At 44.9% G+C, this 72,089-nt stretch overlaps 1 protein-coding gene across 1 annotated transcript; it reads left to right on the top strand.

Annotated features, from left to right (window-relative positions):
* Positions 1-9,876: 9,876 nt before the first annotated feature.
* On the top strand, positions 9,877-26,074 carry LOC135553176 (tripartite motif-containing protein 16-like). The gene is made up of 3 exons (XM_064985344.1): positions 9,877-10,006; positions 10,120-10,260; positions 25,041-26,074. The coding sequence occupies exons 1-3, from the start codon at positions 9,877-9,879 to the stop codon at positions 25,811-25,813; spliced, it is 1,044 nt and encodes a 347-aa protein (XP_064841416.1). The 3' UTR covers positions 25,814-26,074.
* Positions 26,075-72,089: the final 46,015 nt, after the last annotated feature.

The following is a 72,089-nucleotide window of genomic DNA, read 5'->3' on the forward strand; positions in this document are numbered from 1 at the left end:
AAAATGTTGGCACCATTTTTTAACAAGTTGTCGCCAGCATGAGAACAGAAGAGGAATACCTGGAGCGGAAGTCTCAGGTTGGACTACTCCAAATCATGTTGGTTCTGACAAACACACACACACAAAAATGCAAGCTTTGCAAGTCCATCAACCCGTGTAAATACCTCTCACACCCTACAGTAACATGTGGATCATGAGAGTACCTTAATAAATCATCAGAATGTTATGTGGTGTCCTGTAATACTTACTTTGAAGTGAGACACCTTCATTCATAACACATCGAGAAAGACTCTATATCTCATGACGCTATATTTAATTTAAAGTCAGACCCCTTTGGTCAATTATAACACATACATAAATGGGTTGTATCATATGACACTGTACTTACTATAAAGTCAGAAAGCTTTGGTCATTCATAACATATACACACATTTCTTGTATCATATGATGCTGTACTTACTATAAGGTCAGACACCTTTGGTCATTCATAACACATTCAGTACCAGTCAATAGTTTGGACATACTCATTCAAGGGTTTTTCTCTATTTTTTACTATTTTCTACATTGTAGAATAATAGTGAAGACATCACAACTAATAAATAACACATATGGAATCATGTAGTAACCAAAAAAGTGTTAAACAAATCAAAATAGATTTTAGATTCTTCAAAGTAGCCACCTTTTGCCTTGATGACAGTTTTGCACACTCTTGGCATTCTAAGCACTAAGGCACTAAGCGCAAACCAGATAGGATGACGTATCGCTGCAAAGCGCTGTGGTAGTAATGCTGGTATGCAGCAAAGCTCCCCCACACCATCACACTTCCTCCTCCGTGCTTCACATTGGGAACCACACATGCAGAAATCATCCGTTCACTTGTTCTGGGTCTCACAAAGACACGGCAGTTGGAACCAAAAATCTCAAATTTGAACTCATCAGACCAAAGGACAGATTTCCACCAGTCGAATGTCCTTTGCTCATGTTTCTTGGCCCAAGTAAGGCTCTTCTTATTATTGATGTCCTTTTGTAATGGTTTCTTTGCAGCAGTTCAACCATGAAGGCCTGATTCACGCAGTCTCCTCTGAACAGTTGGTGTTGAGATATCTCTTATTTGAACTCTGTAAAGCATTTATTTTGGCTGCAATTTCTGAGCCTGGTAACTGTAATGAACTTCTCGTCTAGAGCAGAGTTAATAACCTTTGTGACGAGGAGGCAGTATTTTAATTTTTGGAAAAATAACATTCCCATAGTAAATGGGATATTTTGTCAGGACAAGATGCTAGAATATGCATATAATTGACGGCTTAGGATAGAAAACACTCTAAAGTTTCCAAAACTGTAAAAATATTGTCTGTGAGTATAACAGAACTGATGTTCAGGCGAAGGCCTGAGAAAAATCCAATCCGGAAGTGCCTCATGTTTTGAAAGTGCTGCGTTCCAATGCGTCCCTATTGAGCAGTGAATGGGCTATCAACCAGATTACTCTTTCTCCGTATTCCCGAAGGTGTCTACAGCATTGTGACGTAGTTTTACGCATTTATGTTGAAGAATACCTGTAAGCGGCTACATTGCGCAAGTGGTCACCTGATGGCTCCCAGAGTAACTCTCGTGTAAAATACAGAGGTAGCCATTATTCCAATCGGTCCTACTTAAAAACTAATTGTCCCGGTGGATATTTTATCGAATAGATTTTTGAAAAACACCTTGAGGATTGATTATAAACAATGTTTTCTATGTTTCTGTCGATATTATGGAGCTAATTTTGAATATTTTTCGACGTTTTCCTGACTGCAATTTCCGGGCGATTTCTCAGCCAAACGTGAAGAACAAACGAAGCTATTTCGCCTACAAAAATAATATTTTTGGAAAAAAGGAACATTTGCTATCTAACTGGGAGTCTCGTGAGTGACAACATCCGAAGCTCATCAAAGGTAAACAATTTAATTTGATTGCTTTTCTGATTTCCGTGACCAAGTTACCTGCTGCAAGCTGGACAAAATGCTATGCTAGGCTATCGATAAACTTACTCAAATGCTTGTCTAGCTTTGGCTGTAAAGCATATTTTGAAAATCTGAGATGACAGGGTGATTAACAAAAGGCTGGGTCTTCCTTTCCTGTGGCAACTCTCACGAGTGCCAGTTTCATCATAGCGCCTGATGGTTTTAGTAACACCACTTGAAGAAACTTTCAAAGTTCTTGACATGTTCCACATTGACTGACATTCATGTCTTAAAGTAATGATGGACTGTCGTTTCACTTTGCTTATTTGAGCTGTTCTTGCCATAATATGGACTTGGTCTTTTACCAAATAGGGCTATCATCTGTATACCACCCCTACCTTGTCACAACACAACTGATTGGCTCAAACTCATTAAGAAAGAAAGAAATTCCACAAATTAACTTTAAAAAAAGCACACCTGTTAAATGAAATGCATTTCATGTAGCTACCTCATGAAGCTGGTCATCAAGGAAAAGGGTGACTACATTAAAGAATCTCAAATATTTTGATTTGTTTAACACTTTTTTGGTTACCACATAATTTCATATGTGTTATTTCATAGTTTTTATGTCTTCACTATTATTCTAAAATGTTGATAATATTAAAAATAAATAAAAACCCTTGAATGAGTAGGTGTGTCCAAACTGTTGACAGGAACTTTACATAAATGGCTTATATCATATGACGCTGTACTTGCTATAAAGTCAGACACCTTAAGTTGTTCATAACGCAAATCAAATTTAATCAAATTTCCAAATCAAATCAAAAGGCTTAATGATGTAAACACAAATGTATTTAACTTAGGGATTATCAGTAAACAGCGAAAAAAAATAAACCATGCATGTTTTTTAATTTAGATTTTTTTTAACAGAAAAAATACATGAATCTTCAAAAAGTTCAGTAAACCAATTACATTGAACAAGACACAGGGCTTTGAATAGTGTAGCTTGTCCCTGAGCTGGCGGACGGATGGTTCTTGCCTCTTCCTGCTGGAGGTATTGCATGTTGGTTCCAACCTTAAAAGTAATAACAACAAAAAGTTAGCAGGTTTTCTAAGAAATGCTTTTGTCACACCATCTTGATAAAGGCATGTTTGTGCCACGACAGAAACTCTAAATTGGAAGATGGTAAACTCCATTAAATTCATATTATTATATTGCTCTTTCATTTACAAATCTCATGACATGTCTATGAGACATAGCTGTATCTAGAGGGATTTGTATTTAGCTGAGTCTGCTAGATAACTCAGTATCGTCTAACTAGCAATTGCTGTGAAGTCACTGAAATTATTTTAAATAACGAAGGAGGTAGCTACAGTATATAATCTAAATCAACACTTAACTACTACAAAGTCATTTAAATAACAATAAATAAAGGTTAACTTACTGTTTTTTCGCTGTCCAGTGGCAGCACAAGTGTCATTGCTCCTCCTGGCACCAGAGGGCAGCAGAGACCGCCCTAGAGACTTTTATTGGACTCAGGTGTTGTCACGCCCTGGTCTATATTTATTATGTTATATTCATTTATTGAGTCAGGCCAGGGTGTGACATGGGTTTATTTGTAGTGTGTTTCATCTTGGGGTTGTGTGGGGTGTATAGATTAGTCATTGGCTGCCTGAGGCGGTTCTCAATCAGAGTCAGGTGATTATCGTTGTCTCTGATTGGGAACCATATTTAGGTAGCCTGGGTTTCACTGTGTGTTTGTGGGTGATTGTTCCTGTCTCTGTGTTTGTTGCACAACTCAGGGCTGTTTCGGTTTTTCGACGTTTGTTGTTTTGTATTGTTCGTGTTTCATCAATATTAAAGATATATCGAACGAATCACGTTGCATTTTGGTCCGATCCTTATTCCACCTCTTCATCAGAGAAGGAGGTAGAAGAAAGCCGTTACAGAATCACCCACAACAAACGGACCAAGCAACGTGTCAACGGGCAGGAGCCACAGGAGAAGCAACAAAGGCAGCAACAGCGATCACAGGACTTCTGGAATTGGGAGGAGAAATTGTTCGGAGAAGGACCCTGGAATCAGCCTGGAGAATATCGCCGCCCCAAAGAAGAACTGGAGGAGGAGAGAGCTGAGAGGCGCCGGTATGAGGAGGCAGCGCGGCGACGCGGATGGAAGCCCGAGAGTCAGCCCCAAAAATTTCTTGGGGGGGGCTCAGGGAGAGTATTGCAGAGTCAGGAGTCAGACCTGAGCTCACTCTCCCTGTTTATTGTGAGGAGCCAAGGAGGAGACCAGAACCAATGTTGGAGGTGAGCGAAGCAGAGACTGTGAAGGAGTTAATGGGGAAATTGGAGGAGAGAGAAATGATGGAGTTGCTGTGTTGGTGCTTTTTGCATGGAATTCGCCCGACGGAACGTGTCAGGGATTTAATGGCACCTGGGTCTGCGCTCCATACTCGTCCTGAGGTGCGAGTTAGTCGGCTGGTGAAGCTGGTGCCAGCCTCACGCACCAGGCCTCCTGTGCACATCCCTAGCCTTGCACACCCTGTGCCAACACTGCTCTCAAGATCTCCAGTGCTCCTTCACGGTCTAGCCCATCCTGTGCCACCTCCACACACCAGCCCTCCGGTGGCAGCTCCCCGCACCAGGCTTCCTGTGCGTGTCCTCGGCCCAGTACCACCAGTGCCAGCACCACGCATCAGGCCTACAGTGCGCCTCGCCTCTCCTGCGCTGCCGGAGCCTCCCGCCTGTTCAGCGCTGTCGAAGCCTTCCTCCTCTACAGCGCTGCTGGAGTCTCCTGCCCGTTTAGCGCAGCCAGAGCTGCCAGTCTGCATGGAGCAGCCAGAGCTGTCAGTCTGCATGGAGCAGCCAGAGCTGCCAGTCTGCATGGAGCAGCCAGAGCTGCCAGTCTGCTTGGAGCAGCTAGAGCTGTCAGTCTGCATGGAGCAGCCAGAGCTGTCAGTCTGCTTGGAGCAGCCAGAGCTGCCAGTCTGCATGGAACTGCCAGTCTGCATGGAGTTGCCAGTCTGCAAGGAGCTGCCAGTCTGCAAGGAGCTACCAGTCTGCAAGGAGCTGCCAGTCTGCAAGGAGCTGCCAGTCTGCAAGGAGCTGCCAGAGCTGTTAGTCTGCATGGAGCAGCCAGAGCTGTCAGTCTGCAAGAAGCCGCCAGAGCTGTTAATCTGCATGGAGCAGCCAGAGCCGCCAGTCAGCATGAAGCAGCCAGAGCTGCCAGTCTGCATGGAGCTGCCAGTCTGCATGGAGTTGCCAGTCTGCAAGGAGCTGCCAGTCTGCAAGGAGCTACCAGTCTGCAAGGAGCTGCCAGTCTGCAAGGAGCTGCCAGTCTGCAAGGAGCTGCCAGAGCTGTTAGTCTGCATGGAGCAGCCAGAGCTGTCAGTCTGCAAGAAGCCGCCAGAGCTGTCAATCTGCATGGAGCAGCCAGAGCCGCCAGTCAGCATGAAGCAGCCAGAGCCGTCAGTCTGCCAGGATCTGCCAGTCAGCCAGACTCTTCCAGATCTGCCATTCAGCCAGACTCTTCCAGATCTGCCAGTCAGCCAGACTCTTCCAGATCTGCCAGTCAGCCAGACTCTTCCAGATCTGCCAGTCAGCCAGACTCTTCCAGATCTACCAGTCAGCCAGACTCTTCCAAATCTGCCAGTCAGCCAGACTCTTCCAGATCTGCCAGTCAGCCAGACTCTTCCAGATCTGCCAGTCAGCCAGACTCTTCCAAATCTGCCAGTCAGCCAGACTCTTCCAGATCTGCCAGTCAGCCAGACTCTTCCAGATCTGCCAGTCAGCCAGACTCTTCCAGATCTGCTAGTCAACCAGACTCTTCCAGATCTGCTAGTCAACCAGACTCTTCCAGATCCGCTAGTCAACCAGACTCTTCCAGATCCGCTAGTCAACCAGACTCTTCCAGATCCGCCAGTCAGCCAGGATCTGCCAGAACTGCCAGCCTGCCGGATTCTACTGCCTGGCTGGGCTTCCTCTCAGTGCTGGGCTTCCTCTCAGTGCTTGGGCTTCCTCTGTCCCGAGCTGCCCCTCTGTCCCGAGCTGCCCTTCTGTCCCGAGCTGCCCCTCTGTCCCGAGCTGCCCCTCAGTCCAGTGGTTCTGAGTGAGGTACAGGCCATGGTCGGCGGCGAGGGTGGACAATCCTAGGACGCGAGGAGGGGGGACTAAGACATTCATAGAGTGGGTTCCACGTCCCGAGCCGGAGCCGCTGCCATGGACAGGCGCCCACCCGGACCCTCCCTATTGTTTTGATGTGCGTCCGGGAGTCCGCACCTTAGGGGGGGGTTCTGTCACGCCCTGGTCTATATTTATTATGTTATATTAATTTATTGAGTCAGGCCAGGGTGTGACATGGGTTCATTTGTAGTGTGTTTCGTCTTGTGTGGGGTGTATAGATTAGTCATTGGCTGCCTGAGGCGGTTCTCAATCAGAGTCAGGTGATTATCGTTGTCTCTGATTGGGAACCATATTTAGGTAGCCTGGGTTTCACTGTGTGTTTGTGGGTGATTGTTCCTGTCTCTGTGTTTGTTGCACCACTCAGGGCTGTTTCGGTTTTTCGACGTTTGTTGTTTTGTATTGTTCATGTTTCGTCAATATTAAAGATGTATCGAACGAACCACGTTGCATTTTGGTCCGATCCTTATTCCACCTCTTCGTCAGAGAAGGAGGTAGAAGAAAGCCGTTACAGGTGTGTCTTATTATTTCATGATTGTGTCGCTGTTAAATGAGGTGTGTTTTCTGTGGTCCTTTGTAGAAGCTTGAATTGATTACCGTGTGCATTTGTTTCCTGAGTGAGTTTGAGACTTAGTGTTTGATGTTTTTTCAACTGTACTGTGATCCTGCGGCTACAATATCTCAGTAAAGTATTATGTTTACCCTTAACCACTGATTTCTCGTCTGGTCTCTTCTCTGCAACTGGGTCCAACCTTACCACGTCATTGCAAGCTTCTGCCTCCAGAATGGACCCAGCAGGGATCAGCCAGTTCAGGAATGTTGTAACCCACCAAGGAGGACTGCTGGGGCGGCAGCATTAACAACTCTCCCAAATATCAGAGAACCTCCGGGCACATACCAACTTCCTCTAACCACAGTCCAATCCCAACCCAGGAGGAGACTATGCCCAATTTTTATCGCCCAGTGCTACAGGCGTCACTGTAATTCCTCCATGGAACCTACACCGGGAACCCAAGATCCCAGCCCCTAAGCGGTATGATGGTCACCTGGGAGGATGGAAGGGGTTCCACGCCGATCGGGCCATGATCGCCTACATCATCACTCTACTCTCGGGCGAAAGCGCAAACTGGCTCAAACCAGAATAGAAAGAGGAGTGGGAAGCCCCGGTGCACAACTGAGCAAGAGGAAATGTACATTAGAGTGTCTAGTTTGAGAAACAGACACTTCAAATGTCCTCAACTGACAGCTTAATTAAATAGTATCCGCAAAACACCATTTTCAACGTCAACAGTGAAGAGGCGACTCCGGGATGCTGGCCTTCTAGGCAATGTCCGGTGGCAATTTTATTAATTGTTCAACAGTCTTATGGCTTGGGGGGTAGCAGCTGTTGAGGAGCCTTTTGGTCCTGGACTTGGCACTCTGGAGTAGCAGATAAAACAGTCTATAACTTGGGTGACTGGAGTCTCTGTAAATGTTATGGGATTTCCTCTGACACCACCTATTTTATAGGTCCTGAATGGCAGGAAGCTTGGCCCCAGTGATGTACGGGGTCATACACACTACCCTCTGTAGCGCCTTGATGGTGCAGCTGTAGAACCTTTTGAGGATCTGAGGACCCATGCCAAATATTTTCAGTCTCCTGAGGGGGAAAGGGTTTTGTTGTGCCCTCTTCACGACTGTCTTGGTATGTTTGGACCATGATAGTTCGTTGGTGATGTGGACACCAAGGAACTTGAAACTCTCAACCCAACTCTCTAAAGCCCCGTCAATGTAAATGGGGGGCCTGTTCGGCCCACATTTTCCTGTAGTCCTTGATTGGCTCCTTAGTCTTGCTCACATCGAGGGAGAGGTTGTTGTTCTGGCACCACACTGCCAGTTCTCTGACATCCTCCCTATAGGTCGTCTAATCGTGGCATTGTTTAAATTGACTAGTGATCCATTTATTAAAGTGGCCAGTGATTGGGTCTCAATGTAGCCAGCAGCCTATCTGACTTAGTGATTGCTGTTTAGCAGTCTGTTGGCCTTCAGATAGAAACTGTTTTTCAGTCTCTCTGTCGCAGCTTTGATGCACCTGTACTGAACTGGCCATCTGGATGGTAGCGGAGTGATGCATTGTGCAGACCGCACCATCCTCTGGAGAGCCTTGCGGTTGAGGGGGGTGCAGTTGCCGTACCAGGCTGTGATAAAGCCCGACAGAATGCTCTCGATAGTGCATCTGTAAAAGTTTGTCATGGTTTTGATGACAAGCCAAATTTATTCAAGCCTCTTGAGGTTGAAGAGGCGCTGTTGCACCTTCTTCACCATGCTGTCTGTGTGGGTGGACCATTTCAGTTGGTCTGTGATGTGTATGCCGAGGGACTTAAAACGTTCCACCTTTTCCACTGCTGTCTCTTCGATGTGGATAGGGGGGTGCCCCCTCTGCTGTTTCTTGAATTCCACAATCATCTCCTTTGTTTTGTTGATGTTGAATGAGAGGTTGTTTTCCTGACACCACACTCTGTGTGCCCTCACCTCATATTTGTCGGCTGTCTCGTCGTTGTTGGTAATCAAGTCCACTACTGTTGGGTCGTCTGCAAACTTGATGATTGAGTTGGAGGCGTGCATAGCCACGCAGTCGTGGGTGAACAGGGAGTACAGGAGGGGGCTGAGCACGTACCCTTGTGGAGACCAAGTGTTGTGGGTCAGCGAAGTGGAGATGTTGTTTCCTACCTTTACCAACTGGGGGCGGCCCGTCAGAAAGTCCAGGACCCACCACCTGGGGGCAGCCCGTCAGAAAGTCCAGTACCCAATTACACAGGGAGGGGTTGAGACCCAGGGCCTCCAGCTTGATGATGAGCTTGGAGGGTACTATGGTGTTGAATGCTGAGCTATAGTCAATGAACAGCATTCTTACATAGGTATTGCTCTTTTCCAGATGGGATTGGGCAGTGTGCAGTGTGATGGCAATTTAATCATCTATGGACCTGTTGGGGTGGTATGCAAACTGAAGTGGGTCTAGGGTGGCTGTTAAGATGATATGATGAGATGATATGATCCTTGTCTAGTCTCTCAAAGCACTTCATGATGACAGAAGTGGGTGCTCTGGGGTGGTAGTCAATTAGTTCAGTTATCTTTGACTTCTTGGGTACAGGAACAATGGTGGCCATCTTGAAGCATGTGGGGACATCAGACTGTCTACGCAAGACTGAAGGTTTCAATGGACTGTTTGAAAATGCGAATCACATTTTATATACCATACCATCTGTACGTTCTGTCTGATGTCCGCGATCATTTGATCTGGTCATTGTGGATCGGTTTTCTAAATCCTGACGTCTCCTTCCTTTGCCCGGTCTCCCTACGGCCCTACAGACTCCGGAGGCCCTGTTCACCCACGTGTTCCGGCACTACGGGGTGCCTGAGGATATAGTTTCTGATCGGGGTCCCCAATAAACGTCTAAAGTCTGGAGGGCGTTTCTGGTACGCCTGGGGTCTCGGTCAGCCTCACCTCAGGTTTTCACCCCGAGAATAATGGGCAGGTGGAGAGAGTTAAACAGGATGTGGGTACGTTTCTGCGGTCCTATTGCCAGGACCGGCTGGGGGAGTGGGTGGCTTTAATCCTTTTGGCGGAGATGGCCCAAAACTCCCTCCGCCACTCCTCCAATAACCTATCATCTTTTCAGTGTGTGCTGGGTTATCAGCCGGTTCTGGCACAGTGGCATCAGAGCCAGATCGTAGCTCCTGCAGTGGATAAATGGTTTTGGCACTCGGAGGAAACATGGGACGCTGCCCATGTGTGTCTACAACGTGCCATCAGGCGGCAGAAGATGCCGACCACCATCGCAGTGAGGCCCCGGTGAGACCGGGGACCTGGTCTGCCTCTTCGCCTGCCCCGCCGGAAGTCTGCGGTTTGTGAGGCCATTTAAAGTCCTGAGGATACTGATTGAGGTTTGTTATAAGTTACAACTCCCCCCTGATTACCGTATTAACTCCTCGTTCCATGTGTCTCTCCTCGGGCCAGTGGTGGCTGGTCCGCTCCAGCAGTCTGAGGTGCGGGGGGTTCCTCCGCCCCCTCTGGACATCGAGGGGTCCCCGCTGTATACGGTGAGAGCCATCATGGACTCAAGGCATCGGGCGAGAGGCCTCCAGTACCTCGTGGAGTGTAAGGGGTACAATCCGGAGGAGAGATGCTGGGTGCCGGTGGAGGACATCCTGGATCAGTCCTTACTGCAGGAATTTCACCATCTCCATCCGGATCGCCCTACGTCTCGTCCTCCGAGTCATCCCCGAGGCCGGTCGACGTCACCGGCTTTCTAGTCAGCACCGATCCATGTTTCATTTTCGTTTTGTCTTCATTATACTCACCTGGTTTCCATTCCATAATCAGTGTTCCTTATTTAACCCTCTGTCTTCCCCGGTTGTTTTGTGCGTGATTGTTTTTGTCAAGTGGTTCCGTGGACGTGATCCGTGAATGTTTATCCTTGTTCGATTATTGTTGATATTTATTTTTTTTTGTATTTTTTATTTTTTATTTTACCCCTTTTTCTCCCCAGTGGTATCCATTGTTTTAGTAGCTACTATCTTGTCTCATCGCTACAACTCCCGTAAGGCGCTTGGGAGACACGAAGGTTGAAAGTCATGCGTCCTCTGATACACAACCCAACCAAGCCGCACTGGTTCTTAACACAGCCCGCATCCAACCCGGAAGCCAGCCATGTGTCGGAGGAAACACCGTGCACCTGGCAACCTTGGTTAGCGCGCACTGCGCCCGGACCGCCGCGGGAGTCGCTGGTGCGCGATGAGACAAGGACATCCCTACTGGCCAAGCCCTCCCTAACCCGGACGACGCTAGGCCAATTGTGCGTTGCCCCACGGACCTCCCGGTCGCGGCCGGTTACAACAGAGTCTGGGCGCGAATCCAGAGTCTCTGACTGCACAGCTGGCGCTTCAGTACAGTGCCCTTAACCACTGCGCCACCCGGGAGGCCGGATTATTGTTGAATTTGAGTAAATATCGTGGCTTTACTCATACCTGTGTCCTGCACCTCACTCCGCCTTATTCCATTCACCTAGAACACTGACACAGTTGCCTTGATAAAAGTGTTTTGTTGTTATGCACTATCCTCAAACAAAAGCATGGTATTTTTTCGCTGTAATAGCTAGTGTAAATTAGACACTGCAGTTAGATTAACAATCATTTAAGCTTTCTGAACATATAAGACGTGTCTATGTCCCGGAAAGTTGGCTTTTGTTTACAATGCCGTTCTCGTCAAATATCACATATTGAGCAGCAACTGTCCCGATTTCATGACACTGATCCAGTTGTTCCTATTTATATGAAATTTGCATTTCATTTAAGTTTTAAAACATGTTCCAAGGTCGAATAAATGCCCCCAATATGAATCACTATATTTGGAATATTGGCTAAGAGCAAGAACTATTCTGGGTGCCGCAGTAAAAGTATTGTAGGGATTACTCGGTTCAGTAGAATGTATACAGTGCATTCGGAAGTATTTAGACCTCTTCACTTTTTCCACATTTTGTTACGTTACAGCCAAAATTATGTTTCCTTATCAACCTTCACACAATACCCCATAATGACAAAGCAAAAAAAATGGTGCAAATTTATACAAGTAAAAAACAGATACCTTATTTACATAATAGTCAGACCCTTTGCTCTGAGGCTCGACATATAGCTCATGCACATCCTGTCTCCATTGATCATCCTTGAGATATTTTTACAACTTTATGTGGTAATTTCAATTGATTGGACATGATATGTAAAAGCACACACCTGTCTATATAAGGTCCCACAGTTGACAGTGCATGTCAGAGCAAAAACCAAGCCATGAGGTCGAAGGAATTGTCTGTAGAGCTCTGAGACAGGATTGTGTCGAGGAACAAATCTGGGGAAGGGTACTAAAGAATGTCTGCAGCATTGAAGGTCCACAAGAACACAGGGGCCTCCATCATTCTTAAATGTAAGAAGTTTGGATCCACCAAGACTCTTTCTAGAGCTGGCCGCCCAGTCAAACTGAGAAATCGGGGGAGAAGGGCCTTGGTCAGGGAGGTGACCAAGAATACGATGGTTACTCTGACAGAGCCCCAGAATTCCTCTTCGAAGATGGGAGAACCTTCAGAAGGTCAACCATCTCTGTAGCACTCCACAAATTGGGCATTCATAGTAGAGTGGCCAGACTGAAGCCACTCCTCAGTAAAAGGCACATGACAGCCCTCTTGAAGTTTGACAAAAGGCATCTAAAGAACTCCCAGACCATTAGAAACAAGATTGCATGGTCTGATGAAATCAAGATTAAACTCTTTGGCCTGAATGCCAAACATCACGTCTGGTGAAACCTGGCTTGCTAATCACCTGGCCAATACCATCCCTACTGTGAAGCATGCTGGTGGCAGCATCATGCTATGGGGATGTTTTTCAGCAGCATGGACTGAGAGACTAGTCAGGATGTAGGGGAAGATGGACAGAGCAAAGTACAGAGAGATCCTTGATAAACCTGCTCCAGAGTGCTCATCATCTCAGACTGGGGCAAAGGTTCACCTTTCAACAGAACAACAACCCTAAGCACACAGCCAAGACAATGCAGGAGTGGCTTCGGGACAAGTCTCTGAATGGCCTTGAGTGGCCCAGCCAAATATCTCCGGAGAGACCTGAAAATAGCTGTACTGCGACACTCAACATCCAACCTGCCAGAGCTTGAGAGGATCTGCAGAGAAGAATGGGAGAAACACCCAAAGACAGTTGTGCGAAGCTTGTAGCATCATACCCAAGAAGACTCTAGGTTGTAATTGCTGGAAAACGTGCTTCAACAAAGTACTGAGTAAAGGGTCGGAATATTTATGTAAAATGTGATTATTTGTAATAAATTTGCCAAAATTTATAAAAAAAACAGTTTTTGCTTTGTCATTATGGGGTATTGTGTGTAGATTGATGAGAAGAAAAAATAATAATTTAGTACATTTTAAATTAAGGCTGTAACGTAACTGTCACGCCAGGTCTATATTTATTATGTTTATCCTCATTTATTGGGTCAGGCCAGGGTGTGACATGGGCTTATTTGTGGTGTGTTTCGTCTTGGGGTTGTGTGGGGTGTATAGCATAGTCTATGGCTTCCTGAGGCGGTTCTCAATCAGAGTCAGGTGATTATCGTTGTCTCTGATTGGGAACCATATTTAGGTAGCCATATTCTTTGAGTGTTTTCATGGGTGATTGTTCCTGTCTCTGTGTCTTCACCAGACAGGACTGTTTAGGTTTTCACGTTTCCGTTTGTTGTTTTTGTATTGTTTGTGTTTTTTTGTTCTTCAATAAATATGTCTCAAAAGTACCACGCTGCATTTTGGTCCGCTCCTCTTTCAACAGAGGAAAGCCGTTACAGTAACAAAATGTGGAATAAGTCAAGGGGTTTGAATACTTTCTGAATGCGCTATATAGTGTCATTTGGAGTGTTGTATTCTTCGGCCGGGTACAGGTCCTCCACTCACTGCACCTGGCTGGGAACAGCTGGCTTCCTCCACTCACATTCCACATCCATACGGAAGATATTGTGAACCGCCAAAATAGAGCCATGCCCATGTGGTAGAGAGAATCCCTTATCTTATAGAGACCTGCCAAGATGTTAAATGCCACATGACTTTCAATGCATCATGTTGAACATCTTGAAATGCATTTGTTGTAAGAAATGTGCTTTATAAATGAAGTTTGATTTGATTGATGACATTACAGCTGTGGAATATAATAAACTGTAACTTTTACATGTAGACAAGTGCAGATTTCCATCAACTTTTAATTAATCATTTGGAATTGTATCACCTGACATATCAATCGTATAGTGGGTTCCTATAGATCCAGACTGTGAATGCATGAACCACTCTGAATAAATAAATACTGTGCCTTTGTCTCTGGTCATGAAACTACAATATGGGCTGGATGTCTTAACAAAGTCAATTCTGAATGACAATAGATTTTTAGATTCATTCTCATCAATGACAACATTCTAGAACTAATTATTCACTCATCAAAGTCTGTTATCAGGGGTAATCTTGTAATTTATTATATAATTGATTTAAGTTTCTCTTTCCTTGTAGAATGTTGACAGCTGTACAGAACACATTGCATTTCTAAGATACTCTAACTTTATCACTCATGCTGGCCCTGACCAAACTGACAAGTTGCCCCTCACTATACATGTAGCTGCACTTCTCCGCATGGCCAGACACACATCTTCCCCACTTTTAATGCACTTTTGCTCATCCTTGAAAAATGCCAGGTCTGAAATAGACACCAAAGTCGACATACTGAACAAACAATTATCTAGGCTAATTATCTTATTAACTACGTAAACCATCTACTGCTCTGCTAACTAAAGTGTACTCAGTGGCTAGCTAAGACAGGGAAAGGGGACATAAGAAGTTAATGGATTGGACAGAGGTCTCTGATCGCAATGGTGAACGGTAGCTGAAGTGTCAGCTAGAGATGGCGTGCAGGAGCTTCCTGCAGGAATTTGTAGTCTTGCTGAGGTCTTCTCTGTTGCTAATTAACATTTCAAATTCTTTAGATTTAATTGAAGAAAATATATTGATAAAAGTCACCTTGTCTAAGAAAGAATTACACCATTTACCAAAACGTCATGCCAGTGTAAACTTACACGAAATGCAGACCTTAAATTAAGTAGTTCTAAAATCCCAAATGAATGGAGAAAAAAATTATACAGCTAGGTTTTATGGGTATTACGACACGTCTACTGAGCCGGAATATTTACTTTTGGAACAGAGCATGCAGTGCAACGTCAAATAGATGCATAACATGATATCAAGTCACAACAAGGCCGACTTCAAATGCTGACATCAATGTGAACATAACCTGAACATAAAACAGCTGACAGCGAATGCAAACTATGTATTGAAATAAAAGGCATGCATCATAGGACTTAATTAGGCCTGCAATTGACAAGGACGCATTAAGACAAACAAACTAGTCGAAAGAATGATGAAAATCACGAAATACGAAAATAAAAATCTACACATTTAGGCCCGTGGCGTGGTGCACCGTGGCGTGGTGCAGAATGGACAGCGCCTCTGTCCAGTAGCCAGCTTTAAAACTTTTAGTTTGTGGGGAGTTAGACATTTTTTTGTGCAGTCTACAATGAGTAGATGAATATCATAACTTTCAGACAGATCTTTAGAAATGGTAGGATCAATTGTAAATTGGCACTATACATGAAAAAGGTTACCGACCCCCTGCTATAGGGTACGCGTATCAGGTATGAAGGTAAGACCTCAGATGCAGACCACATCAAATAAAAAATTGTTTAATATTCCAACAAGGGCTTGCAAAAGACAGGTCAAGGCAGGCAGGGGTCAGTAAACCAGAGGTGGGGCAATGGTACCGGGTGGCAGGCAGGCTCAGGGTCAGGGTAAGGCAGAGTGGACAGGCAGGTGGGCTCGGAGTCAGGTAAGGCAAAGGTCAAAAACAGGAGGGCGAGAAAAGAGAGACTTGGAAAAGCAGGAGCTGAGACACAAAACACTGGTTGACTTGACCAAACAAGACAAACTGGAAACATACAAACAGAGAACACAGGTATAAATACACAGGGGATAATGGGGAAGAAATCAGGGTGTGACAATATGAAGCCATCCTTGTGGAAATATGTGTATTGTCTCGTTGTACTGCATTCAGAGATATTCCTCATAATGTATGCGCTCAGATAATTTTTGCATTTGCCTGTCTGCATTATTTGCTAGGGAAGGAAAATATTCTGTGAATATTGAAGCATTGTGTATAAACAAGGTGGTGCTGAATATTTTGAAACATTGTATCAATGTACAAAGCTGCCAGAGAATATAGAAACATTTTATAACAACAAGGCGGCTCCGAGAATAATGATATTGCAACATTGTAGCCAACAAGGAGACGGCTCAATCAAATTTTTGGCCAGGCCAGCTCGTCTCGGTCTTATATTATTTTGTTGCCTCCGGGTGCTCATTATATATATATATATAAAAACTGCCCTACGTCCATGCTATAGTTAAATCATTTAGCCATATTTTATGACTTTTTGCCAGCAAGATTGATCTGTTAGAATATCTAATTTTAATTCAGGATGATGGACGAGTAAGACTGATAGACTGATAGGTGGAGCTGTATTATACCAGAGGCAGGTAGGCTACAGGTAAGGATTAAGGATGCAGGCAGAGGATGATGATGATGAAGTAAGCCCACAGCAAGAGGTTTAAAAAAAAGTTAGCACAACTAAGTAATCATAAATTATTTGCATTATCTCAATTATCATTCTGTCACTGCATGACAATGCACATTTGTTATATCCTACAATTGTTGTCTTTGAAGCCAAAAACATGACATGCAAGTTGTTAAACTGTGTTTATTTTCAAACCATTAGGCCTACATGAAGCAAAATGACACTAGCCTACTGGCAAATTAAATAAATCATAAATTAGGCCTACAGCTATCACAACCTATATTTTAATAGCAATAATATAGCTTTTGGTTTCGAATAGCCACCAAAAAGGAGGACTGCCCACATCCCAAATCCCAATGAAATTAACCCCTTGCTATCAGATTACAACCAGGTTTACAAGGCCAAATTCAAATGCCGGAATAAAATCCAAAGCAATTGGAGCACTGCCTAAACGGCTAACCGGCAAAGGAAATGGCATTGTCTCTGTTCTCTGCTTTCTAATGCTTCGCATGGTCCTATAGCCAGCCATTTAATACACTAAACAGCCATTGCATTTTAATCTGGATTGGAATGATTTTATCTACTTTTTTTTGTTGCCTGCTTTTTGTAGAGGGTGTTGAGCTACAATTGACGCCCCTGCTGATACAGACTTTAACTCCGTATATAGAATTTGGTATTTTATACAAAAATGTCATTGTTCACCATACGATATTGTCATTTCACATTTGAGTGTTTCTACTTTAATAGTAAGTCATTGAAATGATTGGCAATATCAAAACATTTTGTTATAAATTACCCAACATCTTCAATGAACGATGGAGATTAATAGTTTTTTCTGCTTATGATATCATTTAACCTTTTCAGGTCTGAGTTCCAAATATCTCTAACTGTTGCCCCCAGCGTGAGTTTTTTTGTGCTCGTGATGTCAGATGTCTCATTGTTCCAAAATTTGATTATTACGCAACAGGACAGTTAACCCGCGCTGCCCCTCAAACCAAGTCACACTGCCTTCTAATTATCTATAGGCTATGTTTCAACTCATCAATTGAAATTATTGTCTAACAAGTTTTATTTTTTAACATCAGTTTGAATCGAGGTGTATTCCGCCTCCTCATTAATTCACATAGAAGTAGCCCATTACACTGTTGCAGACAATTTCTGTTTAAGGCTTTACTGAGCTGGATAAACTTCTCTCTTCGAGGAGAGGCCCAGCACTTCCGCAGTATTTCCCCAGATCAAGGATGCAGACATTTGCGCATCTCCAGTCAGAACAAAACCTGCACAAACTTTTTCCACCTGGCATATTTTCCATCTGACTCCGCTTTGCCGTCATTGTTGTTTTCCTGACTAATAATAACTTTGGACATGCGTACATTCCTATCAACGTAAATACCTTATTACGTTCTGTATATCATGTTGTCATTCCCACTGTAGCACACCGTATGGAGCATAACGTATTCTTGGTTTAAATCACATTTTGAAGTACTGATGACAAATCATTAATTCCGATTCTTCCATTGTTTGTACTGGACACGTGACGTGTAAAATATTTTTGGAAGGTTGTAATGATTATAATGAGCTAATGCTAATCTAAATGCCAGCTATGGGTGGCGCCATTTTTGTTGACATCAGATATTACAATAAAAATCGAATAAAAATCAAATCAAACTGTATTTGTCACATGCGCCAAATACAACAGTTGTAGACCTTACTGTGAAATGCTTACTTTACAAGCCCTTACCCAAGAAATCAAAAGTATTTACTAAATAAGCTAAAGTAAAAAATAAAAGAGCAGCAATAAAATGACAATAACGAGGCCATATACAGGTCATACCGGTATCAAGACAATGTGTGGGGTAAAGGTTAGTCGAGGTAATTGAGGTCATATGTACATGTAGGTAGGGATAGAGTGACTTCAAAGACAGTATATAATAAACAGGAAGTAGAAGCAGCATAAAAAATTAGGGGGGAGAACAATGCAAATAGCTATTTGATTAGCTGTTCAGCAATCTTATTGCTTGAGGGTAGAAGCCTTTTGGACCTAGAATTGGTGCTCAGGTACCGCTTGCAGTGCGGTAGCAGATAGAACAGTCCATGACTAGGGTGACTGGAGTCTTTGGCAATTTTTTGGACCTACCACTGACACAACCTGGTATAGAGGTCCTGGATGGCAGGAAGCTTAGCTCCAGTGACGTACTGGGCCATAAGCACTACCCTCTAGAGCCTTGTGGTTGGAGGCCGAGCAGTTGCCATACCAGGCAGTGATGCAAACAGTCAGGATGCTCTTGATGGTGCAACTTTTTGAGGATCTGAAGACCCATGACAAATATCTTCAGTCTCCTGAGGGGGAATAAGCATTGTCGTGCCCTCTTCACGGCTGTCTTTGTGTGTTTGGACCATGATAGATGGTTGGTAATGTGGACACCAAGGAACTTGAAGCTCTCAAGTGGCTCTGCTACAGCCCCGTCAATGAAAATGGGGGTGTGCTCGCCCCTTCTTTTCCGGTAGTCCACAATCATCTCCCTTGTCTTGATCATGTTGATGGAGAGGATGTTGTCCTCGCACTATACTTCTAGGTCTCTGACCTCCCTCTAGGCTGTCTCATCATTGTCAGTGATCAGGCCTACCCCCGTTGTGTCGTCGGCAAAATGACACAACATTTGTTTGAGAATGTTGGAGTCGTGCATGGCCACGCAGTCATGGGTGAACAGGGAGTACAGGAGGGGACTAAGCACACACCCCTGAGGGGCCTCCCATGTTGAGGATCAACGTGGCAGATGTTTTGTTGCCTACCCTTACCACCTGGGGGCAGCCCATCAGGAAGTCCAGGATCCAGTTGCAGAGGGAGGTGTTTAGTTCCAGGGTCCATAGCTTAGTGATGAGCTTTGAGGGCACTATGGTGTTGAATGCTGAGCTGTAGTCAATGAACAGCATTCTCACGTAGGTGTTCCTTTTGTCCAGGTGGGAAAGGGCATTGTTGAGTGCAATAAATATTGCATCATCTGTGGATCTGTTGGGGCGGTATGTAAATTGGATTTGGTCTAGGGTTTCTGGGATGATGGTGTTGATGTGAGCCATGACCAGCCTTTTAAAGCACTTCATGGCTACAGACGTGAGTGCTACAGGTCGGTAGTCATTTAGGCATGTTACCTTGGTGTTCCTGGACTATGGGACTATGGCACAGGGACTATGGTGATCTACTTGAAACAGGAAGGTATCACAGACTGGCCCAGGGACAAGTTGAAAATGTCAGTGAAGACATTTGCCAGTTGGTTAGCCCATGCTTGGAGTTCACGTCCTGGTAATCTGTCTGTCCCTGCGGCCTTGTGAATGTTGACCTGTTTAAAGGTCTATGGCGAGCGTGATCACATAGTCGTCCGGAACTGCTGGTGCTCCAATGCATGCTTCAGTGTTGCTTGTCTCGAAGCGCACATGTAATTTATATGTAATTTATTTTGCTCATCTGGTAGGTTTGTGTCACTGGGCAGATCTCGGCTGAGCTACCCTTTGTAGTTCATATTAGTTTGTATGCCCTGCCACATCCGACGAACGTCGGAGTCAGAGTAGTAGGATTCAATCTAAGACCTGTATTTACACTTTGCCTGTTTGATGGTTCATCTGGGGGCATTAGGGGAATTTCTTATCAGCCTCCGGATTAGAGTCCTGCTCCTTGAAAGTGGCAGCTCTACCCTTTTACTCAATGTGGATGTTGCCTGTAATTGGGGTATGTACGTATGGTCGCTGTGGGGACAACATCATCAATGCACTTATTGATGAAGCTGATGACTGATGTGGTATTCTCCACAATGCCATCGGATGAGTTTTGTAATATATCCCAGTCTGTGCTAGCAAAACAGTCCTGTAGCTTAGCGTCTGCGTCATCTTGAGAGAGTCACTGGTTCTTCCTGCTTTAGGTATTGCTTGTAAGCAGAAATGAGGAGGATAGATTTAGGGTCAGATTTGCCAAATGGAGGGTGAGGAAGAGTTTTGTATGCGTCTGTGTGTGTGGAGTAAAGGTGGTCAAGAGTTTTTTTCCCTCATGTTGCACATGTGACATACTGGTAGAAATGAGGTAAAACAGATTTAAGTTTCCCTGCATTCAAGTCATAGGCCACGAGGAGCACAGCCTCTTGGTGAACATTTTCTTGTTTCCCTATGGCTGTATACAGTTCTTTGAGTGCGGTCTTCATTCCAGCATCGGGTTTGTGGTGGTAAATAGACAGCTATGAAAAATATAGATAAACTCTCTTTGTAAATAGTGTGGTCTACAGCTTATAATGAGATATTCTACCTCAGGCGAGCAAAACCTTGAGACTTCCTTAATATTAGATCGTGCACCAGCTGTTATTGACAAATACACACAGCACGCCACCCCTTATTTTACTGGAGGCAGCTGTTCTGTCTTGAAGATGCACGGAAAAACCAGCCAACTGTATATTATCCATGTTGTCGATTAGCCACGACTCGGTGAAACATAAGATATTACAGTTTTGAATATCCCGTTGGTAGGATAACCTTGAACTTGAGTGTCTTCTCTTCACGCGAATGGCGGGGATTTGGGCCTTCGCGTCCGACTCGTTAAAGTTCGAGGTGAGTAATCGCTGTTCTGATAACCAGAAGCTCTTTCCGCTCATAAGAGACTGTGGCAGAAACATTAGGTACAAAATAAGTTACAAACAATGCAAGAAAACACACACAAAACAGCACAATTGGTTAGGAGCCCATAAAACGGCAGCCATCTCCTCTGGCGCCCTCATATCTTGACGAGGTCAAGGGATGATTCACTCAACTGAATTAGATTGTAACTATTGTTACTCGGGGTTGCCAGCTCAGGCCCCTCTTTCCAGTGGTTTTATTTTGATTTAGCTTATAAACTTGTCCTGTGTTTGCCATCATTTATTGATACATTCCCCAACATAGTAATATTTCCTGCATCGGTTCCCCACATGATACCTTGTCCCATTTTAAACCCCATGGACTTTAAATCCCCTACAAATGAAATTAACCCCCCTAAAACGCTTTCTTAAAATCTGGCAACCCTGTTTAGCTTTTGCTCTACAGTTAGGCTAGGCAGTAGGCTTGTATTCGGGGTGATGATCTGTGAGGTGATAACATTTTATGTACTTTGTGATTTGTCAAAAACTGTTAAAGACTTGTGCTCTGGTTATTGTATACAAGTACAATGAAGATATGTAATATCCTGAACAATATTAAATTTCACCCTTGTGATTGTAAACAATTCTAGCTCTTAGGTCTCTAACTTATGTTTTATTTTTTTGGTCAGCACGACCTGTTATTTAGACTGTGTGATGCTTGGATTATGAAGTTCGCATTTATCTTTTACAATAAAAGGTGGAATTGAGGACTTACGTTGTGAAGACTTTTATTTCCCATCAGTACAAAACATTGTTTAGATGCTTTTCAGACAATGCTGTTTAGACACGTTTGTTGCATCATACGTTCTGTTGCTACAGTTTCATTCACATATATGCGATGGAATGCCATAGGAGCCGCACAACAATGATCACAAATATGTGATCGTAAACATCAAAGGGTTAAGGTACTCCAAAGTATTTTTCCATCGTGTTTTATGGTGTTTGATAATATCATTTCTTATTTTTGTTAAGTTTAGTCACAACATTTCTCAATTTACAGTATGTAAACCAATCAGCTGAGGAGCTTGACTTGTTTACCACCTCTTTAGCATAATTTCTTTGAACTAGACAATGTTTTAATTGGTCATCATTCCAGGGGGCGGTAACAGTTCACAGTTAGTTTCTTGTCAACCATTGGCAAGAATAAATAAATAAATACTTCCAGTGCTGCATCTGGATTCACTCCCTCACACATCAGACCAACATACATTTTTTTATATCTTAAAAAAAAGGTATAGCATGTCTTGAGAAAACATTTTGTATAATCTCTAATAAATTACTTTAGTCCCAACCTTTGGCACTTTGGCTTTCCATGTTATTGCCATAATATTATGGTCACTACAGCCAAAGGAAAAACTGATACTGTATGTTGTAATGATGATTCGGATAAACAGACGTCATCAGAGCGTGCAACTGAACAGTGTACTGTCTAGATTTGGTTTGTTGTTTTTATGAAATAGTTTTGAATAAATAGTTTTTAATCATAGCTAAAGTTTTTATTGCTACAGATTCCACGACGTGGTTACAGCTGGGACCGTAAGATTGTGTTCCGGAATCCTGTTAAGTAGCAGGTAGCTGCTAGTCGTCACAAAAAAATGAGCAGCTTAGGTAAGAGATCCTCCGGATGCTCTCTTGGCTGTGAGAAAAGTATAACCTTCTTTCTAAGTATACTGACCTTGATGTAACCCAGGCAATCCGAATATTAGAATATGCATATAATTGTCAGATTCGGAGAGAAAATACTCTAAAGTTTCCAAAACTGTCAAAATATTGTATGTGAGTATAACATAACTGATATTGCAGGCGAAAACCTGAGGAAAATCAAACCAGGATGTAGCTTCTATTTTGAAAGCTCCATATTCCATAGCCTGCCTTTGCTCCATTGAAAGGGATATCAACCAGATTCCTTTTCCTATCGCTTCCTCGAGGTGTCAACAGTCTTTAGACATAGTTTCAGGCTTTTATTTTGAAAAATGAGCGAGAAAGATAACATCACGTTAGTGGAAGGCTGGGTGTTCACATGAGTTTTGCTTGTGCAACAGAGTGGGACAGCCATTGTCTCTCCCTCTCCTATTGATAAAGCGATAATCCCGGTTGATATATTATCGATTATATATTTTAAAAATAACCTGAGGATTGATTATAAAAAATGTTTGACATGTTTCTGTGGACATTACGGATACTATTTGGAATTTTAGTCTGCGATGTCGTGACCGCTCGAGCCTGTGGATTTCTGAACATAACGCGTCAAACAAACGGAGGTATTTTGGATATAAACATAATCTTTATGAAACAAAAGGAACATTTATTGTGTAACTGGGAGTCTCGTGAGTAAAAACATCCCAAGATCATCAAAGGTAAGCGATTAATTTTATTGCTTTTCTGATTTTCGTGACCATGCTACTTTGATGCTAGGTGTTCATAATGTTTTGTCTACTGATCGATAAACTCACACAAACACTTGGATTGCTTTCGCTGTAAAGCATATTTTCAAAATCTGACACAACAGGTGGATTAACAACAAGCTAAACTGTGTTTTGCTCTATTGCACTTGTAATTTCATGAAAATTAAATGTGTTAAGTAATTTTATTTGAATTCAGCGAGTGTTGATGAAAATGATCCTGCTAATGGGATGGGGTGCATCAAGAAGTTAAGCTCAAGTCTACAGACAATGGGAGACTGGACACTCACAAGGCGTAGGAGATCGGGGAGGCAGTCTGGCCACCCTTCATCTATCCAAGAAGATCTGATTGAAAAAGGAATTTATATGTTTAAAGTAATGACTAAAGAATCACACCCTGAAACATATTTAATGGTGTGAAATGTATTAGAATAATTAGACTAAAATCCAATATTAGAAAATAAGACTATAATCCAATAATGTGTGTGTGGGACATGTTAAGAGGGAGAAATGTATGGTTGAGAAAACAGAGGCTGGTAGACATGACCTGGTTATGGCTCTGAAAAAGCTGACAATAGGAAAGAGGGCCCTTCCAAGGCCTCTCTGATCTAGGGAGGAGAGGAACAGCGAGAAACTGCCAAGGCTGGTAGAAAAGTGTGTGTGTGTGTGTGTGTGTGTGTGTGTGTGTGTGTAAGTGGGGGTGGAAGTTATAAAATGACTGTTTGCATGTTTGACTTCAGAATGTTCTCTGAATAAATAACCAACGTTTCGCAGAAATCTGGGACTTTGCCTAATTCTTATGAACCCTAGATGTACAACCTAGGGGGAATTGGTCAAAGCGATAGTGACTGTTATCATCATTGGGATTGAAAATTCTCTTGACAACTTGGTCCTCGAGTCAGATCTCAATACCTGTTTCTGTCATCCCACGGGATGGCCGAAATGCATGCACGGGCAGATCAGAGATCCATAGATTAAAGACCTGGCCCCATTCTGAGGGTTCTTTACAGGCAGGTGGCGAACTGGTACACGACAGAAACGGTGACGAGATCCAACCAAAGTTTGAATCTCAGCTGCAAGGATAAGGTCAGTCATCTTTATTCATTAGTTTGGGGGTTAAGTTTAAAAACTCGCTTAAATTACCAAAAGAAACTACCCTGTATTGAGATAGTCCGAGACTGTTGAAAATATACAGGGGGAATTGAACTTGAGTATTGGTGTAGAGATACATTAAAATAATTAACAGATAGAAATCCCGGAAGGACTGAACTTGTTGAGTATTGGTGGAGAGATACATTAAAATAATTAACAGATAGAAATCCAGCTAGGCTTGAACTTGTTGAGTATTGGTGTAGAGATACATTAATAAAATAGTTAACAGATAGAATAATCCTAAACCTTTCTTAATTGGATTTCTAAGAACATGCATAGGTAAATAACAACCATATAACCCTATACCGTATAGGAGAATTTAGAAAGAGAACAGAGGGAGCAAAGAGAAAAAAAAGTTACTAAGAAAGAAGAAGTAAGTAGCCAAGAGTATCTAATGGCCACTCTAAGAGAGATAGCCGAAAAGGGTGGAGGTGAGAAAAGACAAAGAACTTTGAAGAGAGAAGACAGAGAGGGATCTAAATGTTACAACTGTAGCAAACCATGCATGCACTGCGATAAGGTGGGCCACTGAGGTTGTCATTCTGTGTGGTCACAGAGGAAGGCTGTGCGTCATTGGCTTCAGCTCTGAGAACAAACCCCTCCCATCTGAAAGAGCTGGACCTGAGCTACAATCACCCAGGCGATTTCGGAGTGCAACTGCTCACTGCTGTACGAGGGGATCCAAACTGCAGACTGAAGAAACTCAGCGTGGACCATAATGAAGAGTGTTATTTGAAATCAGCACTCAAGAAATATGCCTGTGAGTTGACCCTGGACCCCAACACAGCACACAATGACATGACTCTATCTGAGAAGAACAGGAAAGTGACACGGCTTGAAGATGAGCAGTCGTATCCTTATCACCCAGAGAGGTTTCTGTTCTGGAAACAAGTACTGTCCAAAGAGCATCTGACTGGGCGCTGTTACTGGGAGGTGGAGTGGAGAGGCCTAGAGGCTCACATAGGAGTGGCTTACCATGGACTTGACAGGCAAGGACGGGGTGATGAGTGTGGGCTTGGATACAATGACAATTCCTGGGCTCTCAGTTGTTATAAAAACTACTTCACTACCAGGCATGATAAGACTCCCACTACCATTCCTATCCCTCCTTCCAGCACCAACAGAGTAGGAGTGTATCTGGACTGGTCAGCCGGCACTCTGTCCTTCTATAGTGTCTCCTCTGACACACTGACTCACCTGCACACATTCCACACCACATTCATTGAGCCACTCTACCTAGGAATTCGGCTTTGGTGTCATGATTCTGCAGTGTCCCTGTGCCAGATAGAATAGCCTGTTCCTACAGTCCTCCTACAGTCTTCTCCCTGCCCATCTTTAGAGTCCCTGCCCAGTGAGTCCCCAGCACACATCCCCCTTGAAAATAAAAAACAAACATCTAGCTTGCCTAACACTCACACTTGTCTTTTCTTACCAGCACTGACTTTGCTGATAGCTGTTTTTAAACGTTTTACTTACTATGACTGTGATATGTGGTTGTCTTAGCTACCTTAAGTACAAACTGTAAGTCGCTCTGGATAAGAGCGTCTGCTAAATGACTTAAATGTAAAATGTAAATGTAAATCACTGAGACTGTAGAAAGAAAAAGAACAGAAAGGACAGGGGGAAAAGGCAAGAACAGATAGAAGGAAGGGCAGACAGAGAAGGGCTCCCCCACACTATGCTGAGACCTTGATGGTTTGGGAGTAGTAGGAAGAGATGAGGGGGCCAGGAGGAGAGCAGAAGGTTAGAATCTCATAATAAACCAGGATTAGAGTGATTATCTTAATTTACCGAGGTTAGCTAGCCAGTTATTTGTCGTCCTTAACGTAGGAGTCACTGCTAGCTAGCTAGCCAACAGCTAGCCAACGTCTTCCGAATTGAACTTCAACAACCCGGTCAACATTCCGCCTCGCTCCACAGGTAGTATCACATTTTCATTTCACTTCATTACAGTACAACGGTTTGATTTGTTTGATCGTAGCTAGCTAGCTATTTAGCCGTCTTTGTATCTAAGACAATTGTGTAGTCTGGAGCGATTTTCTAGGTTAGCTAGCCAGCTATTGTCGTTCTTTTAACGTAACGTTACGTAATCAACACTGCTAGCTAGCCAGCTAGCCCCCGAATAGCAGCACTGTAGAAACTATTACACTCGACGGAACGACTTGATTAGTGTAGTGTCAACAACATAGCCACTGCCAGCTAGCCTACTCCAGCAGTACTGTATCATTTCAATCATTTTAGTCAATAAGATTCTTGCTACGTAAGCTTAACGTTCTGAACATTCGACAAGTGTAGTCCACTTGTCTTTCCAATCTCCTTTGCATTAGCGTAGCCTCTTCTGTAGCCTGTCAACTATGTGTCTATCTATCCCTGTTCTCTCCTCTCTGCACAGACCATACAAACGCTCCACACCGCGTGGCCGCGGCCACCCTAATCTGGTGGTCCCAGCGCGCACGACCCACGTGGAGTTCCAGGTCTCCGGTAGCCTCTGGAACTGCCGATCTGCGGCCAACAAGGCAGAGTTCATCTCAGCCTATGCCTCCCTCCAGTCCCTCGACTTCTTGGCACTGACGGAAACATGGATCACCACAGACAACACTGCTACTCCTACTGCTCTCTCTTCGTCCGCCCACGTGTTCTCGCACACCCCGAGAGCTTCTGGTCAGCGGGGTGGTGGCACCGGGATCCTCATCTCTCCCAAGTGGTCATTCTCTCTTTCTCCCCTTACCCATCTGTCTATCGCCTCCTTTGAATTCCATGCTGTCACAGTTACCAGCCCTTTCAAGCTTAACATCCTTATCATTTATCGCCCTCCAGGTTCCCTCGGAGAGTTCATCAATGAGCTTGATGCCTTGCTAAGCTCCTTTCCTGAGGACGGCTCACCTCTCACAGTCCTGGGCGACTTTAACCTCCCCACGTCTACCTTTGAGTGCTGATTTCCTCTCTGCCTCCTTCTTTCCACTCCTCTCCTCTTTTGACCTCACCCTCTCACCTTCCCCCCCTACTCACAAGGCAGGCAATACGCTCGACCTCATCTTTACTAGATGCTGTTCTTCCACTAACCTCATTGCAACTCCCCTCCAAGTCTCCGACCACTACCTTGTATCCTTTTCCCTCTCGCTCTCATCCAACACTTCCCACACTGCCCCTACTCGGATGGTATCGCGCCGTCCCAACCTTCGCTCTCTCTCCCCCCGCTACTCTCTCCTCTTCCATCCTATCATCTCTTCCCTCTGCTCATACCTTCTCCAACCTATCTCCTGATTCTGCCTCCTCAACCCTCCTCTCTTCCCTTTCTGCATCCTTTGACTCTCTATGTCCCCTATCCTCCAGGCCGGCTCGGTCCTCCCCTCCCGCTCAGTGGCTCGACGACTCACTGCGAGCTCACAGAACAGTGCTCCGGGCAGCCGAGCGGAAATGGAGGAAAACTCGCCTCCCTGCGGACCTGGCATCCTTTCACTCCCTCCTCTCTACATTTTCCTCCTCTGTCTCTGCTGCTAAAGCCACTTTCTTCCACTCTAAATTCCAAGCATCTGCCTCTAACCCTAGGAAGCTCTTTGCCACCTTCTCCTCCCTCCTGAATCCTCCTCCCCTCCCCCCTCCTCCCTCTCTGCAGATGACTTCGTCAACCATTTTGAAAAGAAGGTCGACGACATCCGATCCTCGTTTGCTAAGTCAAACGACACCGCTGGTTCTGCTCACACTGCCCTACCCTGTGCTCTGACCTCTTTCTCTTCTCCAGACCATTTCCGGAGACCTTCTCCCTTACCTCACCTCGCTCATCAACTCATCCCTGACCGCTGGCTACGTCCCTTCCGTCCTCAAGAGAGCGAGAGTTGCACCCCTTCTGAAAAAACCTACACTCGATCCCTCCGATGTCAACAACTACAGACCAGTATCCCTTCTTTCTTTTCTCTCCAAAACTCTTGAACGTGCCGTCCTTGGCCAGCTCTCCCGCTATCTCTCTCAGAATAACCTTCTTGGTCCAAATCAGTCAGGTTTCAAGACTAGTCATTCAACTGAGACTGCTCTTCTCTGTATCACGGAGGCGCTCCGCACTGCTAAAGCTAACTCTCTCTCCTCTGCTCTCATCCTTCTAGACCTATCGGCTGCCTTCGACACTGTGAACCATCAGAACCTCCTCTCCACCCTCTCCGAGTTGGGCATCTCCGGCGCGGCCCACGCTTGGATTGCGTCCTACCTGACAGGTCGCTCCTACCAGGTGGCGTGGCGAGAATCTGTCTCCTCGCCACGCGCTCTCACCACTGGTGTCCCCCAGGGCTCTGTTCTAGGCCCTCTCCTATTCTCGCTATACACCAAGTCACTTGGCTCTGTCATAACCTCACATGGTCTCTCCTATCATTGCTATGCAGACGACACACAATTAATCTTCTCCTTTCCCCCTTCTGATGACCAGGTGGCGAATCGCATCTCTGTATGTCTGGCAGACATATCAGTGTGGATGACGGATCACCACCTCAAGCTGAACCTCGGCAAGACGGAGCTGCTCTTCCTCCCGGGGAAGGACTGCCCGTTCCATGATCTCGCCATCACGGTTGACAACTCCATTGTTTCCTCCTCCCAGAGCGCTAAGAACCTTGGCGTGATCCTGGACAACACCCTGTCGTTCTCAACTAACATCAAGGCGGTGGCCCGTTCCTGTAGGTTCATGCTCTACAACATCCGCAGAGTACGCCCCTGCCTCACACAGGAAGCGGCGCAGGTCCTAATCCAGGCACTTGTCATCTCCCGTCTGGATTACTGCAACTCGCTGTTGGCTGGGCTCCCTGCCTGTGCCATCAAACCCCTACAACTCATCCAGAACGCCGCAGCCCGTCTGATGTTCAACCTTCCCAAGTTCTCTCACGTCACCCCGCTCCTCCGCTCTCTCCACTGGCTTCCAGTTGAAGCTCGCATCCGCTACAAGACCATGGTGCTTGCCTACGGAGCTGTGAGGGGAACGGCACCGCAGTACCTCCAGGCTCTGATCAGGCCCTACACCCAAACAAGGGCACTGCGTTCATCCACCTCTGGCCTGCTCGCCTCCCTACCACTGAGGAAGTACAGTTCCCGCTCAGCCCAGTCAAAACTGTTCGCTGCTCTGGCCCCCAATGGTGGAACAAACTCCCTCACGACGCCAGGACAGCGGAGTCAATCACCACCTTCCGGAGACACCTGAAACCCCACCTCTTCAAGGAATACCTAGGATAGGATAAGTAATCCTTCTCACCCCCCTCCCCCTTAATGATTTAGATGCACTATTGTAAAGTGGCTGTTCCACTGGATGTCAGAAGGTGAATTCACCAATTTGTAAGTCGCTCTGGATAAGAGCGTCTGCTAAATGACTTAAATGTAAAATGTAAATGTAAATTAAGAGAAGATAGAAGTGACACAGAATGGGTAGATAACAGTTACTGAGTGGAGACCAACATAGTTCAATTATAGACAGGTATAGATGAAAACTGAATTGGAGAAGCGAGAACGTAAAGAGATTTCAAAATGGGAAAAGTTAGGAGCTGTCTATACAGATGGGATTTGACACAAGGATAAGTTTCCCATACTACCTAAGTCATTGTTTAGATTTGCAGCCAATTGATACATGGGCAGAGCTAAATATCCAATGCTAGAACTAGGAAGACCTGAACAAGTTGATGTAGAAGCAGAAAATACCATAACAGGACATATGAGAAAGTTGTTTCGTAACGACACCCGTATGTGTCAAAGATTTTATGCCCAACAGGAGAGTTGCAGAAGGAGATAACACACAAGATCCAACCAGGAGATTGGGTCTGGGTCCAATCCCTGAAGAGAAAATACTTGAAACAGCCATGGTGGGACGGACCATGCCAAGTGCTACTGGTGACAGCCTTTGCGGTGAGAATAGCAGAAAGGGCCACCTGGGTACATATTACACACTGCAAGAGGGTAAGACACACTGACACTGTCAAACAATCATAGTTAGGAGAAGAACCGAATACCAATAGGGTTCATGGGTCACCTCTCTGACGAAGATTCCCTAACCAGACTGATCCTCACTGTGTGCGTTCATAGAAGTGAAAGTATGGGGTGGCCTCTAGCCAGTGATGTGTTCTCTGGGAAGGGGTGGGGCTTTACAGGAGTGCTGGTCGGTCTGAGCTGTCAAATTGTGGGAGCCATATTCCTAATACATCATGAACCACTCGAGAAGGCAGAAGATGGTAACTTGACCCATCCTGTAGAAGAGGGAGATCCCGTGTTACGAAGGTACAGGAGGTCACTCGATCTGGATAAAAAGAAAGTGAGAGTGGGGTTAGGGAAGGCTGTCTGATTTGAGTTCTGTGTAGACCAAATGGGGTCCCTAACCTCCTGGCAGTCTAGGACTCTGACTACATGGGGAAGATATCTGTGCCAATCCTCGTGTAGTTCATGGGATCCGGTCATAGCTCACACAGAGAGAGGAAGCTATGTAAATCAACACTCCAAAATATAGAAACAGATGGAGTATAGTAAATGTCAGTGTTTTTGACTGCAATCCAGAGCAAGGGAAGTATTGCATAAAGGTACGAATCACCATTAAAATCATAAAGAAAGAGGATCTCGGGTTATGGTATGTTGTTTTGAACCCGACTGGGTTGGATGACACAAGAGGGCAACTGTAGGTGTGCAAAGTTTCAGACAGATAACTTCAGGAATGGGTGAGCTACATGACATTTAGCATGAAGTCACCCAGGTGTCCCACACAAGTTGCCCAAATGTACCAGTGCAATACAACAGTGCAAATAACTACATACAACATATCAAAAAGCAATTCTAACACACACACAAAAATATATATATATATATATTTAAATATTAGAAAATAAATATAAAAAAAAACAGTACACCCTTTGGAAGTCCTCTACACAATATTTTGCTGCCTTTGCCATGTCCCATACCAGTCTCTTTCTGATGTAAATTAGAGGCAAACTGAACAAGTGGTGCAGTTCATGCAACACAGAGCACAACGACGCCTCCATGCTGTGCCCTTTTGGCCCTGAGGCACAGTCATGCCTGCAGTAATGAACTGTGGCATATGAACAGCACTGGAGGCAGGAGTAGAGGGGGCATAGGTAGAGCGGGCAGCTTGGCACCGGGGGCTCCCAGTCGGAGTCGCTATCACTGTGAAAGAAAACATTAAAAATATATTTGTATTGTATGAGCCTTTTATCATCACATAAAATAAACAGATATGTATTGTATAGAACAGAGGGAACAGTCACTAAGGTGAAGTGCTGTTCCATTCAACTTCGGCCATTGTTGGGGGCCTGGCTATTTCATATGGAAATGGGGAGGAGTAGCAGGCGCAGTGGCCATGTGTGTGTTTGCTGTTCTACTCCATTCCATTTGAATAAAAAAGGAAATATATATATATCTGACATGGAAAATATATATATCTGACATGGAATATATACAGTGGGGCAAAAAAGTATTTAGTCAGCCACCAATTGTGCAAGTTCTCCCACTTAAAAAGACGAGAAAGGCCTGTAATTTTCATCGTAGGTACACTTCAACTATGACAGACAAAATGAGAAATAATGTCCAGAAAATCACATTGTAGGATTTTTTATGAATTTATTTGCAAATTATGGTGGAAAATAAGTATTTGGTCACCTACAAACAAGCAAGATTTCTGGCTCTCACAGACCTGTAACTTCTTCTTTAAGAGGCTCCTCTCTCCACTCGTTAACTGTATTAACCTCTAGCGTCGAGCAATCCCGTATCCGAGAGCGTAATCGTAGCCTCAAGCTAATTAGCATAACACAACGTTAACTATTCATGAAAATCGCAAATGAAATGAAATAAATATATTGGCTCACAAGCTTAGCCTTTTGTTAACAACACTGTCATCTCAGATTTTCAAAATATGCTTTTCAACCATAGCTACACAAGCATTTGTGTAAGAGTATTGATAGCTAGCATAGCATTAATCCTAGCATTCAGCAGGCAATATTTTCACAAAAACAAGAAAAGAATTCAAATAAAATCATTTACCTTTGAAGAACTTTGGATGTTTTCAATGAGGAGACTCTCAGTTAGATAGCAAATGTTCAGTTTTTCCAAAAAGATTATTTGTGTAGGAGAAATCGCTCAGTTTTGTTCATCACGTTTGGCTAAGAAAAAAAAAAGAAAATTCAGTCATTACAACGCCAAACCTTTTTCCAAATTAACTCTAAACGTCTAAACGTTGTTTAGAATCAATCCTCAAGGTGTTTTTCACATATCTATTCGATGATAAATCATTCGTGGCAGTTGCCTTTCTCCTCTGAACCTAATGGAAAAGTGGACACAGCTAGAGATTGCGCAATAATTTCGACGGAGGACCCCAAGCGGACACCTGGTAAATGTAGTTTCTTATGGTCAATCTTCCAATGATATGCCTACAAATACGTCACAATGCTGCAGACACCTTGGGGAAACGACAGAAAGTGTAGGCTCATTCCTGGCGCATTCACAGCCATATAAGGAGACATTGGAACACAGCGCATTCAAAATCTGGGGCATTTCCTGTATGACATTTCATATTGGTTTCGCCTGTAGCATTAATTCTGGGGCACTCACAGACAATATCTTTGCAGTTTTGGAAATGTCAGTGTTTTCTTTCCAAAGCTGTCAATTATATGCATAGTCAAGCATCTTTTCGTGACAAAATATCTAGTTTAAAAGGGGAACGTTTTTTTATTCAAAAATTAAAAGAGCGCCGCCTATATCGAAGAAGTTAATGGCACCTGTTTGAACTTGTTATCAGTATAAAAGACACCTGTCCATAACCTCAAAAAGTCACACTCCAAACTCCACTACGGCCAAGACCAAAGAGCTGTCAAAGGACACCAGAAACAAAATTGTAGACCTGCACCAGGCTGGAAAGACTGAATCTGCAATAGGTAAGCAGCTTGGTTTGAAGAAATCGACTGTGGGAGCAATTATTAGGAAATGGAAGACATACAAGACCACTAATAGTCTCCCTCGATCTGGGGCTCCACGCAAGACCTCACCCTGTGGGGTGAAAATGATCACAAGAACAGTGAGCAAAATCCCAGAACCACAACGGGGGGACCTAGTAAATGACCTGCAGAGGGCTGGGACCAAAGTAACAAAGCCTACCATGAGTAACACACTATGCCGCCAATGACTCAAATCCTGGATGGATTCTCTCTGGGTTTTCGCCTGTCATATCAGTTCTTTTATACTCACAGATATCAATTTAACAGTTTTAGAAACTTCAGTGTGTTTCCTATCCAATGCAACCAATTATATGCATACCCTAGCTTCTGGGTCTGAGTAAAAGGCAGTTTATTTTGGGCACGTCAGTCATCCGAACATCCGAATCTGAACATCCAAATTTTTTTGACCACATCACTGATATTAATACAGAATCGTAAAACATTGTAATAATTCGAAGAAGGCATTCAAACCTTGTAATAAAAGTGTGGATGAGTCTCTCTGTATCAGCCTGAGGAAGAAACGTCCGCACCTTGGAAATGTTCCTCAGATGCTAAAAGGCTACTTTGGTCACATTCCTAGTAAGTGATTCAAAATTGAGTTCAGAATCTACACCTAGGGTTTTTTATTCTTTATTGGCCGTGAATTTAAATGTGCGGCCAGATTCTCTCTCTGTGCTTCGGTCTTGTTTTGATTAAGCTGGAGGAATTTGTGAGCTATGCAAGTATTTAAATCACTAATACAGTGTAATAATTTATCTGTTGAGATAAAATCCTCTGTTGACACAGAAATGGTAAGTGGGTTATCAACTGCGTAGCAGTGAAAATGTTGTGCTTTCTGATAATACTGCCAAGGGGAACAATATAAACAGTACCGGAGCCTACAACTAACCTTGTGGAATGCCACGTGATATCAATTTTCTCTGAGTTATGTTCACCAAAGTTGACAAAAAACTCTTGACCAATTTAGAACTGGACCAGAACCAAAATGCAGCGTGGTTATAATTCATGGTTCTTTAATAAAGAAAGTATACATGAATAAACTACAAAAACAAGAAACGTGAAAACCCGAAACAGTCCCGTATGGTACAAATACTGACACAGGAGACAATCACCCACAAAACCCAACACCAAACAGGCTACCTAAATATGGTTCCCAATCAGAGACATTGACTAACTCTGATTGAGAACCATATCAGGCCAAACACAGAGACAGACAAACTAGACACACAACATAGAATGCCCACTCAGATCACACCCTGACCAAACAAAACATAGAAACATACAAAGCAAACTATGGTCAGGGTGTGACAGTACTCCCCCCCCCACCTCCAAGGTGCGGACTCCGGCCGCAAAACCTGAACCTATTGGGAGGGTCTGGGTGGGCATCTGTCCGCGGAGGTGGCTCTGGTGCTGGACGTGGCCCCCACGCCTCCGTAGTCTAAGTCCACCACATTGTCCGCTTCCGTGGCCTCCTAACCACGGCAACCCTTCTAAATGACCCCACTGGACTGAGGGGCAGCTCGGGACAAAGGGGCAGCTCGGGACAGAGGGGCAGCTCCGAACTGGATGACGATTCTGGCAGATCCTGGCTGACTGGCGGCTCTGGTAGATCCTGGCTGACTGGCGGCACTGGCAGATCATGGCTGACTGGCAGCACTGGCAGATCATTGCTGACTGGTGGCACTGGCAGATCCTGGCTGACTCCCGGCACTGGCGGATCCTGGCTAACTGGCGGCACTGGCGGATCCTGGCTGACTGGCGGCACTGGCGGATCCTGGCTGACTGGCGATATTGGCGGATCCTGGCTGACTGGCGGCTCCTGGCTGACTGGCGGCACTGGCGGCTCATGGCAGACTGGCGGCTCCTGGCAGACTGTCGGCACTGGCGGCTCCTTGCAGACTGCCGGCACTGGCGGCTCCTTGCAGACTGGCGGAACTGGCGGCTCAGGACAGACGGGAGACTCTGATGGTGCTGGGAAGACGGGTAGCTCAGGCAGTGCTGGGCAGACTGGAGACTCCGGCAGCGCTGGAGAGGAGAAAGGCTCCGGCAGCGCTGGACGGAGGAGCTCTGGCACCTCTGGACTGAGGGGCAGAAGCTCTGGCAGCGCCGGACAGGCGGGAGACTCTGGCAGCGCTGGAGAGGACGGAGTCTCTGGCAGCGCTGGACAGGCGGGAGCACCTGTAGGGATGAGACGGAGAGACAGCCTGGTGCGGGGGGCTGCCACTGGAGGGCTGGTGCGTGGAGGTGGTACCGGATAGATCGGATCGTGCAGGCGCACTGGAGCTCTTGAGCACCGAGCCTGCCCAACCTTACCTGGTTGAATGCTCCCGGTCACCCTGCCAGTGCGGCGAGGTGGAATAGCACGCACTGGGCTATGCAGGCGAACCGGGGACACCATGCGCAAGGCTGCTGCCATGTAAGCCGGCCCAAGGAGACGCACTGGAGACCAGATGCGTAGAGCCTGCTTCATGGCACCGGCCGATACACGGAGCTGGTATGTACCGCACCGGGCTATGCACCCGCACCGGGGACACCGTGCCCTCACAGCATAACACGGTGCCTGCCCGGTCTCTCTCGCCCTCCGGTAAGCACAGGAAGTTGGCTCAGGTCTCCTACCTGGCTTCTCCATACTCCCTGTGTGCCACCCCTCAAGAACTTTTTGGGGCTGACTCTCGGGCTTCCATCCACGCCACCGTGCTGCCTCCTCATACCAGAGCCTCTCCGCTTTCGCTACCTCCAGCTCTTCTTTGGGGCGTTGATATTCTCCTGGCTGTACCCAGGGTCCTTTACCGTCCAATGCGTCCTCTTCAAAGCAAACTATGGTCAGGGTGTGACAACAACCCAACCAAGTCGTGATGCTTCTTAACTTCTTCGTTTATAGGGGGCGCTCTTTTTATTTTTGGATTTTAAAAAAGTTCCCATTTTAAACAAGATATTTTGTCACGAAAAGATGCTCGACTATGCATATAATTGACAGCTTTGGAAAGAAAACACTCTGACATTTCCAAAACTGCAAAGATATTGTCTGTGAGTGCCCCAGAACTAATGCTACAGGCGAAACCAAGATGAAATTTCATACAGGAAATGCCCCAGATTTTGAATGCGCTGTGTTCCAATGTCTCCTTATATGGCTGTGAATGCACAAGGAATGAGCCTACACTTTCTGTCGTTTCCCCAAGGTGTCTGCAGCATTGTGATGTATTTGTAGGCATATCATTGGAAGATTGACCATAAGAGACTACATTTACCAGGTGTCCGCTTGGGGTCCTCCATCGAAATTATTGCGCAATCTCTAGCTGCGTCCACTTTTCCATTAGGTTCAGAGGAGAAAGGCAACTGCCACGAATGATTTATCATCGAATAGATATGTGAAAAACACCTTGAGGATTGATTCTAAACAACGTTTGCCATGTTTCTGTCGATATTATGGAGTTAATTTGGAAAAAAGTTTGGCGTTGTAATGACTGAATTTTCGGGGGGTTTTCTTAGCCAAACGTGATGAACAAAACGGAGCGATTTCTCCTACACAAATAATATTTTTGGAAAAACTGAACATTTGCTATCTAACTGAGAGTCTCCTCATTGAAAACATCCGAAGTTCTTCAAAGGTAAATGCTTGTGAGCCAATATATTTATTTCATTTCAATTACGATTTTCATGAATAGTTAACGTTGCATTATGCTAATGAGCTTGAGGCTATGATTACGCTCCCGGATACGGGATTGCTCGACGCTAGAGGTTAACACAGCGCGCATCCAACCCAGAAGCCAGCCGCACCAATGTGTCATAGGAAACACCGTGCAACCTTGGTTAGCGGGCACTGCGCCCGGCACGCCACAGGAGTCGCTGGTGCGCGATCTAAATATGACCCCTTGTGATACGTCAATATTTCCTCAGTTAGCACTAGGACTAATGTAGCTTACAATTTGCTGTATGCTGTTGCTACTTCTATGAATGTCTGAACATTGCATCCAAAAATAAACTTGGCACCACATTCAGGACATAACTTTCTAAGGACTGTGTTTGTGCAAAAGTTCTGTGGCTAGTTAAAATGCTGACTGTTGCGTCAATCAAAACTAGACGTTCTAAGTAAGCGTTCTAATCAAACCAGTTTGAGTGTACGCTGCAGGAAAATTACTGCCCACATTTCAAGCACTAAGATCAGGACAGACCTGTGCTGGCTGTGCCAGGAGGAACAACCATCAGGTCTTAAGATCTGCCAATCTGCCAGAAGATGTTAAGTCAGCCAAAGTGAAGAAGCAAGTGCAGCATCTCCTGCTTGTTCAGAGTGAGTGGTCTGTCTACAAGAAGATGGTTGCTGACTGTAAGACCACCTGTCAAGACCTGCAGTTGTACTGGGGGTCCCTGCTGACATGACACACCTGCCTATATAAGGTCCCACAGTTGCCAGTGCATGTTAGAGCAAAAACCAAGCCATGAAGTTTAAGGAATTGTCCGTAGAGCGAGCGCCGAGGTGGGATTGTGTTGAGGCACTGTCAGGATTTGGCCAGGGTTGTTCCGGGTTTTGGTCACTAGATGCCCCCATTGTGCTTTTTGACCTTATGTTTTTTCCCTTGTTCCCCATTATTATTTCCACCTGTACCTCGTTTCCCCTGATTGTATTTAAACCCTTAGTTTCCCTCAGTTCTGTGCTCTGTGTTTGTATGTTAGCACCCAGCCCTAGTGTTCTGTGTTTTCCTGTCGATTCCGGTGGATGCTCTTGTGGAATTCTGTTTTTGTTTTTGAGTGTCTCTTGAGGCTTTTTTGTGCTATTCCTACCACCTTTTGGATTTGCCATTTTTGTATTTAAGGACTTCTCCTTTTTACTTTATTAAATACACCGTCTTAAGTACTGCTGTGTCTGCCTCATCTTCTGGGTTCTGCTGACTATTCGTGGCTCAGTTGGTTAAGTGACTGTTTCTCACTCCGGAGACCCAGGTTCGTAACCGGGTCCTGGCAGAAACACAGAGCCAAAAATGAACCCAGAGGCAGCCAGTTCCCAGGACCTTTTTGCCATGCTGTCCCACCACCAGGAGACTGTCCAACGCCACGAAGCCGCCCTGGTTCAGCAAGAGGCCTTAATGGCTAGACATTCTCATCTTCTGTCGGAGATGCTGACTTCCATTAAGCAAATATCTGATCGTCTTACCCCGGCAACAGTTCCCGTCCCAGTACCTCAGATTCACGTACCCATGGCAGTTAACCCCCTGGCTGAACCTCGTCTTCCACCTCCCCAACGGTTCTCAGGTGATCCAAGTGCTTGTAAAGGGTTTCTCACCCAATGTTCTCTCTCCTTTGAGCTACAACCCTCGTCGTTTCCCACCGACCGGTCTAAGATCGCTTATATCATCACCCTGCTGTCGGAAAAAGCCCTGGCCTGGGCTACTGCTGTGTGGGATGCCCATAGTTCCTGCTGTGCCAGCTACTCTGCCTTTGCTGAGGAATTCAAACGAGTGTTTCAAGGCCCAAGCAGTGGTTCTGACTCAGCCAAACAGCTCCTGACTCTCCACCAAGGTTGGCGCAGCGTGACGGACTATGCCATCCAGTTCCGCACGGTGGCAGCAGCAAGTGGCTGGAACAACGAGGCGCTCACGGTGTGCTTTCTGAAAGGCCTTTCCGACACTATCCAAGATGAACTGGCCACTCGGGAACCACCGGACAATCTCGAGTCCCTGATCAAGTTGGCCTCACGCATTGACCAGCGTCTGAGAGAGAGAACTCAACCGTAGACCTCTAGCCCCTATCAGTCCCAGCTCCGAGTCCCCACCTTTATCCTCGCTGGCTCCATCGGAACCCATGCAGATTGGACGCATCTCCCAGGCTGAGAGAGACCGCCGGATGAGGAGCGACGCTGTCTATATTGCGGCAAACCGGGCCATTTCCGTTCCACGTGTCCCGGGCTCCAGGGAAACGCTCTGTCCCGTACAGACCGGGGGAACTGTAACGGGAAACATAACCTCCTCCCATCCGTCCAACTCCCGTCTGCTCATTCCAGTCACCCTCTCCTGGGACAACCACAAGCTTCACCTTCAAGCCTTGGTAGACTCTGGAGCCGCAGGTAACTTCATGGATGGTGTCTGGGCGAAGGAGAATGGCGTTCCCTCTGAACCTCTAAGTGAACCCATGAGGGTTACTACATTGGATGGAAGCCCTTTGGGATCTGGACTTGTCACTCATGTCACTACCTCCTTGCGACTTTCAGTTTCACAACACCAGGAATTGATGAACTTTCATTTGATCTCCTGCTCCGAGTTCCCTCTCGTCCTTGGATACCCCTGGCTTCACAGCCATAACCCTCACATCGACTGGTCTGTGGGCACTATCAAGCAGTGGGGTCCTACGTGCCAAGCTACTTGTATTTTCCAGAATTCCCCGAGTTCTACTCCCGAGTCTTTAGAATCCATCGACCTGACCCGAGTTCCCGAGTGTTACCATGACCTCAAACTGGTGTTTAGCAAACAGAGGGCCACCATGCTACCACCCCATAGACCTTACGATTGCCCCATCGACCTGTTTCCGGGCACTTGCCCCCCAGGGGTCGGATCTTTCCCTATCTCCACCCGAACGAGCTGCTATGGATACCTACATCAAGGACGCTCTGGAAGCAGGCCTCATGCGTCCATCCACCTCCCCGGCGGGAGCAGGGTTTTTCTTTGTGGCCAAGAAAGACGGTGGATTACGTCCTTGCATCGACTACCGGGGACTCAATGCCATAACCGTCCGTAACCGTTACCCGCTACCCCTTATGGCCACAGCCTTCGAGCTGCTCCAGGAAGCAGTTGTTTTCACTAAGCTTGACCTGCGGAACGCATACCATCTTGTGCGGATCAGACCTGGTGACGAGTGGAAGACCGCTTTCAACACGCCTACTGGTCACTATGAATACTTGGTGATGCCCTTCGGCCTGACCAACGCCCAGCGGTGTTCCAAGCGCTCATAAACGATGTGCTTAGGGATATGCTTAACATATTTGTGTTCGTTTACTTGGATGACATCCTCATCTTTTCGAGCTCCCTTCAAGAACACACTAAGCATGTCAGACAAGTACTCAAACGCCTCCTGGACAGCCATCTGTACGTTAAGCCGGAAAAATGTGAATTCCATTCATCCCGAGTACAATTCCTGGGATTTGTAGTGGAACCCGGTCGAGTCCAAATGGACCCCAGGAAGGTAGGGGCGGTAGCGGATTGGCCCACCCCCAAATCCGTTAAGGAAGTTCAGCGTTTCCTGGGCTTCACAAACTTTTACCGCAAGTTCATCAAGAACTTCAGCTTGGTGGCAGCCCCTCTCTCAGCTTTAACCAAGGGTGGCAATGCAAGGTTTTTGTGGGGAAGAGAAGCTGAGACGGCCTTCCAAGGACTCAAGCAGCGCGTTCTCTCTGCTCCCATCCTGATACTACCGACTACGGATGAACCATTTGTGGTGGAGGTAGACGCATCAGAGGTTGGTGTTGGAGCTGTCCTGTCTCAGAGGGGTGAAGACAAGAAGCTTCATCCGTGCGCTTTCTTCTCACACCGGCTTACCCCGACTGAGAGGAACTACGATGTGGGGGATCGTGTACTCCTAGCGGTTAAGATGGCATTGAAGGAATGGAGACACTGGCTCGAGGGGGCTTCTCACCCGTTTCAAGTGCTTACGGACCACAAAAATCTGGAGTATATCCAGCAGGCGAAGCGGTTGAACTCTAGACAAGCTAGATGGTCTATTTTCTTCAATCGATTCCAGTTTATCCTCACCTATCGGCCCGGGTCGAAGAATCTCAAACCGGATGCCCTGTCCCGAGTCTACGCTCCTGCCATTCGAGATGACACGGACATGCCTGTCCTTCCTGCTACTAAGATTGTGGCTCCGATCTCGTGGCAAGTTGAGGATACCGTGAAACGTGCTCAAGCTAGCGAACCGGACCCGAAAGGAGGTCCTGCCAATCGGTTGTTTGTCCCCAAGGCAGTGAGGACTCAGGTCCTTCTGTGGGGGCACTCCTCTCGCCTCACCTGTCATCCGGGCGTAGGTCGCACCTTGGAGTTCATCCAGCGTAAGTTCTGGTGGCCTACCATAAGAGAAGACGTTGCCACTTTCATCAATGCCTGTCCCGTGTGCTGCCAGGGCAAATCTTCTCACCTCCGCCCTCAAGGACTCCTTCACCCTTTACCTGTTCCCCACAGACCCTGGTCCCATATCTCATTGGACTTTATTACTGGACTTCCTCCATCCCATGGCAATACTACTATCCTAGTCATAATCGACAGGTTTTCAAAGGCGGCCAGGTTCGTCCCTCTGACTAAGTTACCTTCTGCCAAGGAAACGGCTGAGTTGGTAATTAATCATGTGTTCCGAGTCTTCGGCATTCCTCAAGATATGGTTTCTGACAGAGGTCCCCAGTTCGCCTCAAGGTTTTGGAAGGCCTTCTGCTAACTCATGGGGGCTTCTGCCAGTCTATCTTCAGGGTACCATCCGGAGTCCAACGGCCAAACAGAGAGGATGAATCAAGAGCTGGAAACCACCCTCCGATGTATGACTCGTGACAACCCGTCCACATGGTCATCCTTTATTGTTTGGGCCGAATACGCGCACAACACCTTGCGCTCCTCCTCCACTGGTATGTCCCCGCACGAGTGTCAGTTTGGCTATGCTCCTCCATTGTTCCCGGACCAGGAGGCAGAAGTCAGAGTGCCTTCAGCCTTGAAGTTCGTCAGATGCTGTCGGCTTATGTGGAGGAAGACCCGTCTTAATCTTATGCGTTCCTCACAGAGGTACCAACAACAAGCCAACAGACGTCGCCGTCCCGGGCCTACCCTGCGCCCCGGCCAGAGAGTCTGGCTCTCCACAAGAAACTTACCTCTATGGGTGGAGTCTCGCAAGCTGTCCCAAAAATACATCGGTCCCTTCAAGGTTGCCAGGAGAGTTAACCCAGTTTCTTATCGCCTACACTTACCCAGATCCCTTAAGATTAATCCCACATTTCACATTTCATTGTTAAAACCTGTTGTTTTTTCTCCCCTTGTCCCGGCAGACAGACCTCCCCTCCGCCTCGTGTCATTGGAGGCCAGCCGGCTTATACCGTCCATCGGATACTGGATTCCCGCCGGGTGCAGCGGTCCTGGCAGTATCTGGTGGACTGGGAAGGCTACGGTCCCGAGGAGCGCTCCTGGGTTCCTGCCAAAGACATCCTGGATCCTGACCTCATTCGTCAGTTCAGGGCCCTCCACACTGAGAGAGCTGGTAGGAACGTCAGGAGCCGTTCCTAGGGGGGGGATTCTGTCAGGATTTGGCCGGGGTTGTTCCGGGTTTTGGTCACTAGATGCCCCCATTGTGCTTTTTGACCTTGTGTTTTTTCCCTTGTTCCCCATTATTATTTGAACCTGTACCTCGTTTTCCCTGATTGTATTTAAACCCTTAGTTTCCCTCAGTTCTGTGCTCTGTGTTTGTATGTTAGCACCCAGCCCTAGTGTTCTGTGTTTTCCTGTCGATTCCGGTGGATGCTCTTGTGGAATTCTGTTTTTGTTTTTGAGTGTCTCTTGAGGCTTTTTTGTGCTATTCCTACCACCTTTTGGATTTGCCATTTTTGTATTGAAGGACTTCTCCTTTTTACTTTATTAAATACACCGTCTTAAGTACTGCTGTGTCTGCCTCATCTTCTGGGTTCTGCTGACTATTCGTGGCTCAGTTGGTTAAGTGACTGTTTCTCACTCCGGAGACCCAGGTTCGTAACCGGGTCCTGACAGGCACAGGTCTAGGAAAGCATTGAAGGTCCCCAAAAACACAGTGGCCTCCATCTTAAAACTTCTTAGGGCTGAGATCCCGCTAACGGGATCGATATGACAACAGCCAGTGAAAGTGCAGGTCGCCAAATTCAAAACAACAGAAATCCCATAAATAAAATTCTTCAAACATACAAGTATTTCACACCATTTTAAAGATACACTTCTTGATACACTTCTTGTTAATCAAATCAAATCAAATCAAATTGTATTTGTCACATACACATGGTTAGCAGATGTTAATGCGAGTGTAGCGAAATGCTTGTGCTTCTAGTTCCTACAATGCAGTAATAACCAACAAGTAATCTAGCTAACAATTCCAAAACTACTACCTTATAGACACAAGTGTAAGGGGATAAAGAATATGTACATAAAGATATATGAATGAGTGATGGTACAGAGCGGCATAGGCAAGATACAGTAGATGGTATCGCGTACAGTATATACATATGAGATGAGTATGTAAACAAAGTGGCATAGTTAAAGTGGCTAGTGATACATGTATTACATAAAGATGCAGTAGATGATATAGAGTACAGTATATACGTATACATATGAGATGAATAATGTAGGGTATATGAACATTATATTAGGTAGCATTGTTTAAAGTGGCTAGTGATATATTTTACATAATTTCCCATCAATTCCCATTATTAAAGTGGCTGGAGTTGAGTCAGTGTGTTGGCAGCAGCCACTCAATGTTAGTGGTGGCTGTTTAACAGTCTGATGGCCTTGAGATAGAAGCCATTTTTCCGTCTCTCGGTCCCAGCTTTGATGCACATGTACTGACCTCGCCTTCTGGATGATAGCGGGGTGAACAGGCAGTGGCTCGGGTGGTTGTTGTCCTTGATGATCTTTATGGCCTTCCTGTGACATCGGGTGGTGTAGGTATCCTGGAGGGCAGGTAGTTTGCCCCCGGTGATGCGTTGTGCAATCCCACCACAGTGTCCGATTTCAATTAGGCTTTACGCTGAAAGCACCACAAACGATTATGTTATGCCAGAGCCAAGTCACAGAAAAACACAGCCATTTTTCCAGCCAAAGGGAGGAGTCCAAAAATCAGAAAAAGACATGGAATTAATCACTAACCTTTGATGACCTTCATCAGATGACACTTATAGGACTTCATGTTACACAATACAAGTAAGTATGTTTTGTTCGATAAAGTTCCTATTTATATCATAAAATCTCAGTTTACATTGGCGCGTTACGTTCAGTAATGTTTTGCTTCCAAAACATCCGGTGATTTTGCAGAGAGCCACATCAATTTACAGAATTACTTATCATAAATGTTGATGAAAATACAAGTGTTATACATGGAACTTTAGATACACTTCTCCTTAATGCAACCGCTGTGTCAGATTTCAAAAAAGCTTTACGGAAAAAGCAAACCATGCAATAATGTGAGTACGCCGTTCAGAGCCCAAACAAGCCAAAAAGATATCCGCCATATTGTGCAGTCAAAAGAAGTTAGAAATAACATTATAAGTATTCACTTACCTTTGATGATCTACATCAGAATGCACTCCCAGGAATCCCAGTTCCACAATAAATGTTTGTTTTGTTCGATAATGTCCATCATTTATGTCCAAATAGCTCCTTTTGTTAGCGCGTTTTGTAAACAAATCCAAACTCACTAAGCACGTTCACTAGGAGCAGACGAAAAGTTAAAAAGTTCCATTACAGTCCGTAGAAACATGTCAAGCGAAGTAAGGAATCAATCTTTAGGATGTTTTTAACCTCTTGCGACGAGCAATTCCATATCCGGGAACGTAATCATAGCCTCAAATGCATTAGCATAACGTAGCGGACATAAATACCTCTCGAAACTTTTCCTATTCATGAAAATCGCAAATGAAATGAAAAAAATATATTCAAACACAAGCTTAGCCTTTTGTTAACAGCACTGTCATCTCAGATTTTCAAAATATGCCTTACAGCCAACGCTAGGCAAGCATTTGTGTAAGTTTATCATGGCATAATGCTATGCTAGGCTCTGCTGACAGCAGGCAACATTTTCACGAAAATAAGAAAAGAAACCAAATTAAATCATTTACCTTTGAAGAACTTCAGATGCTTTCACTCAGGAGACTCCCAGTTAGATAGCAAATGTTCCCATTTTCCAAAAATATTATTTTTGTAGGCGAAATAGCTCCCGTTTCTTCATCATGCTTGGCTGAGAAATCAACCGGAAAATGCTGCAACTATAACGCCAAACTTTTTTCAAAGTTTGCTCCATAATACCGACAGAAACACGGCAAACGTTGTTTAGGATCCATCCTCAAGGTGTTTTTAACATATATATTCGATAATATATCCGTCGAGGCAATTGGTTTCTCATAAGAAGCGATTGGAAAAATGGCTACCTCAGTATTTTACGCTAGATTTTCTGCGGGAGACAACATGTGACCACATGCTATATATGGTCCCTTATGGCCATTCTTCAATGGAAATGCCTGAAAAGACGTCACAATGCTGTAGACACCTTGGGGAATACGTGGAAAATGTAAGCTCATTCGTAGCTCATTCACAGCCATATAAGGAGTCATTGGCATGAGACGGTTCCAAAAAATGTGGCACTTCCTGGTTGGATTTTTATCTGGGTATCGCCTGTAACATCAGTTCTGTGGCACTCACAGACAATATCTTTGCAGTTTTGGAAAAGTCAGAGTGTTTTCTTTCCAAAGATGTCAATTATATGCATAGTCGATCATCTTTTCGTGACAAAATATCTTGTTTAAAACGGGAAAGTTTTTCATCAAAAAATTTTAATAGCGCCCCCTAATGCGTAACTGGTTTTAACATAAATCTTCAATAATGTTCCAACTGGAAAATTCCTTTGTCTATAGAAAAGCAATGAAACAGAGCTCGCCGCTCACGTGAACGAGCGTCAGCAGCTCATGGCATTCTGGCTGACCTCTGACTCATTCCCCTCTCATTTGCCCCCACTTCACAGTGGAAGCATCAAACAAGGTTCTAAAGACTGTTGACATCTAGTGGAAGCCTTAGGAAGTGCAACATGACCAATATCCCTATCTATCTTCAATAGGGAATGAGTTGAAAAACGACCAACCTCAGTTTTTCCACTTTCTGGTTGGATTTTTTCTCAGGTTTTTGCCTGCCATATGTGTTCTGCTATACTCACAGACATCATTCAAACAGTTGTAGAAACTTCAGAGTGTTTTCCATCCAAATATACTAATAATATGCATATATTAGCAACTGGTACTGAGTAGCAGGCAGTTTACTCTGGGCACCTCTGGGCACCTTATTCATCCAAGCTACTCAATACTGCCCCCAGCCATAAGAAGTTAAATGGAAGAAGTTTGGAACCACCAAGACTCTTCCTCGAGCTGGCGTCCCCGTCAAAGTGAGCAATCAGGGGAGAAGGGTCTTGGTCAGGGAGGAGACCAAGAACCCGATCGTCACTTTGACTAAGCTCCTCTGTGGAGATGGGAGAACCTTCTTGAAGGACAAACATTTCTGCAGCACTCCACCAATCAGTCCTTTATGGTAGAGTGGCCAGATGGCAGCCACTCTTCAGTAAAATACACATGACAGCCAGCCTGTGTAGTTTGCCAAAAGGCACTTAAAGGATTCACAAATCACGAGAAACAATATTTTGTTCTGATGAAACCAAGATTGAACTTTTTGACCTGAATGCCAAGCGTCACATCTGGGGAAAACCTGGAACCATTCCTGCGGCAGCATCATGCTGTGGGGATTTTTTTCAGCAGTAGGGTCTGATAGACTAGTCAGGATTGAGGGAAAGATGAACAAAGCAAAGTACAGAGAGATCCTTGATGAAAACCTGCTCCAGAGCGCTCAGGACCTCAGAGTGGGGTAAAGGTTCACCTTCCACCAGGACAACGATCCTAAGCACACAGCCAAGACAACGCAGGAGTGGCTTCAGGACAAGTTTCTGAATGTCCTTGAGTGGCCCAGCGAGAGCCATCTCTGGAGAAAGCTATAAAAAAAAGTGTGCAGCCATGCTCCCCATTATCTGAGTGTCTCAGATAATACATACAGCATACAGAATAATACCTGTTTTGAGACCAGGTTGGATATACAGGAAAGATTATGGAATGCTGTGTTAGCCATGCTGGTCACCAGTAAAGCACCCCCACACCATCACACCTCCTCCATGCTTCATGGTGGGAACCACACATGCGGAGATCATCCATTCACCTACTCAGCGTCTCACGAAATATTTTGAGACGCAGGTTGGAACCAAAATTCTCAAATTTGGACTCATCAGACGAAAGGACAGATTTCCACCAGTCTAATGTCCATTGCTTGTGTTTCCTGGCACAAGCAATTGTCTTCTTATTATTGATGTCCTTTAGTGGGGGTCTCTTTGCAGCAATTCAACCATGAAGGCCTGATTCATGCACTCTCCTTTAAACAGTTGATGTTGAGATGTGTCTGTTACTTGAACTCTGAGAAGGATTTATTTGAGCTGCAATTTCTGAGGCTGGTATCTCTAATGAACGTATCCTATGCAGCAGAGGTAACTCTGGGTCTTCCTTTCCTGTGGCAGTCCTCATGAGAGCCCATTTCATCATATTGAATGATGGTTTTTGTGACTGCACTTGAAGAAACATTCGAAGTACTTGAAATGTTCCGCATTGACTGACCTTCATGTCTTAAAGTAATGATGGACTGTCGTTTCTCTTTGATTATTTGAGCTGTTCTTGACATAATATGGACTTGGTCTTTTACCAAATAGGGCTATCTTCTGTATACCACCCCCACCGTGTCACAACACAACTGATTGGCTCAAACACATTAAGATTCAAGAAATTCCACAAATTAACTTTGAAGAAGGCACACCTGTCAATTGAAATGCATTCCAAGTGACTCCCTCATGACGTTGGTTGAGAGAATGCCAAGATTGTGCAAATCTGTCATCAAGGCAAAGGGTGGCTATTTGAAGAATCTCAAATATAAAATATATTTTGATTTGTTTAACACTTGTTTGGTTACTACATGATTCCATATGGGTTATTTCATAGTTTTGATGTCTACACTATTATTCTACAATGTAGAAAATAGCAAAAATAAAGTAAAACCTTTGAATGAGTAGGTGTCCAAACTTTGGACTAGTAATGTAAATGAACAGGTTATTCACATAATAGCTTCTGAGAGGACTGAATAATTTAATTTATTTTTCACAGGTTAGCAATTGGTACTTTATGGACAAATGTTGTCTTGGTAAGCAAATCCAGTGTATATTTGGCCTTATGGTTTAGGTTATTGTCATGCCGATCGCTGAATTTGTCTCCCATTGTCTGTTGAAAAGCAGACTGAACCAGGTTTTCCTTCTGATTTTTCCTGTGTTTAGCTCTATTCCAGTTCTTTTTATCCAAAAAATATCCCTAGTCCTTGTCGATGACAAGTACAACCGTAACATGATGCAGCCACCACCATGCTTGAAAATATGAAGAATGGTACTCAGTGATGTGTTTTACCCCAAACATAACACTTTGTATTCACTTCCAATTGGCTCATTCATCCCCCCTCCTCCTCATGTAACTATTCCCCAGGTCATTGCAGTAAATGAGAATGTGCTCTCAGTCAACTTACCTGGTAAAATAAGGGTTAAATAAATAACTTCAGGACATACTGTAAAGTGAATTTCTTTGCCACATTTTTGTAGTTTTAATTTAGTTCCTTATTGCAAACAGGATGCATGTTTTGGAATATTTGTATTCTGTACAAGCTTCCTTTTTTTGACTCTGTCATTTAGGTTAATATTTTGGAGTAACTACTACAATGTTGTTGAAACATCCTCAGTTTTTTCCAATCACAGCCAATAAACTCTGTATCTGTTTAAAAGTTACTGTTGGCCTCATGGTGAAATCGCCGAGCAGTTTCTTTGCTCTCTGGCAATTGAGTTAGGAAGGACTTGCGTGTCTTTGTAGTGACTGGGTGTATTGATACACCATCTAAAGTGTAATTAATAACCATGCTCAAAGGGATATCAAATCAAATAACTTTTTTTTGCCACAGTAAAATGCTTACTAACAAGCCCCTAACCAACAATGCAGTTTAAAAAGTATGAATAAGAATAAGAAATAAAAATAACAAGTAATTAAAGAGCAGCAGTAAAATAACAATAGCGAGACTAAATACAGGGGGTACCGGTACGGAGTCAATGTGCGGGGGCACAGGTTAGTCGAGGTAATTGAGGTAATATGTACATGTAGGTAGAGTTATTAAAGTGACTATTAAAATAATAATAGAGAGTAGCAGTGGCGTAAAATACGGGGGGGGCAATGCAAATAGTCTGGGCAGCATTTTGATATTCAATGTTCAATTATTTTACCTATCTACCAATAGGTTCCCTTCTTTGCGAAGCATTGGAAAATCTCCCTGGTCTTTGTGGTTGAATCTGGGTTTGAAATTCATTGCTCGATTGAGGGACCTTACTGATAGTTAAATTTGTGGGGTACATATATGAGGTAGTCATTCAAAAATAATGTTAAACACTATTAATGCACATTGTGAGCCCATTAAACTTATTGTGTGACTTGTTTAGCATATTTTTATTTTTTATTTAGGCTTGCCATAACAAAGGGTTTGAATACTTAGTGACTCACAACATTTAAGCTATGATTGAATGACTTAAGTCCAAGCAGGGAGTGAAATAGATGTATATTAATATGATATATTGGTTGTATTTGGAAGGGATCATGATGATTGAATGAGGGTATGAGGCAAGACTTGATGTGTTCAGAGGCTTGACTTCAGGACACGTCAGGACAGGGGTTGATGTCTTCAGAGGCTTGACTTCAGGACACGTCAGGACAGGGGTTGATGTCTTCAGAGGCTTGACTTCAGGACACGTCAGGACAGGGGTTGATGTGTTCAGAGGCTTGACTTCAGGACACGTCAGGACAGGGGTTGATGTGTTCAGAGGCTTGACTTCAGGACACGTCAGGACAGGGGTTGATGTCTTCAGAGGCTTGACTTCAGGACACGTCAGGACAGGGGTTGATGTGTTCAGAGGCTTGACTTCAGGACACGTCAGGACAGGGGTTGATGTCTTCAGAGGCTTGACTTCAGGACACGTCAGGACAGGGGTTGATGTCTTCAGAGGCTTGACTTCAGGACACGTCAGGACAGGGGTTGATGTCTTCAGAGGCTTGACTTCAGGACACGTCAGGACAGGGGTTGATGTGTTCAGAGGCTTGACTTCAGGACACGTCAGGACAGGGGTTGATGTCTTCAGAGGCTTGACTTCAGGACACGTCAGGACAGGGGTTGATGTGTTCAGAGGCTTGACTTCAGGACACGTCAGGACAGGGGTTGATGTGTTCAGAGGCTTGACTTCAGGACACGTCAGGACAGGGGTGGATGTGTTCAGAGGCATAACTTCAGGACACGTCAGGACAGGGGTTGATGTGTTCAGAGGCATAACTTCAGGACACGTCAGGACAGGGGTTGATGTGTTCAGAGGCTTGACTTCAGGACACGTCAGGACAGGGGTTGATGTGTTCAGAGGCTTAACTTCAGGACACGTCAGGACAGGGGTTGATGTGTTCAGAGGCATAACTTCAGGACACGTCAGGACAGGGGTTGATGTGTTCAGAGGCATAACTTCAGGACACGTCAGGACAGGGGTTGATGTGTTCAGAGGCCTGACTTCAGGACACGTCAGGACAGGGGTTGATGTCTTCAGAGGCTTGACTTCAGGACACGTCAGGACAGGGGTTGATGTCTTCAGAGGCTTGACTTCAGGACACGTCAGGACAGGGGTTGATGTGTTCAGAGGCTTGACTTCAGGACACGTCAGGACAGGGGTTGATGTGTTCAGAGGCTTGACTTCAGGACACGTCAGGACAGGGGTTGATGTCTTCAGAGGCTTGACTTCAGGACACGTCAGGACAGGGGTTGATGTGTTCAGAGGCTTGACTTCAGGACACGTCAGGACAGGGGTTGATGTCTTCAGAGGCTTGACTTCAGGACACGTCAGGACAGGGGTTGATGTCTTCAGAGGCTTGACTTCAGGACACGTCAGGACAGGGGTTGATGTCTTCAGAGGCTTGACTTCAGGACACGTCAGGACAGGGGTTGATGTGTTCAGAGGCTTGACTTCAGGACACGTCAGGACAGGGGTTGATGTCTTCAGAGGCTTAACTTCAGGACACGTCAGGACAGGGGTTGATGTGTTCAGAGGCATAACTTCAGGACACGTCAGGACAGGGGTTGATGTGTTCAGAGGCATAACTTCAGGACACGTCAGGACAGGGGTTGATGTGTTCAGAGGCCTGACTTCAGGACACGTCAGGACAGGGGTTGATGTGTTCAGAGGCATAACTTCAGGACACGTCAGGACAGGGGTTGATGTGTTCAGAGGCATAACTTCAGGACACGTCAGAACAGGGGTTGATGTGTTCAGAGGCCTGACTTCAGGACACGTCAGGACAGGGGTTGATGTGTTCAGAGGCATAACTTCAGGACACGACAGGCTCATCATGGATGGAGGGTGTTGGAGAAGAGCTCAACGATTCCGCTGAGGGCAGGACAGGATTTGAATGGGAATACAAATAAAATGGTATACAACACAGTTTGACAGAAGAGTTATGAATGAAGGACTTAGTCTAAGCGAAGAGTAAAATGTCATATTTATTTAACAGGGCAACTCAGTTAAGAACAATTTCTTATTTACAATGACGTCCTACCCGAACGACACTGGGCCAAGTGTCCCAAACACAGCAGTTTGTGATACAGCCTTGAATTGAACCAGGGTCTGCAGTGATGCCTCTAGCACTGAGAGGCAGTGCCTTAGACCAATGCGCCACTCGGGAACACATTGATGTGTAATAATGTGGTTGTGTTAGTGAATTTGATTCACTGTTCATACAGTAATGAATGAAAATTGACAGGGCTACTCACAGCGCATGGAGAGGAAACATTCAATGCTCCAGTGGATCAGGGCATATGGGACATGGCTTCAGTTCATGTCAGGAGAGAGTTGACACTGGTAGTGGGGTGGTCATCACCTCTTAATCAGGGAACATGAGTGGTCTTAGCTGTAAACACAAATAGCTGATACATGGAGTTACACATGAATCAGAACTGAAAATGTAATGTAGTCTTCATACAGTAATGAAGAGGGCTACAGTTCTTCAGAGGGCAGGAGACCAGGGACTTCTATTTTGCTTATGAGGTGACTTGTAAATAACTAAATACTGTTCATGCAAAGAGAGTTGATGAGGGATCAGGCTGGATTCCTCTCCTCACCTCCTCTCCTTCATCTACACACGTATCTGCTTACACATGGGAAGAATAAAGCAACATTAACGATGCCTAGGTGGTTTTACCTTTCAACAGTCATGTGCTGCCATCCTGTTAGAAGGTAACAGATTATTTTAATACAATGGATTAATTGGATTTTCATTGTGTTCAATGGTGTTATTTGCCCCCTAGTGGCGCTTTCTGGTACTTAGAAAGACGACGCAAACAGGAAGTACAGAATTTGTTCTGAACGCATAGAAGCAGCTACAAACGACGCTACTTTCAATGTAGTTATTTCTTGTCACGCTCCAGCCTTGGAAAAATATTTGTTTGTAAGTTCGATTCAAGCATTTAGCTAATGATGATAATCTTGTTATTGATAGAGTTGCTTACATATCAATGTTGGTTACATTTACTCACAAATTGCAATGCCTTTAATGTATGTCGTTAGCTGTATTACTTTGCTCATGCGTCATGCAAACGAATTGTAAAATATACAATACTGTAGTTTTGTTACTGTTTCTACTGTAATATGCTTTGTTATTCTACATAGATGGTTGTACATTATTAGAGTAATGAAAGGAGCCAATTACCATATGGTTAACAATTAGCTATATGGTTTGGCATCATGCCAGATGCATGGTACCTTAGCGTGTGCTTTGTATTTATGCAACTTCAAATGTTTAATGTACAGCTACAGTATGTCGGTGTGAATTGAATACTAAAGTATATTCTTTTCTGTATTTTGCAGTTTCACAACATAAACGTTTTCAATATATTCATTCAAGAAAAGTCACGCCTTGGGAGTTTTATTGAAGACTTAGTTGTTAGCTATCTGTCTAGTTTTGCATGGGAACGCAATTCAAGGGCAGAATAGTGAAAAAACATCATCACATCTGGGCTCAAGCTCAAGAATAACCACACACGGTGGTTTTGCTTCTACGTTCATCAGCCAACAAAGCCTATCATCCTCGGGAAGACCAGCAGTCTACGACACAACAATCAGAGCCAGGTGTTCAACAGAGAGAGATGGAAGAGCCTCTTCAGCACATTGGGACCAAGTCTCAATCTACAAGATCAAGGTCATCAAAACTGTCAAGCAGATCCTCAACGGCAAGTTCGGCAGCCATCAAAGAGGCCAGCTTGTTGAAGCAAAAAGCTGACCTCGAGGCAAGTTTATATGTTCTCCAAGTTGAGAGAGCAGCTGCTGCTGTGTTGGCTGAAGCTGCAGCCTTTGAAGAAGTTGTAGGATCAGAATGCAGAGAGCTTCGCAAAGAACTAGACACAGGGACACAGCCCTTAAGTCCAGTCCAACGTACATGTGAGTATGTGCAACATCATGCTAGGCCCTACTTTGCTGAACTTCTATTTGAAGTGGAGAAACAAGAGCTTAGTGTTGACCCAGCTACATGCCATAATCCAGAAAGTAGCAAACAACAGAACATGAGCAGAGACTCTCCGTTCAAAAGAAAGGAACAGCAGCATGGTGGAAATGGAAAACAAGCCCACTTCTAGTCACACACAGAAAACTTCCCTGAGGCACCAGACCTCATCAAGCACCTCCTACGCCGTGAGATGGTGAGTTCCGGACTCCTGAAGTTTGATGATCGCCCTGAAAATTATTGGGCATGGAAAGCATCCTTTTTCAATGCGACCAGAGACTTGAATTTATCAGCCAGGGAAGAGTTAGATCTAATTACCAAGTGGCTAGGGGCAGAGTCGTCTGAGCAAGCAAACAGAATTAGATCTGTCCATATTTTCAACGCAACAGCAGGGCTTAACATGGTCTGGCAACGACTAGAAGAGTGCTATGGTACACCCGAAGTGATCGAGAATGCACTGTTGAAGAAAATGTATGATTTTCTAAAACTGGCTAACAAAGACAATCACAAACTAAGAGAACTAGGTGACATTCTTCTCGAACTGGAGTGTGCTAAAGTAGAAGGGTACCTTCCAGGCCTCGCTTATCTGGACACATCTCGGGGGGTAAACCCTATTGTAGAGAAACTTCCATTCAGTTTACAAGAAAAATGGATAGCACAAGGATCCAAATATAAGGAGAACTATTGGGTAGCATTCCCACCATTCTCCTTCTTCTCGAGATTCATCAGGAACCAGGCGAAAATTAGAAGTGACCCCAGCTTCACCCTCTACACCTCAACTAACCAGGTGTCCATGAAAAGTGAGAAACCTGCCAGGTACAGCAGCAAGACACCTGTGACTGTATACAAGACAGATGCGTCATCTGAGGCCTCAGACCACCAAACCAAACCCAGTAAGACAAAGGTTGAAAACCCTGACCGTCACTGCCCAATACATAACAAGACTCATCCTCTTAAAAAGTGTTGTGGGTTTAGATACAAAACTCTAGATGAGTGCAAATCATATCTCAAAGACAATGGCATTTGTTTCCGATGTTGTGGGTCAACTCAGCACAGAGCTAAAGACTGTAAGGTTTCAATCAAGTGCTCTGAGTGCGACAGCGACAGGCATCTTGCTGCTCTGCATCCAGGCCCAGCCCCTACAAATACAGACACCACTACAGCAGAGACAGAGCATGGCGGGGAGCAAGGTGACGATGCTCTTCTATCTGTCACCTCAAACTGTACAGAGATCTGTGGTGAGGCAGTCAATCCAAGATCATGTTCAAAAATATGCCTCATAAAAGCTTATCCGGCTGGGAAAAGAGAGAAAGCTGTCAAAATGTATGTAGTGCTTGATGAACAGAGTAACAAATCTCTGGCCAGGACAGAGTTTTTCAGTCTCTTCAACATCAATGACAACTCTGCTTCATACACCATGAAGACGTGTTCTGGGGTAACAGAGACTTCAGGCAGGAGAGCCGTCAACTTCATGGTGGAGTCTATAGATGGACACATGCAGCTCACACTCCCTACTCTGAAAGAGTGTGATATGATGCCAGACGATAGGATGGAGATTTCCTCCCCCGACATTGCGTATCATCATCCCCATCTGCAACCAGTTATGGACAGAAATCCAGCTGTGGACCCAGACGCTCCCATCCTCCTGCTCTTAGGACGAGACATCTTAAGGGTACACAAGGTACGAGAGCAAATCAATGGGCCCCACGACACTCCTTATGCACAGCGACTCGACCTCGGGTGGGTCATTGTGGGTGAGGTCTGTCTAGGAACGGCTCACCGACCAGCCAATGTTAATGTGTTCAGGACAAACATACTTCAAAATGGTCACACATCCTATCTGAGCCCTTGCCCTGACATCATCCAGGTAAAAGAGAACTACAACAGCGTAGCTCAGAAACACATCTCTCCGTCTACATTGCACTCGAGAGATCCAATCACAACTGTGAACACAGACAGCCTGGGATGTTCCGTGTTCGACAAAACACAAGACGATGATAAACCAGCACCATAAGTGGAGGAAAAAGCCTTCTTGGACATTATGGACAAACAGGTTTTCCAGGATGATGGAAACAACTGGGTGGCTCCACTACCCTTTCGCCCCACTAGACGTCGCCTTCCTAATAACAGGGAGCAGGCCATGAACCGTCTCACATCACTTCGCAGGACTTTAGACAAATAGCCTGACATGAAGCGTCATTTTATTGACTTCATGCAAAAGATGCTGGATAACGACCAAGCCGAACCTTCACAGCCACTAGAGGGAGACGAAGAACATTGGTATCTGCCCATATTTGGTGTTTACCATCCACAAAGGCCTGAACAAATACGAGTAGTATTTGACTCCAGTGCTAAGGTTCAAGGCGTGTCGCTTAACGATGTTCTGCTCAGTGGTCCAGACTTAAACAACACACTCTTGGGTGTCCTAATGCATTTCCGCAAGGATTGCATTGCACTAACAGCAGATGTGCAACAAATGTTTTACTGTTTTGGTGTACGTGAGGATCACAGAGATCACTTAAGGTTTCTCTGGTATGAAGACATCAACCCAGATAGAAACATAACTGAGTACAGGATGAAAGTCCATGTATTTGGGAACAGCCCTTCACCAGCCGTAGCCATCTACTGCATGAGACGAGCAGCGCTACAGGGTGAGAAGGAACACGGGTCAGAACCCAAGCAATATGTAGTGAGGAACTTCCACGTCGATGATGGTCTGACATCAGTAGCTACTACAGAAGAAGCTGTCAACATTCTAAGAAAAACACAAGCAATGTTGGCAGAGTCCAACATGAAACTACACAAGATTGCATCCAATAGCAAAACAGTTATGGAAGCCTTCCCTATGGAGGACCGTGCGAAAGACGTAAAAGATCTGGACCTAGGAGTGGATCCTCTCCCCTTTCAACGGAGTCTGGGACTTTCCTTGAACCTGGAAACAGACAGCTTCTCATTCCAGGTGTCCCACAATGAGAAGCCTTTTACGCGGAGAAGCATCCTGTCCACAGTGAATAGTCTTTATGACCCCCTTGGGTTCGTGGCTCCAATAACATTGCAAGGTAAAGCCTTAATCAGAGAACTCTCTTCTGATCAGAGTGAGTGGGATGCCCCTCTTCCCACAGAAAAAGAAGAGGAATGGAAAATGTGGAAGGAATCTTTGATGGAGTTGGAACATATGAATATTCAGCGGACCTACATCCCAGTCTCCTTGTCTACCACTCAAAGAAGAGAGCTACACATCTTCTCGGATGCCTCTACAGTAGCCATAGGAGCGGTAGCCTACCTGAGAGTTATTGACTCGGAAGGTCAATGCCATGTTGGATTTGTCATGGGGAAATCAAAATTGGCCCCTCGTCCAGCCCACACTATCCCACGCCTAGAACTGTGTGCGGCTTTGCTAGCTGTTGAGATGTATGAACTGATCAAATACGAAATTGACATTGATATACATGCAGCCAAGTTCTACACAGACAGTAAGATAGAATCTTTTGGTGACATTGTGGATGTAACCAAGAACTATGTTTATGTTGCCAATAGGATAACTCGCATCAGGAAGTCTACCCATCCAGATCAGTGGTGCTATGTAAACACTGACAGCAATCCAGCAGACCATGCAACCAGGCCCATACTTGCTGCGCTCTTAAAACACAGTTGTTGGTTCTCAGGTCAACCGTTCCTGACCCAAACAAACTCGAGTAAGCCTGAGAATATCAATTTTGACCGTGTGGAGCCTCACACAGATGCAGAGATTCGACCAGACGTCACTGTCTTTGCCTCTAAAGTTTCTGGAGCTCAACTCGGCTCTCATCGTTTTGAGAGGTTCTCAAGCTAGAAAGCTCTCAATCGAGCCACAGCATGACTCATTCATGTTTGCAAGATCCTTCCATGAAGGTGCAGACAACACCAGCTGCAGAGGCTGGCATGACTGTAATAAACCATGCGGTACAAGTGAGTTGTCACAAGCCAAAACAGCAATCATTCACTGTGTGCAACATGAAGCCTTCAGAGAGGAATTCAAATGCATTGAAAAAGGAAAAGAGTTCCCAAAGCAAAGTCCACTGAAAAAGCTGAACCCAGTGATTGATGAGGATGGGTTGCTGAGGGTGCGAGGTCGCTTATCCTCCGCCGACATGTTACAAGACGAAAAACATCCTCTCATCATCCCACGGACACATCATGTTGCCACTCTGCTGGTAAGACATTATCACCAGCAAGTGGCTCACCAAGGCCGTCATTTTTCAGATGGAGCTATTTGAGCAGCAGGCTTCTGGATTATTGGGAGCAAACGTCTGGTCTCTGGTATCATTCACAAGTGTGTCACCTGCCGCAAGGTTAGAGGGAGGTTAGTTGACCAAAAAATGGCTGACTTGCCTGCAGACAGACTCACATCTGAACCACCATTCACCAGCGTTGGACTTGATGTGTTTGGACCATGGAATGTCATAACTCGTCGCACTAGAGGTGGTAGTGCAGACTCCAAAGGCTGGGCGGTGCTCTTTACATGTATGTCTACTAGAGCAGTCCATATCGAGCTTATCGAATCCATGTCCACATCCAGCTTCATCAACGCGCTGAGGCGTTTTTTCGCTATCCGTGGTCCAGCAAAAGTGCTACGGTCTGATCGAGGTACCAACTTTATAGGTGCCTGCAGGGAACTGGGTATCGACACAAATAACTCAGAACTGACTAAATACCTCTCAGATAAGGGATGTACTTGGATATTTAATCCTCCACACTCGTCTCATATGGGTGGTTCTTGGGAGAGACTCATTGGGGTTGACAGACATATTCTTGATGCTATGCTGTTTCAGACGGGCTCCACTCATCTCACACATGAGGTCTTGAGCACTCTTATGTCTGAAGTTATGGCAATAATCAATGCGAGACCCTTAGTGTCAGTATCAACCGACCCTGGCATACCTACCATTCTCACACCCTCAATGTTACTTACACAAAAGACCAGCGCTACCTCAGCCCCTTCTGGATACTTCAGCATGAACGACCTTCATGGAAAACAGTGGAAGCAAGTCCAGTGTCTCGCTGACACCTTTTGGAAAAGGTGGAGACAGGAGTACCTGACAACGCTGCAGAGACGCAGAAAATGGACAGCAGAAAAGCCAAATGTAAAAGTGGGAGATGTTGTCTTATTGAAAGACAGTCAGGCACACAGAAATGACTGGCCAGTCGGGCTTGTGGTAAAAACCTTTCCCAGTACTGACAAAAAGGTTAGGAAAGTAGAACAAAAAATTGTCAAGCAAGGAGCTGCTAAGGTGTTTCTGAGACCAATCTCAGAGATGTTGTTCTTCTTTCTGAAGCATCCTAGAGACAAAAGATAAAAATAGAAAGGACATTATTTGTTTCTTGATATGTTTTATTTCATAGTGGCACAATTTCATTATACCAGGCGGGGAGTGTGCTGCCATCCTGTTAGAAGGTAACAGATTATTTTATTACAATGATTAAATTGGATTTTCATTTTGTTCAATGGTGTTATTTGCCCCCTAGTGGGGCTTTCTGGTACTTAGAAAGATGACGCAAACAGGAAGCACAGAATTTGTTCTGAATGCATAGAAGCAGCTACAAACAATGCTACGTTGCAGGTCTTTCAATGTAGTTATTTCTTGTCACGCTTCAGCCTTGGAAAAATGTTTGTTTGTAAGTTCGATTCAAGCATTTAGCTAATGATGATAATCTTGTTATTGATAGAGTTCTAAATCATTAAGGGGGGTAGTGAGAAGGATTACTTACATATCAATGTTGGTTGCATTTACTCACAAATTGCAATGCCTTTAATGTATGTCGTTAGCTGTATTACTTTGCTCATGCGTCATGCAAACGAATTGTAAAATATACAATACTGTAGTTTTGTTACTGTTCCTAGTGTAATATGCTTTGTTATTCTACATAGATGGTTGTACATTATTAGAGTAATGAAAGGAGCCAATTACCATATGGTTAACAATTAGCAATATGGTTTGGCATCATGCCAGATGCATGGTACCTTAGCGCGTGCTTTGTATTTATGCAACTTCAAATGTATAATGTACAGCTACAGTATGTCGGTGTGAATTGAATACTAAAGTATATTCTTTTCTGTATTTTGCAGTTTCACAACATAAACCTTTTCAATATATTCATTCAAGAAAAGTCACGCCTTGGGAGTTTTATTGAAGACTTAGTTTTAGCTATCTGTCTAGTTTTGCATTGGAACGCAACTCAAGGGCAGAATAAGTCAAATACCTCCATGTCACTACTGATTGGGGAAGGAGACAAGAAGAGGATGGCACTTTAAACTATTTAGCAAGAAAACTGAGCATATTGTTGTCAATCGATAGTTTTGGTCTAAACAGTCCCCCCAAAAAATAGAAAACTGTTTATTGTGTGAATGAGTACTCATTTCACGAATCATACCAGGAGAGTTGAAGAGATATTGGGTTGTCCTATTTAAATGAGGAAGTTACTGTGGGGTCCAGGATAGCCTCTGGCATCAGACAGGTTTGAGGGCAGGTGGTACCAATGTTTTCCATGTGACTCACCACCTGGATTTGGTCATATGTAGCAAAATGTGAAATTGTGTTTTTTACATATGTTAAAATTAGAGACAGAGCTACAACATTGTATATTATACACCCGGTTTTTGAGGAACAATGGGAAAGTTATTCTGCTTTGAAAGTTGAAAAACTTGTAAACTCACCTTTGAGAAAATCGCCTTTGAATATTTTGATATCTAGTCTACACCCATTCAGCATTGTTCACTCCCTCTTAAGCTTTAGCCCAATCCATCTCGGGTTGCTCTCTGAGCTTTCAGAGCACAGACTTGATGCTCTGGCCGATGATTTGTTTACGTCTGGAAAACATGAAAACAGCCTAACCAATTTCATTACTCTAATTTGCAGATGTTTACTGACACCGGCCATATTCAACCAGTTTTGTACATTTTAGCTTAAGACATTTAGCTAAATAGCTAGGTAAACAATAAACCTAGCTAGGAAAACAATATGTAAGAACACACGTCACATAGCGTTAGCTAACGTGCCAGTCAGCTAACATTAACTAGTTAAACAACAATGAACATAGTGCCAAATCATGTCATTACTACCCTGCATGAATATGCTGGGAGCTAACAAATCAGGTTCAATGTTTGCTAGCTAACCACGTCAGCAGGCTTACCAACAGAGACTGACAAGCTCAAATGGACAGAAGCCTTCTATATGGCAGACCAATCCGAACTCCTCTCTCGACATGTCCAGCCCACTCATTAGCTCAGACAATCATGGGAATGTTCCTGTCTTTTTCTGTGGCTTAACCAACAAGGCTCGAAATGTAACAATTTTATTCGTATTAAGGCACATGAAAGTTCACATGTTCCAGATGGCATTTCTGCCAAAAAACACACTTTGAATAGCACAGCCAGCCAGGTATATAACACCACACGGGAATGATGACAAACATTAGTGAAAAATAAACATAAAAAAATATATGTCTAGAAAAGTTCTGACATTGCTCAGTGTTTTTTTCTGACCCCAATTAACAATGCCATCACAAATCTGTTTTGATGTAGTAATGGTGCAACCATTGTTATAGTCTCACTGGTGCTCCCAAATTCAAACTCCAAATTGGTCACACCTCAGAGCCGTGAACACAGTTTCTGCGCATGTACAAGGGTTCGCTTCATGTTGTTACAGCATGGTAGCCACAGGACCAAAACAGCTGAGAAGTTGAGCCTCGCGCTTCAACACCATTAGTTGTTGCTGAAATGGACCCACTATGCTGTTTACTTTCTGCATCTACTTCATATCATAAGGATATAAGTAAGCCAGATTAAGGACACGGCCGCTGTGTTTTTCGAAGGCAGGAGTGGGAGGCCCCCCAATGGCAATTTGAAATGGGCCTCCAAATTGCTAAGTTTGCTGCTGGGCTGTACTGTCTAAAAAAGATCTGTTCCATGCTACAGAGGATAAGCGGCAACAACCAAAGGAGTGGCTTGCCACCAAGAATGCCCAACCACCATTATCCACCACCATTCCCCCATGCCCATACTGCTCCACAACGTGGCTCTCGGTTCAGACTCTTCAGCCATCTGAAGACTCACAAGCAGAGCCCACCAGGAGTACATTCATGCTCGACCCCGAGTGATCGTCAATAATGATTTTATTGGTTGCCTGTACTGGTTGACCCTACTTGCCTGTACTGGTTGACCATACTTGCCTGTACTGGTTGAACCTATTTCAAGTTGTTGTCTACATCGATTGTTACATAGTAACTACAAAAGTCATTACAAATGTCCTACCTGTCGTACACTTCACGTCAAGTTGTTTTTTCCTGAGTAGGTACATTGTAGTTATGCGACTTTTCATTGTAACAACATTGTTGTCATTGTAATTTCAGAGTTGATTTGATTTAACATATGCAATGTGTAATACCATATGTAGTACATTATAATTACATGCATGTGGATTCCACGATATCTCAGACACCACTGGCTTGATTTGTACCTACATAGAATTAGATTTTCCCTTTGGTCTTAACTGCAATTAGTGTACTAGTTACTGTTAACTACTTACTGTAACTACATAGTAACTACAGAAGGCATACCTATTGTGTTTACCCTCTCTTATGTTGATTTTTTCTGAGTAGCTACAATATAGTTACAATAGTTTTCATTGTAACAACAGATTTGATGTACCCATTGAGATTTGCAATTACATTGATGGTACATTACAATTACGTGTGTTGTAACAACAATGTAACCTACATATAACATGAATTTACCTTTGGTTATAACTGCAAGTATTGTACTGTTTTTTGTCAACAAATATTGTTTCATAGTTATTACAGAAAGTATACCTATTGTGTTTGCATTTTAGTTTTTAGTTTTTTTAACTTGTAAGTGCATACATTTTCATACTGGTCCACTATGGGAATCAAACCCACAACCCTGGCGTTGCAAGCGCTATGCTCTACCAACTGAGACACACAGGATCCTGTTTCACTGAATCCCTATGGCTATTGTTTGAATTCTTATTTATATTTTGTCCATCTCCAATAAAATTGGGAGGGGGACTATGGATCTGTTGACGTCCGTTAACATACGCATGTCACACGCAATATCTTAGACACCACTGGCCCGATTTGTAATAAACTTGGGTGAATGATGCGTCTTGCCAGATCCAACTACGCAGACGACACCATTCTGTATACTTCTGGCGCTTCCTTGGACACTGTGCTATCTAACCTCCAAACGAGCTTCAATGCCATACAACACTCCTTCCGTGGCCTCCAACTGCTCTTAAACGCAAGTAAAACCAAATGCATGCTTTTCAACCGTTCGCTGCCTGCACTCGCACACCTGACTAGCATCACCACCCTGGATGGTGCCAACCTAGAATATGTGGACATCTATAAGTACCTAGGTGTCTGGCTAGACTGTAAACTCTCCTTCCAGGCTCATATCAAACATCTCCAATCTAAAATCAAATCTAGAGCCGGCTTTCTATTCCGCAACAAAGCCTCCTTCACTCACGCCGCCAAACTTACCCTAGTAAAACTGACTATCCTACTGATCCTCGACTTTGGTGATGTCATCTACAAAATAGCTTCCAATACTCTACTCAGCAAACTGGATGCAGTTTATCACAGTGCCATCCGTTTTGTTACTAAAGCACCTTATACCACCCACCACTGCGACCTGTATGCTCTAGTCGGCTGGTCCTCGCTACATATTCGTCGCCAGACCCACTGGCTCCAGGTCATCTACAAGTCCATGCTAGGTAAAGCTCCGCCTTATCTCAGTTCACTGGTCACGATGGCAACACCCACCCGTAGCACGCACTCCAGCAGGTGTATCTTACTGACCATCCCTATCTTCTCATGAGCCATATGTCAGATTCACGTCAAATTCTGTATTTAGACTCTTCATCAGTCTTTAATGGTTTTGATTTTTTTTTTAAATCTATATTCAAATATGGAAGGACTGTACATATGCATGTTAGTACATATACTAAAAATAATTTAAAATATATATTTTCATTATCCATAAATCATATTTACTCTGGATGTGGTATACAATAGACTCAATTAATTAGATTAATGAATCTGAGAATGATTAGTTGCTGAATTCAAAGTCGGCCACGCCACACCACTAGATGGCATCATATCATACCAGGGCTTAACTTCTTGATGCGCCCATCCCGTTACCGGGATCATTTTCGTCAACATCCGCTGAATTGCAGAGTGTCAAATTCAAATTAAATTACAAAAAATATTTGTTTCATGAACTCACAAGTGCAATATAACAAAACACAGCTTAGCTTGTTGTTAATCCACCTGGCGTGTCAGATTTCAAAAAAGCTTTTCGGTGAAAGCATACTAAGCGTTTATGTAAGGACATCTCTCTCAGCAGACAAAACATTAGAAACAGCTAGCAGCCAAGTAGATTGTTCACGAAAGACAGAAAAGCAATAAAATTAATCGCTTACCTTTAATGATCTTCGGATGTTTGCACTCTCGAGACTCCCAGTTACACAATAAATGTTCCTTTTGTTCCATAAAGAATACCATAAAGAATACCTCCATTTGGTTGGTGCGTTATGTTCAGAAATCCACAGGCTCGAGCGGTCACGACCGGGCAAACGAAAATTCCAAATACTATCCGTAAAGTTTGTAGAAACATGTCAAACGTTTTTTTCTAATCAATTCTCAGGTTGTTTTTACAAAATATAATCAATAATATTTCCACCGGGACTGCAGCTTCTTCAATAGGAGAGAGAGAGAAAATGGCTGCTCCAAGCTGTTGCGCATGCAAAATGCTGCTGGCACCCAGCCATACAATGAAGTGATTTGATCTTTCTTGCTCATTTTTCAAAATAAAAGCCTGAAACTGTGTCTAAAGACTGTTCACAACATGTGGAAGCCATAGGAAAAGGAATCTGGTTGAAATCCCTTTAAATAGAGTGAAGGCAGGCAATGGAACAGGGAGCTTTCAGTAAAAACAGCACTTCCGGTTTGGTTTTTCCTCTTTCTGCAATATCAGTTCTGTTATACTTACAAACAATATCTTGACAGTTTTGGAAACTTTAGAGTGTTTTCTATCCTAATCCGACAAGTATATGCATATTCTAGATTCCGGGCCTGAGAAATAGGCAGTTTCATTTGGGTACGTTTTTCATCCAAACATCAAAATACCCCTACACTCAAAAGCCTAAAGAATTGAACCAATGGACATGGGGCCATGAAATTTGGCATGTAAACCTTATGTATATGTCCTTAGAAGCTGTGGGAATATAAAGTCACTGCAACCTTAGATGGCTGCACCACACCAGTTTGTGGCGCTATAGGTGTCATTGGATAGGATAGGATATAGGATAATAGACCAATAACTATAGATACGTTGATTTTGTCTCAGGCAAATGAATGTTAGCTTTAAATTTTGCGGACGAACAGTGTGAAATATCGTGATTAGTATATCTGTATAATCGCATATTGTTGCCCTGTTATATGATCTGAACAAGGTGAGAAGTGGCTCTTTTATAAGTTCCTCCACTTGTGCAGACAGCGTATTACAGATTTGAGAGTGTATTTAAGTATTTTGGAATGCTAATGTGAAGTCTACCAACTGAGATTTAAATCATTTACCCCACAGATTTTGACTGTACATGATAGAGTGCTTGCTTCGTTATCCAACTGATAGTGTTTCCTTTCTGTGGTCCTGTGAACCCTGTTCATTGCTGCTCATATTTAAAATTCCAATTCATCAACTTACCAATACTGTGTTCAAGACCCCTGACTCTCTTATATTCTTCTGACTTATACTGTCACACACAATTATGTTGATGCAACATGTAATTCGCGACCACAAACACCTCTGTGTATTACTGTCAACGTTTTAACAGTTGGTGAAATGTGTTGATTAGGCGATATAGAGGGAACAAATGTACAACCTCAATAGCTCACTTTCAGACACAGTAAGCATTTATTAAACAGGAGCTTATGAACAACTTAGAGCGTTGGTGTCAAAATCTGCTTTCCTTGACAACAGGCGATACCCCAAACAGTCACACTTAAAGTGCATCTTCACACACAGCTCCAGGGGCATAACACTTCTTAGCAGACGATTCTATCCGAAGCAATTTGAGTGAGTGTGTGTTGAACCACAACCTTTACTTTGCTAGCACCTTTGCTAGCAATCCTTGATGCAATCAGAAATGGGTCCCAATTGATTTTTACTCTCTCTTTCACTCGACTGAGCAAATGTCAGAATGAGCCCACCTCATTGGCTGATCGCTAATTATGTTAGCACCCTATTAACACACGGAAAGCCCTCGGGTCCAAGTGGAGCGATACCCCCACTACATCCCTCCATCCTCTTCTCTTTTTCACCATCCACCTGAGCCCCAGTAATCACTCACTTCCCTGGGTTATTCCATTTTAGTTTTAGAATATGATTATGTTTAATGGGACAACTTACCATCGCCACTTTTATTATTGATAGAGAAAATAAATAAGATCAGGATGTCGCCTGTGAGAATGTTTCAACTCTCTTGATGACAAAATTGGATATTAATGGCACATTTGCAGAGGAATGTAAGTTGTCAGGTATGGCTCAGTTGGTAAGAGTGTAGCGCCAGGGTAATAGGTTCAATTCCCAGTGGGGTCACATGTACTGAAAAGTAAATACTCAATCTTTTCGAAGTCATTATGCATATAAGCATCTGCCAAGGTTAAATTTGGTCATAGTGAATTCAACTCTCACCATTACTTATCCAATGGCTATTTAGGCGTCAATATATTTTTCATGAAGGTTATATAAAGCCAAATATGCCACAGCACCTATCTGTGAAGAGGGCATTTTGAAGTACAGTGCCTATTCAGACCCCTTGATTTATTAGGTTACAGCCTTATTCTAAAATTAATGATTTTTTCCCTCCTCATCAATCTACACACAGTACCACATAATGACAAAGCAAAAACAGGTTTTTAGACATTTTATGAAATAAAAAAATAAACAAATGAAATATCATATTGACATAAATATTCAGACCCTTTACTCAGTGCTTTGTTAGAAGCACCTTTGGCAATGATTGCAGCCTTGAGTCTTCTTGGGTATGATGCTACAAGCTTGGCACACCTGTATTTGGTGAGTTTCTTCCATTCTTTTCTGTAGATCCTCTCAAGCTTTGTCAGGATGGATGGGGAGCGTTGCTGCACAGCTATTTTCAGGTCTCTCCAGAGATGGTACACCGGGTTCAAGTAGGCCCTGGCTGGGCCAGTCAAGGACATTCAGAGACTTGTCCCGAAGCCACTCCTGCGTTGTCTTGGCTGTGTGCTTAGCGTTTATGGTCCTGTTGGATGGTGAACCTTTGCGCCAGTCTGAGTTACTGAGAGCTCTGGGGCAGGTTGTCATCAAGGATCTCTCTGTACTTAGCTCCGTTCATCTTTGCCTCGATCCTGACTAGTCTCCCATTCCCTGTCACTGAAACAAATCCCCACGGCATGATGCTGCCACCACTATGCAGCATCCGTAGGGATGGTGCCAAGTTTCCTCCAGACGTGATGCTTGGCATTCAGGCCAAATATTTAAATCTTGGTTTCATCAGACCAGAGAATCTTGTCTCAGGTGCCTTTTGGCTAACATCAAGCTGGCTGTCGTGCCTTTTACTGAGGAGTGGCTTCCGTCTGGCCATTCTACCATAAAGGCCTGATTGGTAGAGTGCTACAGAGAGAGTTGTTCTTCTGGAAGGTTCTCCCATCTCCACAGAGTAACTCTAAATCTCTGTCAGAGTGACCATCGGGTTCTTGGTCACCTCTGATCAAGACCCTTCTCCCCCGACTGCTCAGTTTGGCCGGGCGGCCAGCTCTAGGAAGAGTCTTGGTTGGTCGAAACTTCTTCCATTTAAGAATGATGGAGGACACTGTGTCCTTGGGGGCCTTCAATGCTACAGAAAATGTTTGGTACCCTTCCCCAGATCTGTGCCTCGACACAATCCTGTCTGGCAGCTCTACGGACAATGTATTTGACCTCATGGTTTAGTTTTTGCTCTGACATGCACTGTCAACTCTTGGACCTTATATAGACAGGTGTGTGCTTTTCCAAATCATGTCCAATCAATTAAATTCACGACAGATGGACTCCAATCAAGTTGTAGAAACATCTCAAGGATGATCAATGGAAACAGGATGCATGTGAGTTAATTTCGAGTATCTGTTCTGCATGTGATTATTATTATTTGACCATTGCTGGTCATTTATGAACATTTGAACATCTTGGCCATGTTCTGTTATAATCTCCACCCTGCACAGCCAGAAGAGGACTGGCCACCCCTCATAGCCTGGTTCCTCTCTAGGTTTCTTCCTAGGTTTTGGCCTTTCTATGGAGTTTTTCCTAGCCACTTGTCATGTCTTGTTATGTCTGTTCCTGTCCTTTCTCTTCACTCTGTCTCTCTCTGCTGGTCTTTTTAGGTTACCTTCTCTGTCTCTCATTCTTCAGCTGTTCTACATCTCCCCTAACTAGCTCATTCACTCTTTCCCACCTGTTCTCTCTTCCCCCTCTGATTAGGTCTCTATTTCTCTCTCTGTTCCTGCTACTTTCAGTGTCTGATTCTTGTTTGTGTTTTTGATGCCAGAAGCAAGCTGTCGTCTCGTTTGCTTCCACCTTGTCCTATCCTGTCGGAGTCTGCCTGGCAGGTGCATCCTGCACTATACTAACGTTCTTTTGTTCCATTGACAACGTTGGAAGAGGATTTATGCCATTCCTGTTTTTCATTAAAGAACTCTGTTTTCTGTTAAAACCGCTTTTGGGTCTTCACTCAAGTACATAACAGAAGAATCAGACCAAGAATGGACCCAGCGGCTCCGGACCCTTTTCACTCCGCCGTCGAGATCCAGGGAGCGATGCTAGGCAGACACGAGGAGGAATTGTCTGCTGCTCGACATGCCGTTGAGACCCTGGCCGTCCAAGTCTCCGACCTCACAAGACAGGTTCACCAACTCCACCTCGATCCACCGCCCACTTCCAGGGTTTCCGAGTCTCCGGAGCCCAGGATCAACAACCCGCCCTGTTACTCTGGGGAGCCCACTGAGTGCCGCTCATTCCTCACTCAGTGTGATGTGGTGTTCTCTCTCCAGCCCAACACTTACTCCAGGAGCGCAGCCCGTATCGCCTACGTCATTTCTCTCCTTACCGGACGGGCGCGTGAGTGGGGCACGGCAATCTGGGAGGCGAGGGCTGAGTGTATTAACCAGTATCAGGACTTTAAGGAGGAGATGATACGGGTTTTTGACCGTTCTGTTTTTGGGGAGGAGGCTTCCAGGGCCCTGTCTTCACTATGTCAGGGGAATCGATCCATAACGGATTATTCTATTGAGTTTCGCACTCTCGCTGCCTCTAGTGACTGGAACGAGCCGGCTTTGCTCGCTCGTTTTCTGGAGGGTCTCCTCGTCGAGGTTAAGGATGAGATCCTCTCCCGGGAGGTTCCTTCCAGTCTGGACTCCTTAATAGCTCTCGCTATTCGCATAGAGCGACGGTTTGATCTTCGTCGCCGAGCTCGTGGAAAGGAGCTCGCGTTCTCCGTTGCTCCCCTCTCCACATCACTGCCACCTGCCGCATCACTGCCACCCTCCTCCGCCGGCTCGGATGCTGAGCCTATGCAGCTGGGGGTATCCGCATCTCGGCCAAGGAGAAGGAACGGAGAATCACCAATCGCCTCTGTCTCTACTGCGGCTCCGCTGGTCATTTTTGTCACCTCATGTCCAGTAAAAGCCAGAGCTCATCAGTAAGGGGAGGGCTACTGGTGAGCGCAACTACTCAGGCCTCTCCTTCTGGATCACGCACTACCTTTCCGGTCCATCTCCGCTGGCCCGGTTCATCTGCTTCCTGCAGTGCCTTGATAGACTCTGGGGCGGAGGGCTGTTTTATGGACGAGACCTGGGCTCGGGAACATGACATTCCTCTCAGACAGTTAGGGAGCCCACGGCCTTGTTCGCTTTAGATGGTAGTTCTCTCCCCAAGATTCAGCGTGAGACGCTGCCTTTAACCCTCACTGTCTCTGGTAATCATAGCGAAACCATTTCTTTTTTAATTTTCGTTCACCTTTTACACCTGTTGTTTTGGGTCATCCCTGGCTAGTGCGCCATAACCCTTCTATTAATTGGTCTAGTAATACTATCCTATCCTGGAATGTTTCTTGTCATGTGACCTGTTTAATGTCTGCTATCCCTCCTGTTTCCTCTGTCTCTTCTTCACAGGAGGAGCCTGGCGATTTGACAGGGGTGCCGGAGGAGTATCACGATCTGCGCACGGTGTTCAGTCGTTCCAAGGCCACTTCTCTCCCTCCACACCGGTCGTATGACTGTAGTATTGATCTCCTTCCGGGAACTACTCCCCCCGGGGTAGATTATACTCTCTGTCGGCTCCCGAACGTAAGGCTCTCGAGGATTATTTGTCGGTTTCGCTCGACGCCGGTACCATAGTCTCCTCCTCCTCTCCCGCCGGAGCGGGGTTTTTTGTTCAGAAGAAGGACGGGTCCCTGCGCCCATGCGTGGATTATCGAGGCTGAATGACATAACAGTTAAGAATCGTTATCCGCTTCCTCTTATGTCTTCAGCCTTCGAGATCCTGCAGGGAGCCAGGTTTTTCACCAAATTGGACCTTCGTAACGCCTACCATCTCGTGCGCATCAGGGAGGGGACGAGTGGAAGACGGCGTTTAACACTCCGTTAGGGCACTTTGAATACCGGGTTCTTCCTTTCGGCCTCGTTAACGCTCCAGCTGTCTTTCAGGCACTAGTTAACGACGTCCTGAGAGACATGCTGAACATTTTTGTTTTCGTTTACATGGACGATATCCTGATTTTTTCACCGTCTCTCTCGATTCATGTTCAGCACGTGCGACGCGTCCTCCAGCGCCTTTTGGAGAACTGTCTTTATGTGAAGGCTGAGAAGTGCACTTTTCATGCCGCCTCTGTCCCTTTTCTCGGTTCCGTTATTTCCGCTGAGGGCATTAAGATGGATCCCGCTAAGGTCCAGGCTGTCATTGATTGGCCCGTTCCTAAGTCACGCGTCGAGCTGCAGCGCTTTCTGGGCTTCGCTAATTTCTATCGTCGTTTCATCCGTAATTTCGGTCAGGTGGCAGCTCCCCTCACAGCCCTTACTTCTGTTAAGACGTGCTTTAAGTGGTCCGTTTCCGCCCAGGGAGCTTTTGATCTTCTTAAGAATCGTTTTACATCCGCACCTATTCTTGTTACACCTGACATCTCTAGACAGTTTGTTGTTGAGGTTGACGCGTCAGAGGTGGGCGTGGGAGCCATTCTTTCTCAGCGCTCTCTCTCTGACGGCAAGGTCCATCCTTGCGCGTTTTCTCTCATCGCTTATCGCCGTCAGAACGTAACTATGATGTTGGTAATCGCGAACTGCTCGCCATCCGCTTAGCCCTAGGCGAATGGCGACAGTGGTTGGAGGGGCGACCGTTCCTTTTGTCGTTTGGACTGACCATAGGAACCTTGAGTACATCCGTTCAGCCAAACGACTTAATGCGCGTCAGGCTCGTTGGGCTCTGTTTTTCGCTCGTTTCGAGTTTGTTATTTCTTATCGTCCGGGCTCAAAAACACCAAGCCTGATGCTTTATCTCGTCTCTTCAGTTCTTCTGAGGTCTCCACCGACCCCGAGGGGATTCTCCCTGGGGGCGTGTTGTCGGGTTGACTGTCTGGGGAATTGAGAGGCAGGTAAAGCAAGCACTCGCTCACACTCCGTCGCCGCGAGCTTGTCCTAGGAACCTTCTGTTCGTTCCCGTTCCTACTCGTCCGGCCGTTCTTCAGTGGGCCCACTCTGCCAAGTTAGCCGGCCACCCCGGCGTTCGGGGGTACGCTCGCTTCCATTCGCCAGCGTTTCTGGTGGCCCACTCGGGAACGTGACGCGCGTCGATTTGTCGCCGCTTGTTCGGTCTGCGCGCAGACTAAATCTGGGAACTCTCCTCCTGCCGGCCGTCTCAGACCGCTTCCATTCCCTCTCGACCGTGGTCTCACATCGCTTTAGATTTTATCACCGGACTGCCTTCATCAGCGGGGAAGAAAGTTATTCTTACGGTTGTCGATAGATTCTCTAAGGCGGCTCATTTCATTCCTCTCGCTAAGCTCCCTTCTGCTAAGGAGACGGCTCAGATCATTATCGAGAATGTTTTCCGAATTCATGGCCTTCCGTCTGACGTCTTTTCCGACAGAGGCCCGCAGTTCAC

The sequence above is a fragment of the Oncorhynchus masou genome, chromosome 2 (genome assembly GCF_036934945.1).
Source record: "Oncorhynchus masou masou isolate Uvic2021 chromosome 2, UVic_Omas_1.1, whole genome shotgun sequence".
Taxonomy (NCBI): Eukaryota; Metazoa; Chordata; class Actinopteri; order Salmoniformes; family Salmonidae; genus Oncorhynchus; species Oncorhynchus masou.

Bases quoted from the DNA above. Each gene is read 5' to 3' on its own strand.
- LOC135553176 (XM_064985344.1), top strand. From the start codon at position 9,877: ATGGGACGCTGCCCATGTGTGTCTACAACGTGCCATCAGGCGGCAGAA. The intron at 10,007-10,119 runs GTTTGTGAGGCC...TCCTCGGGCCAG, and splicing joins TGCCCCGCCGGAAGTCTGCG to TGGTGGCTGGTCCGCTCCAG. The intron at 10,261-25,040 runs GTAAGGGGTACA...CACTGCGATAAG, and splicing joins CCTCCAGTACCTCGTGGAGT to GTGGGCCACTGAGGTTGTCA.